Consider the following 72,089-nt stretch of genomic DNA (forward strand, 5'->3'; position numbering starts at 1 on the left):
GATGGTACCATAGAGTTGCGATATGCCCATATTCCGCTAACTGGAACTGAAGTTCTTAAAACAAACTCATAGCACTAACTATATACCCGATAAGGCATCCAACAGTTCAAAGAAGCGGGGAAGGGGGGATGTTGGTAGCTCAATGACACAGGTTTTTAAGAACGCTGACAACTTCAAGAATGATGACAGCGTTTATAGACAAGAAAATAACGATGGCACAAACTCGGTATCTACACATAAGCAGTTATGGAAAAAAAGGAGCATCTTTTTTGAAATACCTTATTGGGAGTATAATTTTCTTCGACATAATCTTGATGTCATGCATATAGAAAAGAATGTTTGTGATAACTTGATTGGAACAATGTTAAATCTTGAATGAAAGACCAAAGACAACTTGAAAGCGCGTCTTGATTTGAAAAACATGGGCATAAGACAAGAGCTTCATTCAAAAGAACAACCCAATGATAAATATTTTATACCTCCTGCATGTTACACAATGTCTACTCCAAAGAAAGTTCTTTTTCTAACGGTTTTGAAAAATATAAAGGTTCCAAATGGGTATGCATCGAATCTTTCAAGATGCGTAAATCTTAAAGAGCGAAAACTTTCAAATCTTAAAAGTCATGATGGCCATATTTTGATGCAAGATATCTTGTCATTGGCTTTAAGATCGTCAACACAGAAACAAGTTCTTGCAATTGTGTCTCAGTTATCATCCTTCTTAAAGGCATTAAGTTCCAAAGTTCTTGATCCCAAGGAGCTTGATCAATTGGAGTCTAATGTTGCACTTACACTATGCCATATGGAGAAGATCTTTCCTCTTGGGTTTCTTACTATTATGGTTCATCTACTCATTCACTAGGTCGGAGAAGCTAAACTTGGTTGAACGGTTCACTATCGTTGGATGTATCCTATTGAGAGGTAATTTTTCTAAACTCGAATGTCCATATTTATTATTAATATGGATATGTATCCTATTATCTTCCTTGATGTTGATATTGAGCATTAAAATTTATTGTTGAAGGTATCTTGTGCGCTTAAAGGAATATGTACGCAATCGAGCCTATCCTGAGGGATCGATTGCCGAGGAATATAGCTGATGAGTGTTTGAAATTTTACTCGAGATATCTTGAAGGTGTTGAAACTGCTTTTAATTGAGCACAAAGAAATTACGATATTGTACAGAATGCAGAGGAGTATAAGTTCTCATCTGGTGGAAGATTTCTGGGAAAAGCTGAAAGTACTGTAGTTCATCACAAATTATTGGCACAGGCATATCGTTATGTCTTGCTTCATAGTGACTTAATATCCGAATATCACAGGTTAGTATGGTTATAAGAAATCACAATTTACTGTCATATCAAATATAATATTCAAATCAAAGGTAATTTTTGCTCGTGCAGAGAATTTTTAGTGGCTCAACGAAGCGCCAACAATAACATTCATCCTACCCTAAGGATTGAGCGAAGATGGTTGGTTGAGTTATTTTCTGAATGGTTATTAAAATAGGTTAGACGTTGAATCCTATTAGGTCTTTTATTATATTCTACGATTGGAACTTTGAAAAATTAATCATTATCTCTATAATTTTTTTTAGGTACCGACCATGATGGAGAGACATTGTTCCAATGAATTAATAGTCTTTGCTCGAGGTCCGAACAATATTGTTAACAGATATGATGGGTTCGTTATAAATGGTTTTAAATTTCATACTAAGAAACGTGAAAAATTTAGAAAAATCCTAAATAGTGGAGTTATGGTTGAGGCGGACAGAAAAATTTATTATGGTGCCCTAACAGATATTTATGAGTTGGATTATTACGGAAACTTTAAGGTAGTATTATTTCGATGTGATTGGATGGATATAAACACATCTAGAGGTTTGAGACAAGATATAAATGGCTTCACACTAGTAAATTTTACAAGGTTGATACATACTGGTGTGCTATTGAAAGATGACCCATTTATTTTTTCATCTCAAGCTCAACAGGTGTTCTTCGTGTAAGACTCGAAAGATAAAGATTGGTCTGTTGTTATTAAGACTAAACCTAGGGACTTGTATGATATGAGAAAAGGATTAGAAGAGGAGTATGACGAGACTTATACTCAGTATATGCCTTTTAATGTTGCACCAATTGATGAACTGAATTCTACTAGTTTGGTTAGGATGGATGTTGAATGAGAGCAGGCTAGTTTCTTAATGGTAAGAAAAATATTACTTTTATGCATTAAATTGTTTTGTAATTTTTAAATTATTTCTATACTTTTAATATTTAACTAATATTGTTTCTTTTTATGCATACTAGATTACAACATGCCGCGAGAAAAACGTTTCAGAGATATTGAGTTTCAGCACACATCCGTGGGATCTACTTCTGATCGTTCCCAGCAGCCCGACGAGCCCCAGCAGCCCGATGAGCCTCATACTCAGCCCGAGTCCTAGTCTGAGCACGCGCCACCTGCAGATTGTCCAAACACAGATGATGTCGACGTCCTGGGTTGGTTGATTTACAGTTTTTATATTAATTTTTCTTACAATCTACTTATTTTAGATCATTTGCCTTTAATGGACTTCTTATTTTATAGATGGATTGGGGAGAGCGAGGAGAACACGAGGGCCCACTCGAGCACGGGATGTGTGGACCCTACGTGAGGATGAGAAGATCGTCGTCCATTGCAACGAACTGGGGTAGCCCATCAAGAAGGCTGCAAGCATTTTATCCACTTTTTAGGATCAGTTGCACGGAAGGGATAGTTGTGTCCGCTCAACTATACGAAATGGAATGAAATGCTTCCTTCGTATAAGGTTGAGCTTCTTAGAGTTATTGAGGTAAAAAAATTGAAGTTGCTTACTATCTTCAATTATTTTTTGATTTAACATTGATATAATATTTTTGACTTTGACGTAGAAAAAGTTTGTCATTCGTGTAAATAGTCATGACTGGGTGCTGAAGTCCGTCAACTGCAAATGGAAAGATTATAAAGAGAAGCTAAAGACGGATTGGAAGCACGAGGGCATGACTGAAGAGGAGGTGACCTGTGTTTGTCCTCCAAATGTAATCTCTCATCAGTGGAGGGAGCTTGTCCACTACTGATTTTCCGAGAGAGCTTAAGTTGTGTATATTTTTTCAATACCTTAGATTATATTTACTATTATTATAGATTAGAAATTTATATATTGTATAAATTACATTATTTATTATTTTTTGGGGAAGACATATTTCAACATTGGTAGAGCTGCTCGAGCATCGCAGATTGTTCCTCACACTTCAGGCTCCATGAGTTATGCGAGGCGTAGAGCTGAATTCGTAAGTTTTTTTGAAACCCTTTAAATTTATCTTAAATTGTTCTATCATACAGCATGTATACTTTTGAAATATACTTTTTGTTGTAGATGGATGATAATGGGAGGGAGCCTGGTAGGGCGGAGTTTTATAAGATGACTCACACCCACCGAGATGGCAGCTTTGTTCGGAAGGAGTCTAGAGATATAGTTGTATGTATTCATCTTTGATTTGTGCTGTATTTTTTTTCTATTATTGGCATACATTAATTTGACTTTTTCTTTTGAGAGATATAGGATAGGGCAACAAATCTTATTTCAGAGCGCGTCGGAAAGTCATCATTATCCGACGCGACCAGTCATATTGAAGCTTAAGTGCTCGCTGAATTGATGGGCTCAGAGCGTTATGGTCGAGTGAAGGGTTATGGCGTTGGTGTTACCTCCATTTTGTTGTCTTCAGTGGGCATGTATACAAGAAATGCCAGAGAATGTAGTAACACTGTAGAAGTTCGTCATCTTCAAGCAACTATTGAAGAGCTGAAGCAGAACCAAGCAAACAAATTTGCAGTCTCAGCTTGCGAATATTTCATCCATGTTACAACGATTTCTTCCTTCTCAGGTAAATAACTATATATATTTGAATACTTTACATGTTATCAATTATGATATATGAGTTAATGTATCACATTATTCCTAACTTCTAAGGTTTCTCTTTTTTTTTTATAGATTCCTGATACTTCAAACGCTCGTAGAGATGATAATGATGGAGCTAAATCTCGTCCCTGATGCCTTCTAGACTATTTTTTATAAAGATTGATATGTATATGTTTCTTATTTTTCAGAGTACATTGTAACTCTAAACTTATTAAGCAAATTTTTAATCAGATATGACAATATTCATATTTCGAATGATCTGAGTGTTTGTGTCAATGTGTCAATGTAATACATGTTCATATTGTTATAATGTATGTTTTATAATGTCTATTTTATAAAACGAATTGGTATTTTTATTTTTTTAAAAAAAATACAATTTCCAACGCTTTTAAGTATCGGTAAAAAACATCGTGGCACAGTCCCAGCATGCCGATGCTGACGCTTCTAAGGCTTACATTAGCGTTGGCAAATGCGGGCTTTCCCGACACATTGAAGCGTCAGAAATTTTCAACGCTTTAAAGCGTCGGGGAAAACCATGAGGAAAGCCGTGAGGAATTTGTCTGTCTGGTTATTATCAACGCTTTTTAAGCGTCGGCAAATCCGAGTTTTTGCCGACGCTTTCGTTTAGCGTCGGCAAAAAGTTTTGCCACTCCGGTATCGCCGATGCTTTGACGATGCTTCATGTTGCGTCGGGGGAACTTTAGCCAACGCTTATAAGCGTCGCTAAAGGTCGAAAAAAGCATCGGAATAGGTTGGTTTTCCTGTAGTGTTCCTACTCCTAACGTTTCTCTCTTATCCCAAATAATTAATATAACCTGAACCCCCTATATTCAGAACTATGACAACCCGAACAAGAAGGGATTGGGTGGTTAATTCTCTTTCAGAGCTCTTCTTGATTATTAAAAGCTTTATGGCTACCATATTTGCAAGTAGTCTATAGACAGGAGGAATATTTTGCCCTGAACATGAGTGAATTCAGTGTTCCAGAAGTGTGTGACCCACAAATAAAGAATTCAATGACTTTTCTTGCTGATATTGTGGGATTGGTCGACAAGCATTTCAGACAGGAGATATGGTCTGAGTCAAAACCTAGACTTCAATGAATTCTGATGAGAATGAGACTGCATTTCAGAACTGCTTACTTTAAAGACTAGAAGGAAAAAAAAAAAGAACAGCTTGGACTTTTTAACTCTTTGCAGTTGTAAATCTTTGAAGGTTCGTCCACACAGGCCCAAGGGCTGGAGAATAAGAGTGCATCGAAGACTAAGATGGAAACAAAATTTGGTCTCAAATAGAAGGAAATGAAGTGTTCTGATGATAAGGCTGGCAGAAGCCACCCATGTTTTACTAATGAGCAGAAAGAAAATACAGGAAGACTATGTACAAGATACAGTTCAGCAGCTCTTGAAGAGAGCTGCTTAGAGACAAAGGAGATAATTAAGTAAAATATGTTCATAAAGCACACCCAGAACAATGAAAAAGACCAGCCCACCTTACTATCTAGATTTGAAGCTTATAATTCAATCTCAAGCAAAACAATTATGCCATTACTTCCAGCTAAATTAGAGATCCTGCTTATGGTCTAGTTCAAATGCATGACATACAGGCCCATGATGCTAGTAGGCAGTTCTTTGGAATGTCCTCAATTTACTATTGTCAAGTATAAATGACGTGCCACAATTGGAACCACCGAAGGCACAAATTGCCATTTTGTTGGAGGTTGTGAAAATATGTAGGATGCCTAGCACCAAACTCACTGCCATTTTATATTCTACCATTCTTTCTTAAGTTATTTGTCAATCACGTAACTATTTTTCTGCGAACATCTCTGCGATTGCTTGCAATCTCCTGGTTGATTCACTTAATCTAATAGTTAAGGTCCAACTAAACCCTCCACAAGGTAACCAACAATAAAATTAGCATTTAAAATCCCTCCCTCATAAAATATAGTTTTTCACTACCAATTCTCGCTTTTCCTTCTTGTAATTATTTTGAAATCAGCTAAACAATTATTCATGAAGAAGGAACTTAGCATCCATTCGATTGCTTATAAGATACATTCTTCCCACGTAGGAGTAGCAATTTATGACCTAGCCTATTAACTAAGGTTCACCGTACCGGTACCGGATCCTGTACCAGTGCTACACTATAATAGCATCGGTACTGTACGGTATGCGATATGCCTAGCATACCGAGTGTCGGTACGATATATCCGGTACCATCTAGTATGGTACGGTATAGCATACCATGTTGTTAACTAACTCACAAACAATATACTTTAAACAAACTCAAGTTTGACATAAATAGATTGAGGTCATAAATAGGTCAACTTGTCTAGACCGATTTATTAAATAGATCGAATTCAGGTTTAGAGCTTTGACCCATTTAACCTATATTGCCATTTTATAATTGGGTCGGGTCATAACACAACTCATTTAAGCTATTTAAGACCTATATAACCTATTTAAAACCTGGTTTCCTATTTAACCTTAGTTGCTCAACATGTTTAACCATTTAAATCTATTTAATTCAGTAAAAATCCACTTAACACACTTAACCTGTTTAACCCAATTTGACCTATTTAATAAACGAATAATGCGGGTCAGATCGAGTTACCTATTTAACAAACAAGTCGAGCTTAGATCTAAATTTTTGACCTATTTAATAAATAGATCGAGTTCAAGTTGACGAATTTTTAACTTGATCCATATCCAATCCGATCCATCCCAATTGCTAGCTCTATTCCCATGCCAAGATTATTATAAGCTCTAAAGTCACAATAGTCGACCAAAATATGAAGTGGGTCCTTTGGTAGACTTACATGGTGATACGACCATGTCCGCACCCCGATCCATAGCTCAATTTCTTACAAAACCCCCCCATTCCTGTTAGGTGGGTTCCTTACAGATTTCGCATATAACTTCTGAGCCAGCAAGCCTTCACCTTCAAAGCGAGATAGTTCGATGATCGGGACTAGGATTCAACGGAAAGCAAGAGAACCGTATCTTTTGGAGGAAAGGTTGCAGAGAAGAAAATAATGGGAGGGAAGGGATTCAAACTGATGGCAACGCCTGTAAGTTTAGAATTCAAATAATTACAAAAAGGTAAGGAGGGACCATTGCCTTTCTCTGCAACGATGTTTTTTTCTTTGGTTTGTTTTTGAATCTCATGCCTGGTGCTTTGTCGCTAGAAAAGGAATAGCAGATAAGGTATTATGTGAATCAGTATGTTATGAACTGAGCAACTAAACTCTATTAAAATTTTCTTAGAGAACATCGAGAAAGTAAAAGCAATAAAACTTAAGAAGGCTTTTGAGTTTAAATCTTCACCTTTTCTTTTTCTTCCTGTCCTATATTCGGTACCATTCTGTTTGGTGGTTTCCTGTTTGTTATCAGAAGGGAGGCCTTAGAAATAAACTGCTCTATTCTTTCTGACCGTCTGAAGTAAGTTCTTTCCACCATCGCTCTTCATCAGATTTTCAGGAAGATTATATAAGATCACCAACTTTTAACTATTTTCTTCTTCTTGAGAAAAAACTATCTTTTAATTATTTTCACCATTAAGCAATTAGGAAAATTTCATTAGACAAAACAATCAAGCATTAAGCTTCTTAAAAGACATTTTGATCCATAAGTTTATGCTTTAGAAATTTTGGAATGATTAAATTCCTTATTGATATCAAATTTTCAATGTCATATAATATAGATTACCTGAAAGACATGCATTGCTCTGTAAAACAGGGAGTCACCTACTGCTTACAAGTATTCCTCCATGACAACCAGTTTCCATTCCATTGAAGCTAGGGGTCAATGGCTGCAGCTTTGAGTGGACCACACTTGAGTTTTTATACTTGAGATGGACAGCTCCTCGGTGTGTGACGGGAATTCGGAGATGGATTACCCTCCCTCCTCAGAAGACCAGATCGAGAGATCAAATACAGACACTGGATGCTCCACCCCTGGCGGCCGTTCGCTCGACTATAGCCGTACGACCTCTGAAGTCTCAAGCTACTCAGAGCCCAGCATTTTGGATGAGCCCCTTGCCCTTCCTTTGGGATTGCCAATTTCTAAGCTAGTGGGGCGAGCTTCACCAGTTATAACCAAACTCAGGATGAAACAGCATGCTGATGTGCTCGATGAGCACCTAGGCAATGATGATGTAGCAAATTCAGGTCAGTTCACATTCTACAATGGATTGAAAACATAACGTGTTTAAATTTTCTTATTGCTTGCTCTGATTTTTGAGAGAATACCAGAGCTGGAAATGATGAAGGAGAAATTCTCGAAGCTTTTGCTGGGCGAAGACATGTCAGGAAGTGGGAAGGGTGTTTGCTCAGCTGTTGCAATCTCAAATGCCATTACAAACCTCTATGGTTTGTCCATTCAAATGCCTTGTACCCAAGTCCCTAAATCTCTTTATCTATTCATATTTCGAGTCTTCATATCAAAATCAAAATAATACAATTTCTAAATACAAGGGCTTGTGCTACAGTTATGATTCCTAGAGATGTTGAATCAGCTTTATGTTCATCTGCATCTTATCTCCTTTTCTCCTTCCACAGCTACTGTTTTTGGCCACTGTTACAAATTGGAGCCTCTACCACCTGAGAAGAAGTCCATGTGGAGGAGAGAGATGGCATGCCTTCTATCTGTCTGTGATTGCATAGTTGAATTCTTCCCTTCTTTCCAGAACTTGCCAGATGGGAGTACTCTAGAGGCGAGGATCGATCTCGATAACCAAAAATTATCCTAGCTTCCTTTGCTTCACTTTATCTTGTCTTTAATGCAGCTTTATTTTTCAGGTGATGGCAAGAAGGCCAAGATCAGATATTTACATCAATCTTCCTGCGCTCAGAAAGCTGGATACTATACTGCTTGTAAGATTTTATTGATCAGTCACTTTGATATGATATATATTACTGGCGAGGCCTTTTTGTATCAAAAAGCTTTGATACAGTCAAATATTTCTCAAGAAAAACTAAGAAGCTTGTATAAAGTAATCTCATCAAATACCTGAACTTACTGCAGGAAATATTGGACAGCTTTCAGAATACAGATTTCTGGTATGTTGATGATGGGATGCAATCATCAATTGCCTGTACCTCAAGGTCATTCCGGCAGGTGATTCAACGGAATGATGAAAAATGGTGGCTACCTATCCCATATGTTCCTGTTTCTGGCCTCCCTGAGAGATCACGGAAGGAGCTGCAGCAAAAACGTGAATGTGCAAATCAGATTCACAAAGCAGCCAGGAGAGACGAGCAATGATTGCTTGACGATCTTCACTGCATGAGACTAGACTTGACTCAAGCTTCATACGAAAGCATTTACGGAACTAAAGCTGGCAATCAACAGTGCGATTCTTGCTGAAATGGAGGTCCCAGAATCATACCTTGCAGCACTTCCAAAGGTAATATAATCCCAAAATAACATGAAATATATGTTCAGTGGATCAGCAACCCTTCATCCCCCATAAAACAATGCCCACACGGCCCTTCTAACAATGCCATACCTTCAATGGTACGGGTCTCGGTACCGGTTCGGCAGTCCTTGCCTTGCATAATTCATACCATTGTAGCAAGAAGATCCACAGCCTGCATTACTCTCTCAAAAGACAATAGGAAGAAGTAAATCTACTCTAGAGATTTTCTTATCTGACGATAAAAAGTGAAAGGGTTGGGAATCGAAGCAAGGGCAATTTGTTGTAATCAAACAAGCTAATTTTATTCTTCCTGCTGAAAATTGCTTTTGATGATTCAGAGCGGGCGTGCAAGCACAGGAGATTCTATCTATCGCCACATGTCCACTCCAAAGAAGTTCTCCCCTGACTATCTTCTAGATGGTCTTGATATAGCTTCGGAGCATGAAGCACTTGAGTTCGCCGACCGTGTGGAAGCTGCAATCTATGTGTGGCAGCGCAAAGCAAGCATGAGCAATTCAAAATCTTCATGGGATATGGTGAAGGACCTAATAGCTGATGGAGACAAAAATTACATGCTTGCGAATAGAGCTGAGAGTCTCTTGCTTTGTCTGAAGCATAGATACCCAGAGTTGTCACAAACAACTCTTGATACAAGCAAAATCCAGTACAACAAGGTAAGGATACAACATGGTGCATGGTGCTTAAATATACTGGTAATAGAGGCAGAATTTACACAGCTATTGCTAAGAAGCTACAAGGATGGTGCATTCCACATCTTAATTTCCATGTTGTCATTGGCATGATCTCAATTTCATCAGGCAACTTGATGCAAACTATTCACATGTAGATGATGTTTACATTTTTCTGCCACAGGATGTTGGACAAGCAATCCTAGAGAGCTACTCAAGAGTGCTGGAAAGTTTGGCATTTAACATCGTCGCATTGATTGATGATGTTCTTTTTGTGGATGGATTTGTGAAAAGGAGATGATCAGTTCCCTCCAACCTACAAGTCAAAATGAGAGTTGCAGACAGAATTCTCATCATGTCATTCTAACAAATGTTGCCTTAAAACAGACTAACAATAGAAAATAAATCATTCCTGAATGCTCCATGGACTGGGACTGTCTTCTGCATCGAGCAAGATGAGAAAGAAAATTGCTCTACATTGTCCTGATAGATGTGAACCAGGTGCCAAGATGGTGAAGACAAGAAGAAAATGTAATACTAAATCCAGGTTCTTGACTTGAAGTACTTTTGAAGGATTTCTTCAAATGGTAGCTAAATATACTCCCTAATTGTCTCCTTTATAGCATGCATTCAGCTAACCAAAACACTAAAATCTTTAAAAAGAAAATTATAAATTTTGCTCAGATGTGACTCCAAAATCAAGTTTCAGTTAAAACCTCTATTAAGCCATGACAAGTGAAGTCGCTTTCTTTTCTTTTTTTTAATTCGTATTTCATTTCGGCAACATTATTCTGGGAGCATATAGTATAGGACACCAAAATCAGAAGTCCCATTCGAGAGCTTACACTACACAGAATGCCGAGTTCTTAAGGAACATCCTTCTCTTTTCGTTTCCTTTGCCGAGCGCCCAAAGCGTTTTTTTGTTTTTTCCCTCCCCCCGTTCTCTGCCTTGTTTCTTTATCCAAGAAGATACCCATCCCTGCCGCCGGTCACCTCCAGAACCCAGCCCTTAACACCCGATCGCCGCCGCCGCCGCCGTCCTGGACTTCCCAACTGCCGCCTCTCTTGATGAGGATAGTACAAGGAACCCAGTCAAACAGCAGTTTCCACTCCATCTAATGCCTCGATTAGAGGCAACGATCTCGATCCAGGAGAAGCAGCCACCGGAATTACGGAGGTTCGGGTTCGCCCAACCAGGCCGGACCTTATTGTAAGGGGGCAGACACTCGACTGCGATGACCAACAGTGCCGTATCCTCTACGGGGTGGAGTCAGGAACAGGATCAGGGGAATCTCTCTCTTTCTGAAGTATCGAACCCCAGATCGCCGCCATGAGAGATGCCATACCGTGCTCTGTCGTGTACGCGAGCTCGCCGTTGCGGCGGCAGTGTAGTCAGTGAGGTACTTTCCTCGATCTGCCCTTCTCTTTCGAACATTCAAGTAGGTGATGATGCTGTGTTCTGATCGGCCCCTCTCTCTGCTCCTCTTTTCTCTCCCTGTGCTGCACGCCTCCCTGTGTCCTCCCTGGTGCTTCCGTTCCCTTCTCCAACTCTTTTCTCCCGCCGCAAGCATGTCCCTCTTCGCACCGGGTCACGTCAGCTCGATCAGGTTGGGCTGGGTCGGAGCAAAAATTTGTAAAACCGAAGTCTCAATTACACCTGTTTATCAAATAGATCAAAAATTCAAATTTAAATCTCATCTATTTGTTTATCAAATAAATCAAAAATTCAAATTTAAATCTCATCTATTTTGTTAAATACGTAATCCAACTGACCTACAATTAAGCATAACAAATTAGATTAAATATATTAAATATATTAATTAGATTTTTAATAATTAAATATATTGTTTAAAAAAATGTAGAGACATCTCTTCAAGTTGAGCTAGTTATACTTAAGATCCCACAAATTAAAAAAAGTATCAATTAACAATCAAAACTTCATTTTCATTCCAATGTAGCCCAACCGTATAAAGGAAAGTTCGCGACGAAGGTTTTGAAAGGCCCCTCTATGAAGGGGAAGGAGCACCTTGTGACTGTCGATCGGTATGATTCAAAGAGGGGTTCCTCGCCTAGGACCACGACGACCCCGGAACTAAAACAAAAAGGGGTGAATGGTTCTACCCCACGAACCACAACGAGCAAAAATGGAGCTAACGCATCTAAGTCCTCTAGATCGTGGGCTTAGGTTGTCCAAGGGCTTCGCCAGTTTAGATGAGAGACCTCTAAGGCCACGACTGAGGAGGTAGCTATACTGGAGGAAAAATTCACACAGGTGGTGGCGTTTTCCGACAAGAATATCAACAGGGCGTGTGCTCGATGCAAACTGGCACTAGTGGGTAAGTTTCTCGACAAAGGCTTCCCGTTAGATTTTGTCCAAAGAGAGATGAAGATACGGTGAAACATGGAAGGAAACTTCAAGGTCTCATCACTCTCTGATAGGGTTCTCCTCTTTGATCCTCCGTCGGAGGAGACTCGAAGCCGTATTCTAGCCAAAGGACCATGGTCTTCGGAAGGATAGTTGTTGTCACTAGAAAGCTAGCGCCCTAATTTCAACCCAGGCTGGGATGATATCCCGCAAGCTAGGGTTCAGATTCAACTGCAGACATTACCATGGAGCTGTGGGATAAAGAAAAAATATTCAAAATAGTCTCTATGGTTGGAACGCCCCTATTCCTGGATGAGCGGATTGAATCTTCAACCCGAAAAGATTTTGCCTGTGTCTGTGTGTGTTCATCAATGTAACAAAGAGTGTCTTCCTAGGGGCTCAGATATGGGTAAAGGACAACTTTATATGGAAACAATTTATCTATGAGGAGCTACCGGATATTTATTGCTTGTTAGAATAAGTGGCTCATATTAAGTGGTATTCTTATTTGAGTGGTATTCTAATGGAACGGAGTGAAGCGACGGGATATATTTATCTTTGGGATAATTATGTAATATTTTATTTTACCAGGGATGCTGATAGGGATTGGGATTCTAGGGTTAGGGTTTAGCTATAAATATCTTGTAATCCTTGTTATTTGGTGAAAGTGAAAGTTACGGTCGTTTCGCTTCCGTGGACGTAGGCACATTGCCGAACCACATAAATCTCTATGTTCAATTTCTTCTTTCTTTTTTTCTCTCAATTCTGTGCATTGTTCTGTTCGCTGTTTGGATTCTGTATTTTGCTCAACAATTGGTATCAGAGCCTCGAGGTTACAAATTGATTTTCCGTATGGTGGGTTTTTGATGGCTCTCTTCCCAAGGCGAGAAACACCTTTTCTTCTGTGGGTTCTGTCTTGAAGGCAGCGAGGAAGAGGTCCTTTCGTAGGAGGCTTCACGTGGGGGAAGGGGCTCTGGTGTTTTCTCTTCCTAAGTGCTTCACGTGGAGGGAATTTTTGTTTTGGGGTTTGTGTGTTCTCTTCCCAAAACGAGAAGAAGAACAGAGGAAGGAGCGTGAGGGAAGGAACGACGGCCGTGGATGTTGTTTCTCTTCTCACAGAGTTTTTTGGGCCTTGTCTTCGTCCAAACCAAAATCCCCATCACCGGCGGCTTCCAAGGCAAGAAGAGGAGAGGAGATCCCCCCGGCCGGCCGGACGCGAGAGAGGAGGAGAGGCCGCGCATTCCGCCGCGACGCCTCCCGTGCTCCCCTGATTTTTTCACCGGCTTCCGCGTGGAAGAAAGAAAAAAAAACTCCCTGTTGCAGTCCACGAGCGAGGAAGAAAAGCCCCCGTGCGCCCGTGTCTGCCAGCATCCTCCCGTTGCACCACTGCCCGCGTCGCCGTGCACCCGCACCCGTGCCCGTGACTGCGCCACCTCTGCCATGCGCGTTTAGATCCGGAAGAGGAGTCTTTCCCGTGGGCACGTTCTGACCTAGGAGAAGAGGGGTGTTTCTGGTATTTTTTATTTTCATCAGATCCTATTTTTCTCTAATTTATTTTGCAAAAAGATAAAATTGTAGGGATGTCTTCTGCGAAGTTCGATGTGATAAAGTTCGATGTAACTGGGAATTTCGGGCTATGGCAGAGGAGGGTGAAGAATCTATTAGTATCGCAGGGTATGGTAAAGGCCCTGTACGGAAAGAAACCAGATGACATGGGTAATGCAAAGTGGAAAGAATTGGAGGCGAAGGCTGTTTCAAATATACGACTTTGACTGGCTGATGACGTGATGTATCATGTCATGGACGAGGAATCGCCGGCGGCAATTTGGTCAAAATTGAAGAGTCGGTATATGTCCAAATCGTTGACGAACAAGCTCTATCTTAAGCAGAAACTGTATGGCCTTGAAATGGAGGGTGCTGATTTAAGCCAACATATCAACGTGTTCAATCAGATTATCAGTGATCTGCAGCGAGTTGATGTGAAGTTCGAAGACGAAGATAAAGCGTTGATGTTATTGCATTCTTTACCCGCTTCTCCTACATACGAAAATTTGGTTACAACTCTGACGTGGGAAAAGGAGACCCTAGAGTTAGAGGACGTCATTGGAGCCTTGTTAGGTTTTCATTAGAGGAAGAAAGCCAATGCTGAAAGTTCTCAGGGAGAAGGCTTAGTGGTGAAGGGTAACCAGGAGCGTGGAAGAAGCAACACAAGGAATGGATCAAATCGCAGTAAATCTCGGTCTAAATCCAGGAAAAAGAAGAGCATAACGTGCTACAAGTGTGGAAAACAGGGTCACATAGAGCACAATTGTCCTGAGAAAAAAAAGGGTAAAGATGATGACAGATCTGAAGGGTTCAAGTCTGCAAATATAGTGAAAGAAGATACAGAGAGCAGTGACGGTGACATACTTTCAGTTTCGTCCAGTTCAGATCATCTCGCTGATTCTTGGATTTTGGATTCAGCATGTTCCTATCACATAACGCCCAATAAAGATTGGTTTGACACCTACAGGTTAGTTAATTCTGGTTCTGTTTTGATGAGTAATGATGCATCTTGCAAAGTCATTGGAATAGAGAATATCAGAATTACTATGTTTGACGGTGTGGTTAGAATGTTGTGTAATGTTAGACATGTTCCAGATTTGAAAAAGAATCTAATTTCATTGGGTACCTTAGACTCCAACGGGTTTTGTTACAAGTCTCAAGGTGGAGTAATGAAGGTTAGTAGAGGTGCTATGACAGTGATGAAGGGGCAAAGAGTAGCAGGAAACATCTACAGGTTGATAGGGACTACTGTTATAGGTGGAGTTACTGCTGCAGAGTCTGAGTCTGATAATACAGTCTTGTGGCATATGTGTTTGGATCATATGAGTGAACGTGGTATGCTGGAACTGCATAAAAGAAATTTTCTGAAGGATATTAAAACTTACAAACTAGATTTCTGCAAGTATTGTGTTCTTGAAAAATAGAACAAGGTTCAATTCAGGACTGCCACGCACAAGACAGAGGGTATTCTTGACTATGTTCATACAGATGTTTGGGGACCAGTCAGAGTAGCATCACAGGGTGGAAATACATATTTCGTAACTTTTACTGATGATTTCTCGAGAAAGGTCTAGGTATATTTCATTCGGCACAAGTCAGAAACGTTTGCCAAGTTTAAGTTGTGGAAAGCTGAAGTAGAGAATCAGACAGGGAGAAAGATCAAATGCCTCAGGTCAGACAATAGGACTGAGTACACAGATTTAAAGTTCATTGAGTTTTGTGAGTAGCATGGGATTAAGAGACACTCTACAGTACGCAAGATACCTCAACAGAACGGTGTGGCGGAAAGGACGAACAGGACTATAGCTGAAAGAGCACGGTGTCTCAGGTTAAATGCAGGGCTTGCAAAGAACTTCTGGGCAGAGGCAGTAAATATGGCATGCTTCTTGATTAACAGGTCACCGAGGGCAGCACTAGATGGTAAGGTTGCAGAGGAGGTATAGACAGGTAATGAGGTAGACTATTCAGGTTTGAGAGTATTTGGATGTCCTGCCTATGTGCATATTCCTAGTGAGGAGAGGTCAAAGCTAGACCCGAGGTCTAGACAGTGTATCTTTCTGGAGTATCAGAAAGGGGTGAAAGGGTACAAGCTTTGGGATTCAAGAAGGCAAACAAGGTAGTGATCAGCAGAGATGTGGTTTTTGATGAGAAAGCCATGTTGAAAAGTACTCAAGAAGAAGAGAAGCAGATGCCAGAAGTTGCAGCAGCAATAAGCAGGTAGTGCAGGTGGAGTTAGAGTTCTATCAAAGAGAATAATATTCAGGATACAGAGACTCCTACCTCAGCCGATCAAGAGCAACATAATATAACCACAAATAGACCCAAGGCGTACTATCAAGCCACCAACTAGGTATGGTTTCGAAGATTTGGTTTTCTATGCATTAATTACTAGCAGTGGAGATCCTACTACTTTTCAGGAGGCGGTTCACAGCTAGGAGAAGAGTAGATGGATGGGTGCTATGATGGAGAAGATGAAATCTTTGAATAAAAATCAGACATGGGAGTTGGTGGAGCTTCCGGAGGGGAAGAGAGCGATAGGAAGCAAGTGGGTGTTCAAGAAAAAAGAAGCAGTATCAGAAAAAAAAAAAGGGAAAAAGTTTAAGGCACGTCTGGTAGCAAAAGGATACTCACAGAGAGCTGGGATTGACTATGATGAAATTTTCTCTCCAATGGTCAGACACACTTCCATCAGGGTAGTGTTGGCATTGGTAACACATTATGATATGGAGTTAGAGCAGATGGATGTAAAGACAGCTTTTCTTCATGGTGAGTTGGAGGAGCAGATTTATATGCAGCAGCCAGAAGAATTTTCAGAACCTAGACAGGAGCACTTAGTCTGTAAATTGAGGAAGTCACTTTATGGGCTAAAGCCATCTCCGAGGCAGTGGTACAAGCGTTTTGATTCTTACATGATTCGGATTGGCTACAGGAGATGTGAGTATGACTGTTGTGTTTATGTGAGGAGCCTTGATGATGGTTCTTTTATTTTTCTGTTACTGTATGTGGATGATATGCTGATTGCTGCGAAGAGTATAAATAAAGTCAACAAGTTGAAGACTTTGTTGAGTAGAGAGTTTGACATGAAGAATTTGGATGCGGCCAAGAAGATTCTTGGGATGGAGATTCACAGGGACAGAGATTCCAAAAAATTGTGGTTATCTCAGGGTAGTTATATACAAAAGGTGTTGGAGAGGTTCAGCATGGGTAATGCAAAGCTAGTGAGCACACCTTTAGCGAATCATTTCAGATTGTCTACCTCACAGTGCCCAAAGACAGAAAAAGAAATTGAAGACATGTCAAAGGTTCCATATGCTAGTGCAGTGGGGTGTCTGATGTATGCTATGGTTTGTACTAGGCCGGATTTGGCGCATGCAGTTAGCGCAGTGAGCAAGTTTATGGCGAATCCAGGAAGACAGCACTGGGATGCAATCAAGTGGATTTTCAGGTACTTGAGGAGTACTACAGACCATGGTATCATGTTTGTCAGACAGCAAGATGATCCTTCAATCATGGGGTATGTTGATGCAAATTATGCAGGAGACTTGGATGACAGGAAGTCGACTACAGGCTATGTATTCACTCTTGCAGGAGGGCCTATCAGTTGGAGGTCCATGGTTCAATCTCTAGTTACACTATCTACGACTGAGTCCGAGTATATGGCAGTAGCTGAGGCTGCCAAGGAAGCATTGTGGTTGACGAGATTAGTCAAAGAGCTGGGTGTTCAGCAAGGTGGAGTTCAGTTGCATTGTGACAGTCAGAGGGCGATCTATTTGGCGAAGAACCAGGTGTATCATGCGAGAACCAAGCACATAGATGTGAGGTATCACAAGATCAGGGAGTTGGTTTCTTCCGGTGACATATTGCTTGAGAAAGTTCACACTTCTGAAAATGCAGCAGACATGTTGACAAAACCCGTTACTGCAGACAAGTTCAAGCATTGCTTGGACTTGGTTAACATCTCTAGGTGCTAGAGAGGATGTGTTCCAACCTATCAGCGTCAGGTGGTGTCCTAGGTTATTTTTTCTCCTAAGGGGTGAATATTCGCAAAGGTGGAGATTGTTAGAATAAGTAGCTCATATTAAGTGGTATTCTTATTTGAGTGGTATTCTAATGGAGCGGAGCGAAGCGACGGGATATATTTATCTTTGGGATAATTATGTAATATTTTATTTTACTAGGGATGCTGATAGGGATTGGGACTCTAGGGTTAGGGTTTAGCTATGAATATCTTATAACCCTTGTTATTTGGTGAAAGTGAAAGTTACGGCCGTTTCGCTCCCGTGGACGTAGGCACATTGTCGAACCACGTAAATCCCTGTGTTCAATTTCTTCTTCCTCTTCCTCTCTCAATTCTGTGCATTGTTCTGTTCGCCGTTTGGATCCTGTATTTTGCTCAACATTGCTCTTGTAGTCATATTGGAAAAACATACTAGGCATGGCTAGAGTCTAGAAAAAAATTGACTCTGCATTTGTTTTAGACCAATGGTTAAACTTTTTTTCAGAATCTAAAGTGTCTCATCTCACCAGATTCGTCTCTAATCATTGTCCCATTCTATTATCAAGGTCAGATAGCAACTTTTGAAAGGAAGTGCCCTTCCAATTTGAGAAACAATGGTTGCATTATGATGGCATTCATGAAGTCATATGACAAGCATGGTGTTGTGATGGCAAAGATTCTTCCAAAAATATATTAATCTTCGAAGAAGGCGTTGTAGAATTTCAATGTTACAAAATGATCAAGGTGATAAGGTGGAGAATCAAAATGAAATCAGCACCATCTTGATCCATCATTTTCAACAAAGATGGACTAGACATATGGATGTGGAGGATATGGACGTTCCTATAATTTCTTCTATAGTCTCAGAGGATCAAAATAACAACCTCACAAAATTTGATAGTGGATGAAATGGAAGAAGTTGTCAAAAGATAAGGCAACAGGACCAGATGGTTATCCAGCTTTCTTCTATCAACACTTGTAGCAGCCTATCAAAAAGGAGGTAATACAAGCTATTCAATATTTCTTTGATCATTTACGATGCCTGAGTCATGGAAGAGAAGCTATATAACTCTCATCCCCAAGAAGAGCAATCCTATTGAGGCCAATGATTATCGACAAATAAGCCTTTGCAATATTGTCTACAAAATTGTAGCAAAGATTCTGGTTAATAGATTGAAACCCTTAATGCCTATCGTGATTTCCGCCAAGCAAGAAGCCTTCATTCAAGGGCATAAAATAGCTGACAATATCTTATTGACCTAGGAAGTCATGCATACTCTTGAAGGAACATCCCCCACCAGAGGCTTAGTGGCAGTGAAGCTCGAAATGGAGAAAGCATATGATCGGGTACATTGGCCCTTTCTATTTCAAGTATTAACCTAATTTAGAACCTATTATAAATTCATCTCGTGGATACGAGCATTCATATTGGAGCCCCATTTTGGATTACATGTGAACAGGTCTCCAACCCAATGGTTTCACCCATCTTAGGGGCTCCTACAAGGGTGCCCATTGTCAACATATTTATTCATCATTAGCTCTGAGGTTCTCTCCAAGTTCCAAAATTATGCAGTCCAGAGTAATATCATGAGAGCATATCGATTGCCTAGAAAGGGCCCAATAGTATCGCACATCGTTTTTGCTGATGACTGCTTAGTAGTGGCTAAGGCCACTGTGAAAGATGTGGGCTACCTTAAAATAATCATTGATGCATATTGCTCCATTTCAAGCCGAGCAATCGATCTTTCAAAATCTCATATTATGATAAGCCAAGCCACCCCAAAATCTACTAACGATCCAATCTGAAGACTTCTTTTAATAAATGAGAACACTGGAGTTTGGAAATATCTTGGAGTTCCTTTATCGAGACAACCCTTAAAAGTCAGGGGCCTTCACCTTCCTCGAGGAAAAGATGACCACCAAGATCGCAAATTGGCAATGGAAGGCTCTATCATTCGCAGGTAGAGCAACCTTTCTCTAATCGGTGCTCTCATCCATTCCTCCGTATTGCTTATCATGTATCCATGTGTCGACAGGGCTCCTGAATAAAATAGAAAAAGTGTATCAAGCCTTTCTTTGGAGGCATGGTGTAAATCTAAAGAAGCTACATCTTATAGCATAGGAAACCGTATGTCTGCCTAGGAATCAAGGAGGATTGGGAATCTCTTCATTATATACTAGGAGGAAAGCTTTCTTATGTAGGATAGCCGCTGAAATCATAATCAATTACAACTCCCTCTGGGCCGAAGTTGTTTCAGCCAAGTATCAGTTCAGTGGATCTTGGTCATCTTACACTAAACCCCAACATAGTTCACTTATGTGGGAAGACATTTGTGACCATGGGCAAATCATTCAGAACCAAGTCGTTTGGCTGATTGGAAATGGGCACTCAATTAATGTTCTTAATGACCCTCGGATACCTACCATTCCGCTCACACAGGCATACTTTCATCAATATGAACTCCTAAGTGCTGATTTGTGAGTTAGTGACTTGATATCATCATCTAGGGGCTGGAATCTGGACATGCTTTCTGACTTATTCCCACCTGAGATGATGAACCAGATATGTAGTGTGCCTCCTGCGCGTGAAGACTGGTCTGATCAGTTTAACTTGGGGCAGCACCCAGACCAGCCATATCACCCTCCAAGACGTATACCCTCTACTCGAGAAACCAAAGTCGGACCTAATTCCTTACCAAATGGCTGTGGTTCTTGATTGTGCCTATGAGGGTCAAATACGTTTGGTGGAAATTGCTCTGGAAAAGACCGTCTTTGGTGGAAATTCTCTTCTTGTCTTTGGAAGTTCAAGCACAAAATCCATGCAAAGATCTTCCCATGATCTTTCAGGAAAAGAACGAAGAAGATATTTGCTTGCGGTCTTTGGCAAATTGGCATTCTCTGCACATCTTAATGAATCTCCTAACATCCTTTGTCATAGCGTAGAAGGCCAGTAGAATCTATCCTCAAGCAAAAACTAATGCTTTATCTCTACCATAGCATCCCTCTAATCACATAACATGTAACTCGTGAATAAGGAAATCTTGAACAAAAAAATTAGGGATGCATAATTTCATTGATACGTCCAGTTTGTGCCAGATGCAATGTAGAGGAATAAACGGCTGACCACCTATTCTTCCAGTGCCTGTGATCAAGGTTAGCTTTAGCTAAACTTGCTGACCTCCGTGGGCTTCCTTTTGTCTAAAAGCATCTTCTAGGTATAGGACTCTCTCTCAAAATCTATTAAACTACATCTTGTGGCTACTATGGAAGGGCAGGAGCAAAATGATGTTCTGGCACCAGATGCCTGATCCTACATAGCTACTTTGTAAAGCCTTCTGCCTTGCCTCTTGAGTATCTTAAGTCGATTAAGTTGCCGAGGCTCAATGATTCTGGCATCTAGGGATAGCACATTTCCTAATCCTTTGCGGGACCCTTCCACCGATACCTTGTCTCTTGGCAGCCCCCACAACCAGGATACAATAACGTATTTTTTAATGGCTCGGTCCATCAAAATTTGGCAAGTGTAGGATTTGTAATTCATGATTATCAAGGTAAAGTCCTTTATGCAGCAGCAATCCCCCTATCCATTGACCATTTCTTTTGCTGAGCTCACAGTCGCATAGCATGGGCTAAGGACCACCTTGACACTCCAAGCTCAAGGGATCATTTTGGAAGGTGATTCCAAGACTATGATGTCATGGATTACTGGCCATCACTCTTTTTAAGGAGTATCAGATATCTCCTTGCCAGAGTCTCTGATTTTTCTTCTGATCATGTTCTACGAGAAGGCAATCAGGTTGCAAACATGGAAACTACAGTCCAGACTCTAAACCTCGCCTTACACAACTTCTCCATATTGATGTGAAGAAAGTTTCTCTCCCTCAACTCTAATGAATGAGCCACCTTTGTCAGAAAATAAAAAATAAAAAAAACCACTCAAACCAAACAAGACGAGGACCTCGATTTTGTGATTTTAATCGGGTACTAATTTCTCAGCTATATCTTAAGTATCAGGCAAATATAATAATGCTGTCAGCTGAGAACGGAAGCGTACATCATATCGCATGCAAAGAAACAGAAACCCATATCCCACACGTATATCAATATGCTGGTATCCTACAAACCATCATACGCTTGTATGTTAACAGATATTTATGTAAGCCATATGGAAAACATAGCTCGTAGCCTTCGGTTACATTTATTCAGAACCTGCTGCACAGCCTGGAAGCCAGGTGTAAATAGCATGATCTACGCAAATCCAAGCATAACTCCTCTGTTCAATTGCCATCGAACTACCAGTAATCTATTCTTACCATTTCAACAAGCAGTTCAGTTGACAGGAACATAATGTTCACTTCTCGAGGCAAACAGCAGGCATCCACTTCAAGATCAGCATGGCTGCACAGGGTTAGAGGAATCAAGCATAAGGTTTCACCATCCTGTTTCCCAGGAGTGCTTAAAAAGTATATTAGCTTATAGCTCAGAAAACAGCACAAATCACAAAAAAAAAAGACCATTCAGAATCATAAATCTTAAGAAACCAAGAAATAAACTTGTAACGCTATAAAAAATAAGCTTCCCCCGTGCCTGTGGGGTTCTGAGATCAAATTATATAGTTGAACAGGCCACTAAGGCAAAAGAGCTGCATTTAGAATGAAAATGGAAATATGTTCTGCAAACCACATTTATATCAATCCATGATTCTTCAGTCATTTTCCCACCTACTTTCATGATAATGCAACGTATCCTTCCCACAGCAGCACAAGCCACCTTTTCTTTAGAAGTACAACTGTGATGAAAAGATTGGGATTGGGATATAAATAGCTACAGGCCATTCCTCAAAAGCCATTTTACTCATCTCAATTGAGGAACAAATTATATATTGCCTATATATACAACAGACCCGGCATCGGCATGGAAGCAAAATGGGGGTCTTTGGAGTGTTAGTTTAACTGGCCCGGTACACACCAATACCCACAGGGTGAGGCCGGTGTTTTTTAATACAAAACCCCCCTCAACATTCTCCCAAGAGAGATCGTTCTATCTATGCCAGCAGGAGAACAAAGCCCGTTGTAATTGATTTGAAAGCCATCCGCATGAGCCTCTAAAGATTGCTGCCAGACTTCCATTGCCAAATAATTGTACAAGAAAAGGAGTCAGCTATCATCATCCAAAGATCCAACATACGTAAGATCCGTTCTTCTCACCCTCACAGCCCCCTTGAGCCAGCTGCAAGCCTTCAGATTGGAATGATCCCCCCCAACACCAATCATATGGCTGTTACCACCAGAGGCAGAAGCAGAGCCCGTACCATCTTCCAGCAGCGTCCATGGGTCAATTTCCATGTCCAGATACTGGGATGGCACTGTCTTGCTTCTTCCAGATAGGTTAGTAGACGTGCGGGTGGTGGGAAGAAATCTTTGGTGGGTGCCTGGAGTAGATGTGATGGGCTGAAGTGATGCAAGCTCCAACGAAGATGATGTCGGAGAATGGCAAGGGATTAAAAAAGGAAGCGATGCAGGGAGAATTGGCATTGCGGCTTGGATACGCCGCCGAATTGTTGCAGGCAACTCCATGCGGTCCAAGTCAGCCTACAAAAATAAAAAGTAACAATTATATATAAGGAACAAATAAAGAAATGAAATCGTTATTTTTTTAAAATGGCTGGCCAATCAGCAGAACAAATAGTTGACCAACAATGTGGCAAAAGCATGACAGTGTCAGTACAAAAGGACTTTGACTTAGAAACTGATGTAAAAATAACATGCCGATGACAAAGTAAAAAAGAAATATGACATTTCCATTGTAGCCCAAAGCATCCAAGGAAAAATTATATTTATCAGCAAAGTAGGACACTAAGTTATGCTGAGGTGCTATTTGCGATGGAAACCAACGATGAAAACATTTTAAAAAATGGAAATTACAAATAGAAAGTTAGTTAACCTTGAATTAATAATTGGCAGCTTCACAGTTACACCACCAGGTATTACGCAGATTCCAGCTTTTAAGTCAAAGTAATGGCAAATGTTGCTACATAAGTTATTCGACGATTACAGACATAAAAAGGGCCGGGATGATAACAAAAACCTCTCTTTCTAAACGAACCCACTAAGAGTTTGCAGTTCTGTTTAAAAGTATTAAATCATATGCAACCAGGGAATTTCTACAGGTTTTGCTTCAAAAAATTTAATTTTCCCCTTTTTTGAAGTTTATTTTTTATCAAACTACACAAATGGAACTCACCTGCAAGCTCTCTGCTGTCTCACGATCAAATGCAGAAAAATCTCGAGGAGATTTAACAGTCGATTTGGAGACAGACTTGGGCTTCAGCCAACTTGGCTTGCAGTTGCTCAGCAAACCATGTAGGATACACAAAAGCCTGTCAAATAGGCTATCACTAGAATAATCTAATGAGGCAGCAACAGAACCTTCCACTAATGACTCTGCATCCTTTTGTGAAGGAACTCTATGCATAGGAAGGTATAGGTCTGCATCCTCATGCACAACTCTTGCTCCAAGTAATCGAAGTATGATAGATGCAAGCATTTGCCTCATGTTCCTTGCAGATGGCTCCCTGTAAAAATAAGAATTCAGGACAATAGGGAAAATTCCAGAGAGTTCTAATAAGCTTATCATTCACACAGATGAGAGATGTGAACATATTATATAGCTAAAACTAATAAAAGAATAGAAAACAAAGATACAAATTTGATCTATTTGTTTCTAATATGCAACTTTTTCCACACGCATAAAAGGAAAACCGTTAGATTTCCAAAGGTTCTCTTTACAAATCACCCTATCAAGCATGGCAAATTTTTAACCACTTCCAACTTTACATAGGTCTAGCCTCCTCAGGCAACAGCAATCCCCACCCCCGCCCCCCAAACGCACACTATTAGGTTATGCCCAAGCAAATCGCTGCTTCTGTTGCAATATTGAAATTTTTCGTTTTACTCCAAATTACCGAGAAAAAAGTTTACCCAAGCATTATGTTTTAAGCAAATGATGATGGGAATATGATGACGAGGTGATAGAACAGTGTGTAGAAGAGTTCTGAAATAATGATGAAAACTTCATGCTGGTAAGATTCCCCGAATTGCCTTTGTATAACAGATTGCATAAACAGAGGTCCTTGTACTTAAAATGCCTTGCAAGTAGTATTCTAAGCAAATGAAAATATCCTGGTTCTGGCATAATGATGTTACCTACCATAACGCTGACTCTTGTCAGTACCATTCACCATCAGTAAATCTAATCTTCGATTCTTCCAATTCAAATCTGTTAAAAACTTGACAACAAAACCCTTACCTTTTGCTCCAGAGGCAATCGAACATGTAAGGGTTTTAGCATTAGTTCATCACTGGCCATAACCAGCTAGTTCTTACCAGATTTCCAAAATGGAAGTCACTTTAAAGCATCAGGAAATGTTTCCAGTAAACCTACTCTCATCAGAGTTTATCCCTCGTTAGTAATACTAGTACAGATATGTTCATCTCTTTTCATCTGGTAAGATCGCATGAATTGTAAAGAAAAAGGATGTGTGTAGGAACACATTCAGTGTAGGTTAGTCCGCCATACATCAGTAGTCTTACATGAGACAGCAAAAAGCAACCTCATCCCTTGCCTCAAGGATAGCCAACTAGATAGTGTTCTACAAGCACAAAGTTTTCCCAGAATTAGGACAAACACATTCAACCATAGCCTACATTCCAACACGTGAATAGTTCACATAACTCAGCACATAAAACAAGCCCAGACTAAAACATAAAAAAGTCAACTCAGCCTGGAACGTTAGCCTTGGGTGAAGATATAATCAAACTGATTTACTACTTACATGGTGTCACAATCCTCTTGCTCATAATAGAATCTAGAATAGAATAGCAATCAACTTCTCCATGTTCTCTTCATACATTAGATATTGGATTGATGAAAAAATATGGCTTAATTATCACAAAACATCTCTATTCTATTGCCCATAGCAAGCCTATTTCCTTATTCCTAGCAACATAAAGTTATACTAATAATTACGCAGACTGGTGATAAGATGTAGTTTTAATATTAAGTTACTAAAAATCCGACGAATACACAAATGATTCTTCTGAAACTGATAGATGTCACTACTTTAGTGGGACATGTCACATCCTAACCAAATCATGTAGAGTCATAACACAAATACTTAGGTCAAGAATTTTGTAACATGCTAATGGAGATTTGGATGCCCCAATTGAGAGAAGGGAATCATGCCCCGGAGAAGATCTAGTTATTGCTTATCCAAAACTGCATGCCCTACCCATGACACTTGTTTCTGTATGCCCTACCCATGACACTTGTTTCTGTTACTGATGATGATAGATCTGAGAGAGCCTAAACAGAACTTAAGTTTGTACCATTATGTCTGAGTGAGTTTACCTACTTTTCTCCAAAAAACTGACAGCTACTTCTCTCACTAAATCAGCCAGAAAGGCTGCTAGGTACGAGATATCCATGATTCAAATTATTTCCAGATGTCAGATGGTTAATGTCATCATTAAACACTTAAGATAACATCAGAATCAACTAACTAGATCCATGTCGAAAATCAGAGAGTTTACATAGGTAACTGATTGAGATCTTGGCCCTACGTATTGGCTTGCTGGTCCTTCTCTAATGTAAAAACATTACTAATGGGACAAGGCAGTTGCGTGCCTTAATGGCATATCAGCCATCACCCATTACTGTCAGTTCACCATGCAATTCACAAAAGAGCTTCTAAAATATGTTGTCATAGGCAAGTATTGTACTTTACCCCTTCCCTTCCCCTATAAAGCACAATAATAAATAGTAACAAACCCTTAAGAATAAAATAGAAAGATACAAATATTATATAAATATCTACGTAAAAGTATTTCTGGATATAGATATATGCACAACAAAATCTCCCACATTTTCACCTCAAACCCTTGCAATTATCCAGATTAACAGGAGAAAGAGGTGAGCAGGGAGAGAGGTCAAATAAAGAAATTCTGCATTCCACAAACAAGAAATCAAATCCAAGGGTCTTCCTTATCACTGCAGAAATGAATTTGTTGTCCTTCAATGGAAAAGAAGCCCCAGTTTTCCATTTCCTCAGCGCTCAAGGGTATGTTTTGTTGCAAGGAAATCCATGAAAAAGGAAAAGGAAACTAAGTTTTCTGCATGAAAATGCAAAAGTTTTCTAGAAAACTAGTTATAATTTTTCCAAACTTGTTACTTTTCTAATGGAAAAAGCAAATGGAAGACTTGATTTTCCAGGAACAAGAAGTTTTCCAAGCAGTTTTTGTTGCATCCAAACATACCCTAATAGATTCATCTAGGAGGAAAACTAGAAAAGTGAAGAATTTTGCAAAAAGATATGAAAGAGCAAATAGAAAATGTGGAACTCCAAGTCAGTAATGTGGAACTCTAAGTTCACAACAATCTTAAATCGGCTGAAGAAAGTAGAAAATTAGACTTACACAAAGGAGCAAAATTGGAATTTCTTGCCCAAAAAAAGCCAGGGGATATCACCCAAGGCCAAGTGCCCCTCCAGATGTAAGGCAGTTTAATTAACTATGCCATGAACTAACTTCTTCAAAAGTCTGAAGCTTTCACTAGAATTCTAGTAAACATCACTCCATAAGAAAATCTACCAAACATTAGACCATAAGTTCGTTCCAAAAAGGAAAAAAATTACTTGGATATATTGGGAGGAAATACATGACTGAATGGTTATTTAAAAGAAAATCAGACTACTAATGTTACACTAACACGGTAATCAGGAAAAAATAAAGGAAATTAGTATCTTACAAAGACATTGACACGATAAAATTATGGGTAGAAAAAGATTATCAAGAAGATATAAGGGGGAAAAGGTGACAAAAAATAACAAATCTGGTTGCAACCTTTTAAGACAATTGACAATAACCAACCATACTTTTAACTGCTGCCGAATAAAAATAATATATGGCAATATTCAAGAATAAGTTTTAAGATCTGCAGTTACCTATCAGTGTAAATAATAGGAAGCAATCTCAAAAGAAATTGCAAGCGCAACCACAAGGATGCTTTCAATGCTGTGGCAGATGGTGGCGTAGAATCACTAACTCCAGTTGATCGCCTGCCCAATACAGGGCTTCCACCACGCATACCTTTGCGAATGCTGCTTTTGTTTGATGAACCTTCAGTTCCAGACGATGCCGCACTAGCCTGCTTATTACCACCACGTGTTATTGTATTAATTTGTTGATCAATAGCACCCATCTGCTTTACCAATTCAGCTGCAAATAAATTGCGTATATCACTGGAACTCCTGTCTATACATGGAAGTGTTAATTCAGCAAGAGCTTTCTCAGTTATATACTGCTGGGTAGAAGTGAAGCCTTCAGCATCAATATTATGAATGTTCATTTTACCAGGTTTTTTAACATCAATGCATTCATCCACAAGTTCTCCTTCTTCTATAGAAATGGCTTCCAACTTCCTCTTATCACCTCTGTTAGCTACACCATCAGCTATGGAACTTGACCAACCCCATGGTTTCCAAAATTGGGATTTTGTTGAAAGACCTTTCCGCTGAGCAACTTGTAAAAGTTGCTGCCTGATGGATTTCCGTCCCAGAAGGACATCCTGACCAGCTAAAATCCATTTTATGTCCATTACAAGTGACTCCTGCTGCAAATTTCCAAGCAGATGGACAACTTCTGAGTAAAGTGGTGCGGCATCAGGTCTAACTAGGATCCTTGTAAGAATAATTTCAGTAAATTTCTTTTCACTTTCAGAAAGTACATTTCCAGTATTAGGAGATAGGGATCGAATTGCCTCTACTAAGGACATGTTCTGAGTCTCAGTTTTTTCAATAAGAGCTTGCTCATTCAAAAGAAGCCTCAAAACAACCCACTGCCAATGAAACTTTGCAGGTTGCAAGTTATCTAAAACATGCACAAGTTGATCCTGAAGCTTTGCCTCATTTTCAGCAAATGCTCTTTGTTCATTAGGCCCTGAAATCCACGATCCATCTTCCTGCATAATTGTAAATGCTGGCATTTTGCAATCAATGAGAGCATTCAGAAACAGCCGTGACCGAAGAGGAACAAATGCCCTTGTTTTCAAATGTTTATCTGAGCTATGCAGTTCAAGCATTGCAGCAAATTCAGAATCACCAACATCAGTAGCAAGAAGATCATAAAGAACACGAGTATTTCTAAAACATAGTTCTCGAAATGGCTGATGCCTTATAGCATCACCAATTGCCACAAACAAATTTTGATACAGTTGGACATCTTCCCGAGCCGCAATATTGATGTTGAGAATATATGGCCTCCAAATGACCATTCCAAATATTGAGTAAGCAGGAGGAAAAACCAAATTAAGCGGAAGCATGCGCTGCATCCTTGAAAGAGCTATGATATATGATTCACCAAGGATTTCTGCAACTAGTCCATCAAACACTGTTCTGCAGTTCCCAACAAGGAGCCGAAACCAATGTATGTATACTTCAATGCAATGATCTAGCTTGAAACTGCCAACGGAACGGGACATCCCATTCGAACTGGATCTTGCACTCCTAATAAACTGCAGAATATCCAAGCCCTCCTTTAATTTGAAGGCTGTTACCATCCTTTCTAGGCTAGTAGCACCGTGAACGATGGCCCCAATAACAAGCGCAGATACAGCAGCTGCAGCTTTTGCAGCCCTTCCAACAAACAGTTTTACAGAATTGTTCACGAGTTCATTTGAATGATTTCCATACATGTCATGAGTTTCAGAAGATGGTTGAAACTGACTTCGATAAGTCTTCCCAGGAGCAAAAGCCCCAGAAATAGATGAAGAAGCTTCAGCAGCCAAAGCTATCTCAAATATCCGGCTCATACGTTCTCCAAGAGATTCCTTAAGCAAGCAGAGAGAGGTTATGTGAATTTGCAGAATGTGCCGTACACAATTCAATGAATTTGTCGTAGACAAAAAGCTTTGGTAATTACCGCTTGTAAAATCTGGCAGTTTTGATATGGCAGGCCCCACACTACCAACAATCGCAGAAACAGCAGAAGCCACTATTGAGGGATCGCCTTCTAGAGTTGCCCCACCATTTTGCCTAATACAGTCTAGTAGGCCTAACACAATATCTTGCGCTATTTGGTTACTGTCTTCCCAATTTTCTAATGATGAACCTTTAGGATTATTGACTGAAAAAAGTTTTCTTTCTTTTCCATAAAAATAGTGCACAGCTTCCTCGACATGTCGTTGCACCATCTCTTTCAGGTTGGGGCTAGTCCTTGATAATCTCCCAGTCATCTTTTGACGGATATACTCATCAGTGTCTTCAACACCTGCTGGGACTCCAGAAGAAAACACTAGATCACCATCAAGTGGTCGTCCAGCATCAAGTTCTGCAAGCAGCCTCTGATCACATGTAGCTCTAAAAGTTTTTTCCCATTTTGTCACACTAGCAACATCTCTATATTTCTTCAGTAAATTTCGAGCATAAGCAAAAGCCGTTGATCCAAATGACTTTCCATTGGGTGTCACAAAAGCAACAGTTCGATGCATTAAAGTAGTTAACACTTCAGGTAAAAGATCTGTCGCTAGAAGTACGTTTTCATACCTGAGCCAAGCTAAATATTAGATATAAGAAAAGTAAACAACAGTATCCATTGTCATGATAAGCTAAGTTCAAGCTCCACATATTTGACATCAGAATTTATATTCCAAAATAATGAGAGAATACTATCAACAAGCAAACCCATTGTCAACTATCAGTCTTCAACAAAATATTATCATGAGAAAAAACAATTATTCATCTTAAATATCAGAATATTAGGTTGAAGTTTATGGAAAATGCAGTTCTCGTTTCACATGACCAGGGAGCATGAATTTTCAAGATAATTCCAACTTGCATACCCCTCTTCCACCCACCAACAGAAAGGGATGGGAAGAGGGAGGTGGGGGGGGAGACAGAGATCCTTAAAATGAGAAATTTTATAGCACTCAGAACATGCTGAAAATGCAGACTAATGGTTCAAGAAATCATGAACACACAATCGATTTGACAATATGTTGTGCATGCATGTATGGAGGAGATAAAGAACAAGGCAATAAATAGTGCTAGCAACACAATATTGCGTAAGAAACTGTGTCATACATAAACACACAAAAGAAAAGAAAGAACCAAGGAGAAGGCAAACTCACAGATTGGGAAATTCAAGGTGTCAAGTATATTGTGACAAAACTCTCACAGTGATCCTTCCCACAAGACACCTTAAGCCATAGGCCCATCTTTTCTTCTCTATCCTTGTCCCAGGATATTGTTCCTAACCCTTAACAAAATCCCCATAACAGCAATTGGCGCCACAGCAAATCATGTCATCAGCCCCTAGCTTCACTCTATAAACAACTACAATTTCAGAGTGACAACACCAATTATGATATGGATTACAACTATATATGTCATAAGTTGCAAAAAATTAATTTTCAACGTTACAAGAAAAATGGATCCTCCATCGTCATCCAGAACAATCTTTTGAAGATGTGAGGTAAATATTCAAGGGTTAGGTTGTTTCCTTATGGGGTCTCGTCCCCCCTCTCCCGAAGAATATATGACACAACTAACATCTTTTTTTTCCACAATGAAAGAGGTCAAAAGGTTTGCTCCAATTTTTATTTCAGGGATTTCTCAAACTCTTTTCTTTGCATATAAACAGTTTTTACCCTTTATTCATGGATCCACTGGGACTCAGGTTCTCGTCTGATATTGAAGCATTTATCTTATTCACATCAAATCCTCTATTTCATGGATTCGCACTTTTCCTTATGCCGACATCAAAACATGCTCTTGTTAATGAAAGTCTGTGTTTTCACGGTTATCATGTTACTAAAGCCACCCCTTTTCCATGCCAGACTGATGTGTTCATGTTCTTAAGTACCTGTTTCAATCTCATGCCTTTGCCAGAATAATCAATTCATGGTTTGTAACTTGCTCTTTGATAAAAAAAAGGGCCTTGTAGTGGGGTTCGAATAAATAACTATATTTGAATGCGCACTTTCCAATGTAGTCTGATTTTTCTCCACTCTCGGCTATAAGAGACTAAATATCATTTAAACGGATTGTAAAAAGCATCTATACATTGTCAAACTGTTCTCGGTTCTTCAGTAAAACCTGTTTTAGCAAATCAAGATTTTTCTCATTTTATTACTATATAGCGCATCCAAGCAGATGTGGAAATCATTATAGAAATATGTGCACGCTAATAGTGATGTTTTAGTCTTAAATTGTTGAAGGGTTAGGTATCCACCACTTAATTCTCTTTTGGTCTTGGTATATCATGAGCTTGTTATACATGAATTTGTTATAATGTATTGCTGTAAGAGTTAGTAGTGCATTTGGCATAATTGTCGGGGGACTTAGCACCCAGTTCTTTGACTACAATTTTATGTTTTCCTCATACAAAGCATTTTAATTTTAGTCCCCGTAAAATAGTTAGGCTTGTGTTTTTGTACAGAGTTGGGCTTGTTTATGTACAGAGTTGTCCATGTTTTCCACAAAATTATATACAAATCGGAGATTAAACAGAAGATGGCGATAAAAATCAAGGACCGGATAAAATAATTCAGTCAACAGAGTTCTAACCAAGATCCGCCAAACCGGTACCCGGACCCATACCGGTCGGTGGACGGGTCAGTACAATACCGGTTTGGCACCAAACTAGCATGCCCAATTTTGTGTGAGCCGGCATGCCCTTTTTTTGCGAAATTTTTCAAATTGATTTAATTGATAATCAATCTTTTTAAACTTTTTCAATGATTTTAAGCCTAATTTAATGTTTTTTGATGTTTCTATAATCTCGATTTAACTTTAATGATGCATCTTATTGTTTTAACATGATACAAATCAAAAACGATTAATGAGATGTTGCATGCTATAAGAAGCAACATAAAATATTCTCAAATCAAGTAGTGAGATGAAAACTATAAAATAATACAATTAATTACATATATTCAAAATACAACATACATACCGATATCTAAAATCTCATCGAATGGCGATACCTCTCATAGATATCCGGATCATTAGCATAGTCAAGAGGCACATCAACTCACCCCTCTAACCAAGCAACGTTGTAATCTTGTATGTTCATCCCATAAAAAATGTACTTCGAGTTATAAGCACTCTTAAAACTCTCGCTGAAGCTCTAGCTCTGAGAGATCTCCTCTATCTGATAAACTGGTTAATAAAACGGCTATAAAAGAGCCCATCTGAATAAGCCGACAACAAAATCCGACCCGTAAGATGCTCCAGGCTGCGTAGAATAGTAGCCACCGAAAATTACCTCAGACGCACCATATTCGTATCCGTATCCGTATGAGTCATAGGCTGCCTGTGGCTGCGGATAATAGAATCTAGTATATGACATGAAACCTGACACGTCTCTATCCATTTGGTAGTCCTACCGTCGCTCAATGATGATGTACCCGTGGGCATATATCAGATCTGCCTCGATGATCTAAATTTTTGCCCTCTCCATCATGTAGATACAAGAAACCCATCTAAGGATACCTCTCGTTGTCCACGGCCCGAAGCACTTCATATAATGGTCTGATAGCCTTCAGTATCGTAGGGGCCAGCTGCCAGAATGTCTGCCTCCTTACCAAGTTCTCGACAATGTTTTCTTCAGTGCCGGCCCTCGCATATCTACTTTTCTGCCACTCGGAACTAACATCTAATGTAGGATTGCTTTTTTCTCAAGAAGGCTATCAAGTGCAATGTAGTTGGTAACAAACCGTGTGACTCTCAGTCTCAAGATCTCTCCCCATGCGTACCTCCTCATCAATGAAAGGACCCATGCATGGTTAAATATATCTGATGATAGTTTTGGCTGTCTCCATTGTCCGTTGGACCCTACGAATTTTTTGCAATATTCATCAACATGAGGTCAATACAATGTACAGCATATGGGGCCCAAAAAATGTGGCCGCCGCTCCAAGATCTTTCCGACGGCCTTATATTGTGGCCCATTGTCAATGATGACGTGCACGACATTCTCCTCTCCTACTTGATCAATCACCCCCTCCAATTTGAGAATGTACGAGGCATTGTGAACCTCATCAACCGACTTGTGGAAGAAAGTCTTCATATGACAATATGTCAGAAAGTTGAAAATGCTCTATCTGGTAGGACTGGCCCAACTATCACACATCACCGTCAGTCCATATGTGGGCCACTTTTGGTATCAGGCAATCCATTTCTCTACCTCCTTAGTACTGTCAAAAAGCTCACCGTAGATGTCCTTCGGGTCTAAGGGATCCACACCGAAATTGGCAGCTTGTATGGTAGAAATGGCAGACCAATAATACGTATTGTCTACCACATTCCGTGAGATATGACTGAAGTAAAACCAGAATCCAGTAACTCGCCACGTATTCTTCTTATCCTTCTTAAGCATTATCAGCCCTCTGTCGTTTCGAATCTCTGCTAGAAAAGACGTGGATCCAAATCATGGATTGCTGCTCCTGGTGAAATTTCTCTAGATGACATCTTGCTACCAAAACCTTCCAGTATAGATGCAATACGGCTACCGCCTCTGCTGAGGACCTTTCTGACTGAGATCCTCCTGAACTCTAGATTTGTTCTGTTGTCCGCAGGACCGGAGCCCGACTCGTAGCATGAGGGCCCAAATTGAGCTCTATATCTAGCTACCTCATCCTGCTGCCACTGATCATCCAGGCTCGTCTGCATGGCAACCTGGATCTATGCTCATCATCTGGAATAGACGCCTCCTATGACTCTTTGGAGTAATAGAAAAGTGGCTCTACCGCTTGGCGGTGCACCTCTGCCTTCTTGAAAACCTTCTCCTTTGCTGCTCTAAAATCAACGAAGTTCTCCATAGCTGTCGAACTTTCTGTGGACATTTTCAGCACAGAGATACGTTGGTGTAACCACCAGCTAAGTGCTACTTCAACTTGATTATCCCTTCTTGAACTATATGTTGCACCAGTTGCACTTCTAATGATGTCGATTTGAGAGCATTTGCCTATAATCCAAACCAATATCACGTGCTAGCTCATTTTTTTCTTGACGGCTTCATTCATGTAGGTTTATCAACTACATCAGTTTAACAATTATTTAAAAATAGCAAAATTTCGTTAAAATGAAAAAAATTTTACATCGAAAAATACATCTGATTATCTAATACATAATACTAATTTTTTATATTTTTATTTATTTATATATTTTTAATCATTTTTAAAAAATATGTTTACATATCATAAATTCAAAAAAATATGGTTTCGACAAGATTCGTCGTCTCGGTACCGAACTCCGTATCAATGCCACACTAGCAGTGTCAGTACAATACGGTACGAAATTTTTTGGCATATCGAGTGTCGATATGCCATCCGTATCGAGTACTAGTACCGAACTGGAACGGTACAGTATGCCTTGCATCGTCCGATTCGAGCCGATATAGCATACCTTGATTTTCTACTTCAAAAATTACTTCTAAATTATGTAATACATATTACTAATTTTTATAATTTTTGGTATTATTTATATATTTATAATTATTTTTTAAAATTTAAAAATAATTTTTAAATAGTGATATTTCAAAAATTAATTTTAGCTCAGATCAATGTAGAATCCAATAATAAATGCTATATATATTTTTCTAGGCCCATAGGCATGCATCAAAAGCTTATTTCAATTTTTTTCAAATTTAGGCCTAGGCTATCATGTGCATAATCCCATCAAAACTTGAATAAATTAACAACAAATTTTGCTAGAAAGTAGCTTGCATGCCCCTAAATACGTTTTTAAAAAAAATTATTTTTTTAATCTCAATATATTTTTAATTTTTAAAAATTGTATATAATTTAAAAATTAAAAAATTTTATTTTATCGTGTAGATCATTCATAGATTTACAATATATAATAAAATCAAGCCCAAATCAAAAATTTTGTCATGATCTTTTCTTATTTTGCAATTTTCAAGCTATTTTTTAAGCTCCCTCAAAAATAATAAAGAAATGCCTTATTTAGGCTTGGATTTTTTATTGAAGTGCTGAATCGATGTAATTTTCGTCATGAGGAGAAAAGGCGGAAAGCTCTCCGCTGCTTAAAAATGATGCTGGGAAGGCCTTCCCAACATCATTTTATCAGCAAACAAATGAAAGGGGAGAGGGCTCAGTTCAAAACTGGGTCGACTCGGTGCGAATCGGATGGTTTGCACAGAGTTCAAAAGAAACCGACCAGTTCCAAGCCAGTTTTGACTGGTACGGGTCGGTTCAGACCTTTTTCGGCCAGTTCCGAACCAACTGAATCGGCTCTGGCCGGTTCGGGGCCAGAACCGACTCAAATGGCCGAACCGACCCGGTTTCCCACCGGGTCGGCTTGGTACGGGCCGAACCGAAAGGTTCAATCCGGTTCGGCCTTCCTTGGTTTAAACATAAAACGGCAATCAATCAGGGGTCAGCCTCAATAACCCCTAAAATGCTTGTTTGCTGAGTTGTCCTTACACATGGTTTTCTTGATTTATTGTTATATCATATGTTAATGTTAATTTGACAGAATGGCTAACTTGTGTTCTATGTTCCTAATGATTACTGAGATGGTGTTTCCTTTTCTTCATTTCCTACAACGACACTCTTCTCTTAATGATGTCAAAAGTACTGGCATACTAGAGATATAATCCTATGCTTGTCTTCTGGTCAAGAAAAAATATTGCACTGAATTGTACAAGGAGTGCAAACTTCTGAACAGCCACAGTAATTTTGCACTTCTTGGACAAGCAGAGCAAGACACAAAATTGTGTTTTGATAATATAGTGATATCAAAAGCAAGTTCTCATGGTTCTCCCCAACTATTCCCCTTTTCTTAATTTCACATATAGCATGAAAAAAAAAAGAGAAACTAACATATGGCATGACAAATGAGAAACAAAGTACAGGACACCATTAAGATAATATGTGACAAAAAATAAGTAAACAATTTAATGCTAATATTGAAGCGAGATGGAAATGCAGGAATTTGTAATGACAACTGCTACCAACAGAAGAAAATAACTGGGTTTAAAGAAAGCACATCAGCCAGGTGTACATGTATAAAACTAAAGGAAAAGGTAAAAACCAAGCAGACGTTCGTCATAGAATCATTATGAACAAGACTGCAGCAACCAAGAAAGTACGGGAAAAAAAATCAAATATGTTCTCCATAAATCAAGACAAATATCATTCACAAGATTTTCAGGCAATGGAAAATAAAATCTAAAATAAAGAAGGCATACGTACCTTTGCAGGGATGATAAAAGAAATGACTCCCCAACTTTGCAGACTTGGTTTTCTCTATTTTTTGGTACTGTAATACTTCTCCCAACATGAACAGCAGTGCTTGGACCACCAAGAGTCTTTTGTAACAACCAGAGCAAGAGCTTTACTACTGAAACCAGATCTGAAGCCGTATCCAATATATACAGAATGGACAATAGCTCATCTTCACCAATTGTCCATCGTACAGAAATTCCATCATCAGCAGGTGCAGAAAAGACCCCAGTACAATTGCTCACCTTGGAAGTAGCTTTCTCATTTTCTTCAACAAGTTGCTTCATTGCTTTTAACAACCAAATTGATATGGATCTCTTCTCAAGCCACCGCAACTGTTTTATGGCCTTCCCGATATCACTGAGATGTGTTGCTTTCATCAGGTCAGCATCTTTAGGAACTTCACTCTCACTGACAGATTTGTGGTGAGGACAGCTCACTTTATTATCACATACATGACTAGTAGATGCCCCCTGGCTGCTTTCAATCCTAGCAGCGGCCAATTGTGCTAGACTTTGTGTTTTACGCACAGTTTTTTGCCTACCTCTTGAAGGATGTTTAGTTGCTTTAAGAGGTGGCTCCACCTTGAATGACTCCTGGGATTTAGGTCCCTTCCTCACCCACCAACTATCTTCATCATCTGACTGGTTTGAAGAAAAACCTTGAAGAGGAGAGACCCTTTCATCACCTAATTTCTGCCTCTTTGCACGCCGACATTCCTCGCAGCCAGGTGTCCCTTCTGTCAAATCAACTTTTATGTCAAACGAACCTAAAGGTCTCCTAAAACTCCCCTGAGATTCATCAGGGCATGTTCCAACTTGCATTGAATAAGGATACGGAAAATGCAAAAGAGTTGAAATCAAAATCTTCAGCTCCGCAGCTTCATCCTTCATTTTGACATGCTTACCACCTCTTACAGCAGCAGAATGATCCCTATGTTTTTGTAGAGCAAAACTCTGATAACTGTCACCTTTGGTGCTCATGTGATTGGACTCACCATTCAGAAGTCCATGAAGCATAAGTCTACGCTCATTTGAGTAAACAGATACAGTCTCGTCCAACAGTGGGGCTTCCACAACCTTTGCTTCTTCTAAAACATCAAACAAACAGGACCCTGGCAGCTGCTTCAGAATTTTTTGATGTCTTCTTTGTCTTTCCAAATCCACAGCAGTCACATTCCTATCCATGATTCCACTAACAATGAGCTGCCTTACATAAGCCTGAGGATAGAAGATGCCATTACGAATGAGTTCCATGATGAAAACTTCAACATGCTTAAAACCTCCAGCACTTCCAACTTCATGCTGATCTATCCAACACACAATAATATCATGCAACGGACCAGGGCTTTGAAATATATCCATTTTATGTTTTCTGTTGCTAGAGCTCTTCATATTATTCATAGCAGAAACTTGTTCCACCAATGTTCCACCTAAGGAAGTGTCACGAACAGAAGCTGCTTTCCCGCTGGTACTAAATAACAATGTACTACCACTCTTAGACTGGGATGAGCTACACATGTCTTCAATTTTAAACTTCAAAAGCAAAAGTGCAAGATACACTTGTGAGAAATCTTTTCTGCCTGTAGATTTGTGATTCTGTGGCAGAGAAGTACGGCAATCTCTATAGTCACAAGTCGCCCATTCACATAGGAAAAACACGCAGCAAATAAGAGGCAAGCGAACTGTTCCAATCCACTTCAAAGAAGACCGCAAACATGGACTAACTTCAGCAATCCATTGTTCTTCAATAGCAATATCAGACAAATCTTCAAAGAGAGAATTATAGGCAAACTTCAGATCTCCTGTAATCAAAGCCTTATCCAAAGCTTGCACAACTTTAGCTGCACCATGTCCTTGAAGGCTGGGGTTTACGATTTTGGCAAGATTACAGGCGCGCTTCTGAATGGAGGAAACAGTATAGCCACAGGACAAGTACTGAAGATAAGCATCTCGGGTGTCGAAATGTACACCATCTACACCCTCAGGTACCTTCAGTACAGTATTTCTGCAATTCAAATCAGGTGCCACACAGGATGGAAGAGGAAAGCAATCCAAAGCAACAAAAGTATCTGGCACAGAAAGAATCATGTATTGCAGAATCCCAACCAGTGCAGAAGTCGGTGATGATTTTTTCAAATCATCTACTGAACTCAAGTCACTCGAAGAAAGATCATTGATGGACCGAACAGCTATGTCCGCAAGCATGCGTACATTGGTCTGCGACAGCACAATGCTCTCCATTAAATCAAATACGACAGGCAAAAGCAACTCTAAAGCTTCAGCTGAATCCTTCTCCTGAATGCATAGATTGAACAAGCATTAAATCCTGACAAATGTCTCAAGAAGGGACATAAAATTAAAGCATGACGAGATTTAATAATGCTCCTTTTTTTCCCAGGCAAGAAGATCATTTACCTGAAGTTGATTGAGGACCCACTCGATGACCGGAGAAGGATGAAGCAACCCTTCTGCATAATGCCATCGTAGAAGCTGCACCATATACCACCATTTAAAGGGCAGGGAAGGTTCCTCGGCATCAGGAGTAGCTAGGACAGAGTCACTTTTGTGTTGTGCTGGTCCAGGTCCAGCAATAAGACCCTGCGATGATTGATCCCTACTGAGTATTGGTGCAAAAGAACCATCTTTAGAGAAAAATTCATCCAAAAGCTGCTGCAAGTAATCAGTAACATCCTTGGTCCATAAATCAGTGCAAGATAACTGTGTCTTATCTGAAGGCCCAGAAGAAACACTGGTGGAGGCAGGCCGAACCTGCAAATACAGACATAATTGTCATGAACTGGATATAAACGACTATCAAGTAGAACAGAAATTCAGATGACAAACTAATGTGCTTAGATGGCTACACGTAGCTTCACCTGATTAAGATAAGTAACTTTGATAAACCATGTTGCTCTTAAAAATGGAACATTATGGCGAATAAGCACTTCAAAAAGAGATTTTCGTCTGTAACCATGAGGAACATGCTCGGCCAAGGAATGCAATCGTTTATGATGTTGTGATAGAACCTGCACAAAATGATGAAGTAACAGCATCTTCAAAATATATCATGAATAAAAATCCAAGAAAGATTTGGAATTTATTACTAAAGGCTAATGTAAAGCTGATAAAAATTAAAAGGGAAAGATAAAACGGCTGATAAGTTGCAGCCAGACAAGATTTGTTAACAAGATGGTGACTCCTGAACAAGGAACCCAATTGGAATTCAAAATATTGATGACAAACATCAGAAAGATAATTAATCAGGATGAGAGAGTGAGGAAAAAAAGCACCTGAGTGTCATCCGTTATATAAAAAGAAATCTAGTTGAAAATTAACGGAATATGTTTGGGGCAACTAAGCAACATAATCTTCATAATAAAAACAGAATAGGTAAAACCAAATTCTGTTTGGCAAGGACCAAAATCTAAAAATCCATAATGATGATGAAGTTGACGGACAACGGCAAGGAATCTCAAACAATCAGCAAATAATTATAGTTAGAAGACAAAATACGGCATCATATTCAAACTCACAAACCTCTATCCATTTCCGGCGGAAGTCTCCACTACAATGCCATTGCTCAGGAAAAAGACCAGGTTTTATCAATAAAGGTCCAGAAAGAGGCACTCCATAAACCTGGCCAGCCTGTTAAACATCAGAGACAGGAGGATTAGTTCACAAAATTATGCAGAATACTTATAAATTTGCAAGTAGCAAATAATAGTAGATTTTATAGCAATCTGGTGCAAAATACGTAAACTATTACCTTCCTCTTTTGAGCACGAGATTCATTGATAGCCCTGAGACGTTTTCGTATGGCCTTAAGATACAACAGCATGATAATGTTAGTTGAGCACTTAACTTTTAACCAAATACATAGTAAAATAGAGAATGACTAGTCTTGTAAGCTAGAGAGATAAGAAATAATCTGCCAATTGGGACAATGCACCTAGCAATCAGCATTAATGAAACAAGACAGGCTTTCCCCCTCCTCCTCCTTTGTTCACAAGCCCAAAATTCATGGAATTCCCCTTCATTACCAAAGTATCACTATGTCATATGTGTTATTTTATGTATTATAGCTGCAGGTTAAACATGCCAACAAGCTCTATGCTTCAGCAACAGACATCTCTTAGAGCGTCCATAGAACTTCGCCACGATTTTTGAGCAAAGACTATAAGAATGGATCGTCAACTTTTCTTTCACGGGGTGAACTATCAAATTAAGAGAACTGGGCACATACAAAGACCCGTCCAGACCTGATACAGAACCTATGTGGACTAACAGTTGTATTCATATATACCAAAGCTGGACCTTGCCAGAAAAAAGAAAACCTGACCAAAGCTGGACAAAAATAAATCATCTGAGTAGATGAGTCTAGCCCTAATAATTCAGATACGAAGAAAACCAAGAGTGGATTAGACTAAATCCAACCAAAACCTTTTAGCAACAAGAAAGAACCAGGAATACATCATGAGCCAGAAATCAATCTGCACCGAGAAAGATCAAGCCACTCCCAAAACTAGGGGTGAAAGTGGATCGGATAATATCTTACCAGATCCGTTTTCGTATCCAAATCTATCCGGATATGGATAGATATTTGAGCATCCAACAAATATCAGTATCTTTATCCATGTCCGTAAAAAAATGGATATAGATATGGATAGACAACTATCCAATCTGTATCCGAATATCCGATTCTATTTGTAACTTTATTTAATTTTATATAACAATCATGAACATTTAAGAAAAACAAATAACCACATTAATATGCTATTAACTTGATATATCATCCACTTAGTAATATATTTGACTTGTCATCATAAAGTTTAATTATCTGACTTATATCTATATTTATACCCATACTTCCAGTATCCAATTTATATCCATATCTGTTTAAAATAAATATAGATATGAATTTTTGCATCCGACTAACATCCATATCCCTATCTATATTCGCCAAACAAAACAAAGATAGATATGGATATACTAGTATTCGATCTGAATCCGATCCAGTTTTAGCCCTACTTAAGACCAAGCAAATCCATTTGGACCCTAACTGCGGGCCATGATTCCTTTTCTATGTCTACAGGAACATATTTGCCAGTCTTCTTGGTAGTCTCATTGGTATTTTGGCATTTGAAGACTTTCAGAAGCCTTGTAGGAGGACATTCTGTTTCATTTATTGGTTATTCTACCTAGCATAATGTTCACACAATATGCACGAAAAATAGCCTATAGTACAACCTTTTAACCAAACCACCCACTACCAACCACAGCATTTTTGCACTTCCAATATATTAAATAAATGTAAGACAATTGTTTCTCTTTCTTCTTCTTAAGGGCAGGGGTTTCATAGCATCACCCAGATTGCTTTCCCCAGCCCCTTGATTTTGATTGTATGCATGCATTTATTCCACCTTTTTACTCTCAACAAATCAAATCAATCACAAAAGACAACATAATCATTTATATTATTAAATACAATTCAGAATAGATTAAATATTATGTAATTTGAGCTTGAGGAACTACATTCACCAAAAGAATTGTTTCTGCAGGGAAAGAATTTGTGAATACAGAAAAGTATGCATCAGCATCAACATTCAACATTAATGTTTAATCAATGATAAGATTACCTCTTTGCATTTTACGATGAACTCAGGTTTCAAAAAATTTGGAATCTGACCCAATGTAATCTCTCTAGCTTCCTAACATCCAGGGGGGAAAAAACTAATATTAGTCTGGCAATAACAAAAACAATGCATTATGAACATGTTCAAAAGGGTTCGAGCAAAACCACAAGAAAAATGCATGTGAAATTAAGTACAACCTAAAATATAATTAGGCAACTAAATCAAATTATGTGATAAATGGAGCATAACATCTCAAGGCACAGATGCTACGTTGGTAGAAGAACAATTAAGCAAATATATAGATCAGAAAAGCAGATAACTACATTAATACTTAAGCCAAGAATGAGAAAACATATATTTTGACAGTGTTGTCAACAAATAACTCTGAGAATTTTCTATTTTTTGCTGCAAAATTTTTCCATATCATTTATATATTGACTTGGACATACTGCCTTATCCACAACACATCGAAAGAATTTGTAAGAAAGGATTTGAAATAAGTTGTTTATCAAGGAAGCAGCCTGTAATAGGATCAATGACAAAAGGAAGCATTTGGAAAGCGAAGAAACATATCTTCCCTCACTTTTTTAACTATCTTTGGTTTGATAAATGTAATAAAACATTACAATAGTGTTTAGACTGTGGTAATATCATGACATACACAAGCCTAACGACCGTCCACATGACCTGTCCATTATTCAACAAAATACACATTTCCAATTCCATGAAATATTAGTGACACCTGAGATGTTGATGCTATGAAGTTGCATAAAGAGAACCTTGAAGAGATTCCTAACCAGCTAAACTATTTTGTTTAACTTCTAACAAAGAATTGGCATACTTCCATTCCTTAGCAGACATGTTTTCTTATAAACACAACATGAAGGGGAAAAAATGTTCTCATATCTCCATCAATCACCAACAGAGCATATTGCAAACCATTTTGAGGATACCAAAGCAACTCACCAACTTGAATATATATCAAGGACCAAAAAAAAAAGCTTTTCACATAAAATGAACATAAAAGATTAGTTTGATACATATTATTAGCATCAATAAGTGCATTCCAATAGTCAAGAAGCTTAATATGAAGGGATACTGACTGCAACCATCACATTACATATTGATACATGATCACTCACAATGTACAGGTCTGTTGTGTCGGTTGTGTCAGTCCAACATGATTTACTATGTATCTTAAGAATCAATACTCATACTTAAACCCAAGAATATTTATATTGTCATCTTTTCATATTAGTTCATTCATATATAATAACACAGAAAGTACTACTTCCATACATCTACATTCCACACAGATTGTATTTTATACAGTTCATATATGGTTCCCCATATACCCCATAGTGTTTCATAGCATCCTGACCAAGGTACGCGGTACCGACTGTACCGACGTACCGGTGGGCATCGGTACCGGTACGGTACCGAACCAAATCGAGCCGAATCGGTACGTACCAATGGGGCTAAAAGCCAAAAAAAAATTTGGAGCCAGTACGGACTGGTTGGTACGGCTCGGTACCGAAATATATAGCTGTACCGTACCGGTAGGGTCCGGTACCGATATGTACCGGCCGGTACCGACCCGTACCGACCGGTATGGCAGACCATGATCCTGACCCATTATAAATGTCTGCAAGGCTTAATTCGTTGAAGGAGAGATGAAATTGGCACCAGGACACATGCTCCATAGTTTTTATCCATTCGAAGCACAAGATTATCACCTCAGGCCTTCACCACCACCTTCGAAGAGCTACTACAGAAGATCCACTCATTTATGATTGATTACTACCATTAAAAGTCACTGTCACTACTGTCTATGCACACTAAACTGAACTAATAAAGCTAACAGGTCACTCTAAAATCATCATACGAATTAAGATTTAAGGACACATGAAATAAAGTAGTCATAGAAGTCCTACAGATTAACACTATTACAATAAATAATCCAGAATAGGAAGTCACGTTGTCAGCAAGCAGCAAAGTCAACAAAATGACCTCCCTTCCTAAAAACAAGCAAATCTGTAATCAGCAAATCCTATCCCATTAAATATTTCAGTTAATTTCATATATCCATATTACAACCATTACTTTCCAAATGACAGAGAAAAAAGTGGAAAAATGTAAACTGGGCCTCTGGCAGTATATACTCATAGATCTTTCACAAACATTCTTAATATAAAGGCCACAAAACCATAAGTTAAAGAATGACATTGATGGATAATGAAAGGATTTATTTAGTGGAGAAGAAGGCTGCATAATCTCGACAAAATCAACTCTATGAACTCAAAAAGTTAGACAAGAAACAATCCTTTATCAAGATGATACAGAGAACAGATGCATTAGCAGGAAATCATAATAAATTGTAAAACAGTGTACCAACAGACAATGCAAAACAAATATAAGTTTCTCCATGCCTGCAATGTTGAACCATAACACCCAAGAATTCAGTCCAAACAAAAACTTGCAGCTCCATAATTAGAAACCAAAATACAAGTGATTTGAGAGCCCATAAGAGTATTAGAAAGATTTTGAGGTTTTAGTGCTTCCAAAGAAGATCTGATGGGAAATAAAGTTTACTTTTAGGTCACAATGAGGTGCTGTGCAAAAATTAACATTATAGTGCGGATCTGGTTTAAATTATAAATAAAAAAAGGCAAATCTCAAGTTAAGATGCCTCTAGAGTCCACAAGATATATCTCACTTCAATTACAATCTTGAAACCAGGGACAGATATACATACATATATAGTGAACACATACATATTCATGTGCATGTGCAGTAGAAAGAGGACAGCAATATATGTAAAAAATGATGGAAAAGAGAAGAAGAAACAAAAGAACATAAGAGAGATAAATGAAGAACGAGAAAGACATGAAGAATAAAGAAGAGATGTAGAAGAGAAAGGAAGAACAACCCAGGAATTCCATGAACTTTGGTTTTCAAAGCGATCTAAAAATAATCAAAATAGTCCCCCAAAAAACCTTTTTCTAAAAGACAAAATTTGGATTCCCATGGAAACTTGAATATACAGGCAAGCTTGTAGAGATAGGCCCCATTGACTTAAAGAATTAAACAGTCCAATCTATACCAAACATGAAACACCACACAATAATCCAACCCAAATTAAGACACTAAAACTAACACTAAATATTGCCATAAAAAGATCCAAAAAAATAGAATAAGAGTCAAAACTAACCTAATTTTTTCTTCTGCATAACTTATATTTTTTCCTTCTCTATCACTTATATTTTTTCCTTCTCTATCACTTATACACCCAGAAACTAAATGCATCTAAGCTCCATCACAACAGACCTCTAACCACGTTCTCAATTCTGAAAAAATGGACAGAAACTATAAATCTCCCTTCTTCCACCTTATCCTAGCTACACAAAGTTTAAAAAGATCATTTTCTAGAAGGCAAACTTCGCATCCTTCAAAGTTACCATCAAACAAGATGCATAACTTCTCCCTTCCCCTCTTCTCTCTTTATCTTTTTGATGTCGAAAGAGGCAAAAAAAAAAGAAAATAAGGGGAGATCAAGCCAAAATTTTGAATTTTGGCATAATTTCATGATATGCTGTAGATCTATGGATGATCTATGCAATGCAGCAAAAATCATAATTTTGTTTTAACTCTATAAATTTTTAAATAAAAAAATAGATTAAAAATAATAAAGAAGATAATGATCAAAAAAAATTTGTAAAATGCATGTTTTGGGGCATGCATGCTACTCCCTATCAAAATTTGGTAGCAACTTATTTAAATTTAAGTATGATCATGCGTGTAGAGATCTAGGTCAAATTTTAATAAATTTGAAAAATAAAAGATCTTGTGTGCATATCCATGGGCTTTGAAAAGTATATATAGCAACCCATGCAGGGATCTACACCGATCCAAAGTAAAACAATTTTTCTGAATGTTTAATATTTAAATATATTAGTTTTTAATTAAGGAATAATTAAAAATACATAAATAATATAAAAAATATGAAGAACCGGTATTATGTATAGATAATTCAGAAGAATTTTCTGAATTAGAAAGCTGAATTTTCGCATTATAATGAAAATTCACTATTTTTTGAATAATTCATTAAATAAACGATCAATTGAGATATATATATATATATATATATATATATGATTTGTAGTAAGGTTTTACATTATTCTGAACTAAAATAAATTTTCTAGATATTTTATAATTTAATACCAATTTATTATATATAAATTAACCAAAAATATTTAACAAAATCTACATATTTAAAAATTGTAGAAATATTTTCTCGGCTATTTAGTGATTTTTTAATTACAATATAATTTCACTAATTTTTTAATAATTATTTAACTATGAATTGATGAAAAAAATGCTCGACATGAGTTCAGTAAACTTGCAAGAATATATTCAAGAAGGAAGAAAGAGCCAGAGCATGTTATTAATTGGGATCATGAGACATGCTCTCAGACATACATCACAAAAGGTGCAAATAGTGCAACATATAGTTTAAAGATAGAGGGGTAATGAAATTCAAGTAACATTTGGTCGATGGTTGCCTCGACGTGTCTACCTATTGGAAATGCCCACAGAAGGTGCAAATAGTGCAACATATAGTTTAAAGATAGAGGGGTAACGAAATTCAAGTAACATTTGGTCGATGGTTGCCTCGACGTGTCTACCTATTGGAAATGCCCACAGAAGGTCCGCCAGCTAATGAAGAAGCACTTATTTAAAGTCAAGGCACCCAAGCAAAAAAGTGCTAAGAAGAAGGCAGAGGTCGAATGCCAAGCAACAAAGCCACCATCATACAACTCCAAGTAACCAGATGAGTATGAGGCAATCATTCCAAATGATGAGGAGTTTGGGACCTCATATTGAGTCAGTATTTGTTCCAAGTCTATTAGGGTAGATCCAGGCTACAAGAGGACTTTATCAATCAAGAAGGTCGTCGGCAAAGGTGATGGTCGTATAGCCTCTATGAGGCTTTTAGCAATAAAAAAGAAAAGATGTCCAAAGAGATACCAACAGGAGCCACCATTCACGATGTAGACTAATATGTCTTTCCAACGAGGATTCCAAGCAGTAGAGGATCAAAACCATATGGGTGAAGGATAGGAAAAAGGACATGTAAAAAGTAATTGCATCCCAGTTCCGCTTTAACCACATTTCCGCAAATACAATAGATAATATATACTATCAGTATGCTATCGCCTCCATCCAGAGAGCCAGTCAGGGTGTAAATCCTCCTAGGCTTAAGAATATTATTTATATATATATATATATATATATATATAGTGAGATACCAGACAATAATAAAAGCAGTTAGAGAAATGGATAGCCTCCTACTGATCAAGTGGGACATCTATAGTTTGACTCTAATGTATAATGGTTGGGCAAGTCCTACCAGGTGAAACATTATCAATTTTCTAACATATTATAATATGAAGATATATTTTTTTGGTCAAAACGGCAAATTATATAGCTCTAAAGTGAGTACATACTGCCAAATCCCGAGAAAGTAAAGAGTACAAAGCAGAGGGAATATCTCATATAGATGTCCAAAGGAACTCCCCGGAGTGTCGGACGACGAAGGAGGCAACCAGTCTGCTGCCCTGTTCGCCTTCCGAAATACGTGTGCTGCCTGGAAGCCACCCAACTCCTGAGCCAGTCTCCGAGTCTCTCTAATGAGGGGATGATCATCACCATATCTATCCACACCTCGAATCCAGTCAATCACCACAGAGGAGTCCCCCTCAAGAAGCACCCACTCGGCACTGAGGACTCTCCTCGCATATGATTATCCCTCCTATAGATGTCCAAAGGAACTTTCCGGAGTGCCGGACGACGAAGGAGGCGACCAGTTTGCTGCCCTGTTCGCCTTCCGAAATACGTGTGCTGCCTGAAAGCCACCCAACTCCTGAGCCAGTCTCCGAGTCTCTCTAATGAGGGGATGATCATCACCATATCTATCCACACCTCGAATCCAATCAATCACCACAGAGGAGTCCCCCTCAAGAAGCACCCACTCGGCACTGAGGACTCTCCTCGCATATGACAACCCCTCCCATGCAGTTCGAAGCTCTGCCCTTACAACTGTAAGTCCCGGCGTGCACTGTCCCCCTGCTACCACCAACCTGCCCCAGGAGCCTCTGATCACAAATCCAACCCCTTCAGATACACAATCCACCGACATGCTCCCATCGAAATTCACTTAGAGATAACCAAAAGGTGGGTGCATCCAAGAAACAAAGGCGAACCTGGGCGCTATGACAGCGGATAAAGTGCCCCAGATGTCCCTGGCCATCTCACCAGCGAATAACGCAGAGGCTGCGGTAACCTCCCCGGACTGTAATATAGCTCTGTCAACCACCATCCTCGATAACAGCCTCCTACCCTCAAGTATGCCCGCATTCCTGTCCACCCAAATGTGGTAAGCCGGGTATGCTCTAAAAATGCCCTCCTCCCAAGATCTGGGGCTCCGCATGGATACTCTCCATAGAATCAGGTTCTGTGCTGACTCCACCGACTGGGGCAAGGAAATCGGTGATCTACTCCAAATCTCTCTCGCCCTCGAGCACCGCACAAAAACATGATCAATAGTCTCCTCCACCTCTGTACACACCACACAGCACTGCGTGACCCGCACTCCTCGCCGGACTAGCAAACTTCTGGTCGGTAGGCATCCTCATGCCACCTTCCAGATGAAGAGCGCTACACGCAGGTGAATCCGCATCCTTCAAATCCATCCTCCCTCTATCTGCCGGCCTGACTCCCTACTGAACATGGAAAGAAGATCCCTAGCTCGTACCCGCGTCCGTCCCGATGGCCTCCACACTAGCCTGTCCGACTCCTTCCGAAATGGAACCGATAGTGCTAGAACCAGCTCTGCCAACTGCTCTCCGAATGCCTCCCGAATCAACCCCTCCCTCCACTGACCCCCAACAAGGTCCAACAAATCACAGACTCTGTATCCATAAAATCTCACCAAATCCACCAAGGTTGGCAGACGACTGATCGACTGCTCAGTCACCCAACTGTCCGCCAAAACATCGATCGACCGTCCATCCCCAATAGACCATCTAATCTCCGGAAGATATTTTTTTCATGAGTCAATTGATGCTTCGAATCAGGGGCAAGATGCCCATTACATCTTCAGATTGATGGAGGTTATCATGCAAGCGGTCACAGATAATGGGCCACAGTATAAGAACTCCTTGGAGGATTCTAACTGATATACGGCCACATATTTTCTAGACTCCAAGTGTTGTATACTACATAGATCAGATAGTGATGGATATCGAGAATATTCATAGAATGAAGTAGGTTGTTAAGACAACCCGATCCAATATGCAACCAAACATAGATGCTATCTTTGATGAGGAAGTACATAGAGGTGAGATATTGAAATTAGGAGTCACTTGTTTTGCTACCAATAACAATGCACTCAATAGTCTCATTAAGAAAAAAAGCAAGTTTGTGTTAGATGTTCATCAGTACCAAGTGGCAAGAGAGAAGATATGCCTAGACGACACTAAAAACAGTCACGTCGAGGGCTTGTCACAAGCCAATAGTTTTGGTAGTGGACTTGAGAGAATTCTGAAGGCTACTACAGCATTGTATCAAATACTTTCGATTCAAATCTAGCAAAATCTCTCATTGTTCATAGCCTTCAGCATTCTAAATTGCTCCACCTGAATGCCCAATTGCCCAAATCATCCCACGATACCAGCAATGGTAGCAATTGAAGCGATGATGCATCCAGTGGCCAAAGGGTAGCAATGGACATGACTTAGCAGTATATGACTCATAGTCTTAGAGTGGCCTTCCATTCACCAACGAGTCCTAGTTTATTTGTACCACATAGAATAGAGACCGCAATACCCGACCAGAAAGAACTCGCAAGGATACCATTGCATACAGAAGAAAGGCCCCTTGATGTTATTCTAAACATAATACTACAGCTACAGATAACATTGCACGTCAAGTAGTATCTTTGGACATATCTAGATCCGAGTCATACACCAGTCCTACTCCACATAGTTAGATATGATTCGGATCGATATGGCTTATTTGAGACATCGTATTCAAGTAGGTACTATCCTTCAATGCAAGATTCGTCGTCTCAATACCGAATCCCGTACTGGTACTATCCTATTACAATGTGGGTATGCAATACTGTATGAGGCAACGAACATACCAAATGTTGGTACGATACAAGATTGCATAATATTTTAGTACCAGTATGGTACGAGATCGAGTATCGATTCAGTATCGATATGGCGACTCATGGGTCGGATTTTGTTGCAGCGATCTTCCAATAGCTAGCCTAGAATTAAATAAAGGAACAGTATTAGGGTAGCTATCCAGCGGGCAAGCAAGAATATGTGACACTCCTGAAATTTTAGAGTGATAGCATAGGCTCAGACTACGATTGCGATCCTGATATCTATGAGGGACATTGACATTCCACAAAATTTTAAAAGTCAGTACATATTTTGTACTTTAAATACATTAAACCGACTCTCTTTGTTGTATTATATGTATATTCACTTATAAATACTTCAATTTCATTTCATGACAAAAAGACATCAAAACACTGTCAAAATTACAAATTAAACCATAATCATCAAAATCATAGGAGGACACAAAAAATTGAGGAAACGAAAGAAATTGAAAAAACAAAAATAAACAAATAAAATGACGTACCGTCAAATGACCGGCGTGCTGGACATGTCATGTGTCGATATGGTACTAAACTAGTACCATACCATACCGGTGCCATACCATACCGACTGTCGGCTGATATGGCACCCAACACCGGTTCGACGAACCTTGCATGTACTTGATAATAACTAGAGATTACACATCCAAGAGATCAGATAAAGTTGAACTCAAAAAAAAAAAAAGACATCCTTCAGCAGTCTGACCACCTTGAACTAACAGTTTTTACCTTAATATAAAAACGGCAACGAAAGGAGCAACTTCTTGAAACCTTGCTAATCAAATGCAAAGTAAACAAATGATTCCGCACCTCTTCCCATCTTATTATCAACAAGTTAGCATCAAAAAGAATAACAAAGTCCTAAATTATACAAAAATACATGAATACGAAAGGGAAGAAAGAAAACAAAACATTTTAGGTCGTAAGCTAAACCTAGACTAGTCGGAAAAAAAATAAAAAATTAAAAAGTGATAAAGAAACACACCTCAATGCCTTCAACAGTCTCTTTGTATCCAGATTGTAGATATTCTCTTGTTAGTGTCTCTTCAGGACAGTTTGGGATTTGGGGATAGAAGTCCGGCGGCCCAAGTCTAAAGAAGAGTTTTAAGAATTATAAGAGAGAATAAAATAGTCATTTTGCAGTACATAAAAACAGGCATGGCACAAACATAATTTTTGTGAAAAAGTTAATTCTTACTATCACTTTGCATTATCTAGTAGAGAGAATGGAACTAAGAGGCATATAATTGTGTGAAAATATGAAAATGTTCTTTTTTCAATTCACTTTGTAGCTACAAGGTGAGGGAGAAAGAATATAATGATAAAGTAAACAAAACCGAGGAAAAAGAGTATGTTTATCATGGAAGAAATCACTGAGTTCCAATATAGTTGATAATGAGCACTATCTCTCCCAACAATACCAAGCTAATGTCATTTTTATTTTCAAGTGTAAAATTTACCTAGAATTGAGAGATTCTTTATCACACTTTAGCTTGTAAGGGGATAGTTGTGGTTGTCGCCTGCAAAAACAAATATGTCAGAAGTTTTAAAAAAAGATTTACAACTACTTTGGAAAGGAAGGCAGAAATATTTTGAAGAAAAGTAGAAATGGGTTTCTTCAATTATAAATACAATCACCATGAACTTTCAGCTTCATTCAGGTATTCACAATATGTCCATGGATGAGTCAGAATATGATGTCGTCAGGCATGCATTCAAACCATGGTATACTGTACCGAACGGTACCAGTCGGTACCAGATGTACCGTACCATACCGATGGGTACTGGTATCGGTACGCCAATGTCGGTACACCTGGTGTACCGCATACTGTACTGTATCGATACTCGGTACGCCTATACTAGTGCGGCAACGGTACGGGGTTCGGTACCGGCACGGCGAACCTTGATTCAAACACAAGTTCAAATAACTAAAAAACATGTATTAATAAATTCACCAGCATAATCTTCTCTAATTGATTTCATCCTTAAATTATGTTAGATAAAAATATAATATTCATCACCAAATGACTAACAGTTAGATGCTAATGGAGCTCCAGTCATATCCTGGGAAGAAAATACATGATAGAAAAAATATTCCAGTGCAAAAAAATGATTATGAACAAATCTGACAAAGGGTGTGCATGCAGCTGAGCCATTGAGCCAAATTTACTTACATGAGGAGGAGTCAACCATGCTTATGCGACTAACCACATGTATTGATAATTAGACTGCAAAAAATGCGTTGTTCCACAAGCAGGAGAACTAATAATGCTTACCAATTAGCCACAATCATTAACAGACCATATCTTACCATGCTTGCCTGGCACTGTATGAAATACAAAGACCTAGCGGACAAGGTCAATCATGTTCAGAAAACATAGGCATCTAATTAAATAGCAATCTCAGAGCAGTGCAGACCCATTTAAATGAAAACTGATCCATGCAAACTGTAGATGTGATCTGCTTTAACCATCGAGCCTCAAGTCAACTATTGGAATCCAACTTTACAAACACTTAAACCAATTATTCCTATGAAGAATTGCCTCCCATTTTAATGCCAGCACCTTCAAATTCTTTCAGATAAGGTTCGCCGTCTCGGTACCGGACCTCGTACCGGTGCCACACTAGCATAGTGTCGATACGATACAGTACAGAATTTTTTTGGCGCACACCCATACCGGATACCGATACCGAACAAGTACGTTACAGTACGCCCTGTACCGCTTAGTTCAGGCCAGTACGGCATACCTTGCTTTCAGAGATTCCATCCATATAATCTAAGGACTTTCTTTTGTCACTCTAGATTCCCAAATGCACATCTAAGCACATACCCTTACCAATGCCTCATTAGTTAAAAATGCTCAACTAAAGCCATATTTCTTAAAAATATATCAACAAATAAGAGATTTATTATATAATATAGACTTATTGAAAGCAGTACTGCGATGAAAAAAAAAGGTTTGACAAAAAACTAGAAAACTAGAAAAGCAAGTCTAATCATGAGCTTGCCATACCTAGTTAAGAAACCTTATAATTTTCTGTAATTATAATCTGCCTCCTTTTGGACTCTAAATTTAGGTGTTTTCTTCATGTCATATAATTCAAACAATATCTTCCAGTTTCAAAAGCAATTACTAAGAGGCAATAGCCCAGTTTATATAGTTACAACTGGCCATAGCTTCCCACAGATATTCGTATAAATATGTGGTAAAAGTTTATGTCCATAAAACGATTACAAGAAAGAAAAAGGATGAAGAGATACAAGCAGAAAGACAAAATTTGATGCGCGAAGGGAATGCTTATTACAAGAGTTCCAAACAGCATGGTGATAGTAGCAAATAAAAATAATCTCAACTAGTCTTTCTCCTTGCCTCTACCATCGCCTTGTCTGTAGTGGTGGTGACCACAATCACTTTATTAACATTCACTTATGAAAACAAAGCCCAGGGGGTAGGATAGGAGAGGAAGTGAAAAAATGAGGTGAGGAGGGACAACAAAAAACAATATTTTTTTTTTAGAGAGGTGGTTAAAGACATAAATTTTGATAACATTCAATATCTAGCTTTTTTTGATGTTTGGTGAAATATCAATCATTTCTTGTCAAGGATGTACTAGCATGCATGGTTGTTCAATTTAATTTTTATCTCTGACATTACTTGTAAGGTTATATCAACACTTAATAAGTTTGTGCAATAATAAAATAAATAGAACACCATATCATGTGTAACAAGTCACTGACATGCAATGCTCTAATCATCAAAGTATATCGAGAATAAGCTGTCATCCGATGGAAAGAAAGGCTTTGATTCTTGATAGAAGAAACATTCTTTGGATCTCCACTTAGGATGTAGGCTTTCAAACAAATTTCGGGTCCTCAAACCAAAGTATTATTGCTCCATACATTTAGGTAACATCTGGTTGCATAATAAATTTTGAAGGGATAAGGAAAATTAGCCAGATAAGTTCGATAGGATAGAACTCACACCACAGAATAGGAACTTTGTGCATTTGGTTGATGAGATTAGTGCATATGCATTTAATGTGATTGGATTTTGCGATGATTTGGATTTTATCACAAGAAGTTACCCTCCCATTATTTTGTATGTTTAGAGAGTGCATAAGGGCAAAAACGAAAATGAAGGTGATAGTTTTCTTCTATTCTACAAAATAAGTCTGTCCCACCAAAATCGTAGAATAGAATTATACCATCCCCCTACTTATCCCGAGTATGTGTATAACTCTATTCCAAGAGACTGAAAATGTTGTTTGGCCAGATAAAGTACACTTTCGGGAGTATATCCCCCCTCTATTCCAGCTAACAAATGGGGCCCAAAAAATCCTTCAACACTTAGTAATTGATGTGCAGATAAAACTAGCAGACTTGATTGATAGAACAAAAGGTCACCACGATGGATCTTTTAAAGACATGTTTATGAAAAAAACTAAAAAGATTTCATGCATTGTTTTTAGTAGAAGCTTTTCAGATGTATATAAACATATCCTTAGTTAAGTTTATATGATGCATTTATTTGGGTACCAAGTTCTGATGGACTTGAGTTCTGCCAAATCTTATTTCAATATTCTACATTGTTGCAATATAGATAAGAATTCATTAGCTTGTATTTAGAAGCACCATACATAACAACAGATTGAATTTCTTATTTCCATTGTTTACATAATGCATTGCAAGGACACAATCACATCCGATTGCAATGCTTAGTTTCATCGCTCATGCTTTAGAAAATACCAATAGGTCTCCTACATAATTTGGTTCATGTTCATCATGAAAGGTTCTCAGCAATGACAGAACTCAAGTTATCATGCAAGGGGCCCTAATTAATAGTAATGGTTCAAGTTGCTCAAAGACTTAAATGAACTAAAAAGCTAAAGCACTCAAGAAGCTCTTGAAGATATGTCAGCATTTAAAATGAGATGATTGTTTAGCTACTAAAGGATCCCCAGTGAGCCTCCCTCCATCTTATGCAAAACTAACAATAAAACTACACACGCATTTACCTAAACAAATGGATGCCACTTATTTGTAGACACAATGTTAACATGAGAAGTTCACATTTGAGCTCCATAGCAGCATCAAATTTAGATCATTGTTCAATAAAATGTTACTCTTCAAATCCTAAAAAATATAAAAATTGTATCCATGCAATCTGGTACCAATTAGTTGGTGTGTGCACATGTTCATGCAACCATAAACAATAGGAAAAGTCAAAATGAGATTAGCATCATAAGTGTGCTCCTTTTTAAGTAACTTCAACATTTTCCTATCCTATGAGCAGCATTACCAAAATTGTTATCACAGAAAGAGGCCAGCTTTAAAGTTGTTCTCCTTTCAAAGTAAAGTACAACACTCTTCTATTCTAGGATCAGCATTACCAAAAGTTTCATAACAGAAAACTAGTTACACACGCTACCTGACAGAAAATATTAGTTAAGAAGTATACTGAACAAGGCAAGAATAATCATCAAACAACCAGCAGCAGCAAAACACTAAATAACTGAGAAAGCATAAGACAAGAATCACCTTGGGTTCAACGAAAAGTTCGATGGGGAGAAGGATGACTCCGCCCTAGCATTTTCCCTAGCAGATGCCCCACCTATGGCACTGTTACTAACTCCAGCACCACAGCTGGCAGCAGAAAATCTTTGCATCTCTCCTTAAAATTACCGGCATACTGCCTCCAACATCAAAGCTGATATGGGCAGTTTATACTAAAGTCCATCACAAAATAGAGTTGTCTGACCATGAATGATTGGAATCAGGGCTTGGTATAAGATAACAGAACAGGAGTTGATCTTAAATACTCTTGACTAGAATAACACTGGAGGTCTTCAAGTAGCCGTCCCCACAGGTGTATGAGTTGAGTCAATGCCAATGAGGATATTATAGGTGATGCTAACAAGTTGCTTCACTTAAATAACAAACAATTCCAATCCCAAAATTCTTATTGTCTCATGAGGCAGCTCAAATCAGCCTGATGCATGCTACCTTTGTAGTATCTGTTGTGGATGGCCAACCAATCACCACTTCACAATTTCACCTACTGTCCCTTCCACCAAGAAAATAAGGGAAGACGTGCAACAAGCAAACTATATTGCAGAACTATATCCAATCAATTATCCATCCACCGCAAGTTCACCAAACTAGAAACGCATCCAAATACGCAATGGATCCCAGACAATAGCTGCTGCTGCCAGTTATACGCTGATCCCAAAATGTAAGCTTTTCACAAATGACTGCATTATTACAATAGATCAATTAAGTAACATCAGTGGACTAGCAAAATATGGCAACGTTTTAAGTAAAAAGATCATCTTTACCAGAAATTTAAGGTCTTGAGCGTCAAAAATCGATAAACAGAATATAATAGCAACCAACCAAGCTAAAGCTCAGGATCTAGCCAATTTTCTAGCAGAATGAAAGAAGAAGCCTAGTCTACAACTCAAAGCACAGTTCAAACAATAGAGCTTTACGGTGCTAAATCAATTCCTACCCACTGAAACCCGCCTCCAAAATAATCCTTCCATGCAAAGGAACCACGAGAACAGACAACCCACCAACCTAAAAAAAAAAAAAACCTAACTTTGCATCAGGAAACCAATCCAATTCCTTCAAATCCATAACAAGGGGATACCGAAACCTAGATCCCAAATCTGCCCCGGTTAACCCCCAAGATCAAATCTTTCCCGGGTGTTTAAGCCCCAAAAGCCCCGCAAGAACCGAAAAAGAAAAGACGAAACGAGAAGCCCACCCGATTCCGCAGGGCGAGCTAGGGTTCCTCACCCTCCTCACGCGAGGTATTCCGAGGGCCAGAGAACTAGGGTTTCGCGAGCCTCGGAATCTCACAAACCCTAGAAGAGGGGCAATAATTAAAAGAAATTGAAGGAGAGAGAACAGAGCGAGACGTACCTTTTGGAGAGGGGTATGGCGAGAGACAGAGGAAGAAGGCGAGGCGTTTTGACTCTTTTTTAGCTCGCGCAGATGATGATATATATAATGGCGTGCAGTAATGTGCGCGTGTGAGGCCCTGTTTTGGGCTGCTGGAGTTTCCGTAGCGAGAAGGGAGCGAAGGGATCTGGGGAAAATATTCGGGGCTTGTTTTCCCAGATTGTCCTCAGTGATTTGGAGTTATGACAAAATTGGGCTCCCTTCGGGTGGGGAAAATTACACCAACGACCTTTTCACAGTTCTTGCGGTAGTGGAAGTCAAGGTGGCAGCCGGCTAGAGGTGGTCTGGTGGTTTGGGTTGGTTATGGGCAGCGGATAATGGGTTTGTAATGCTGCCTGGGCTACCAAATGCAAGTGACCGTTTTTCTTAATATTTTTAAGTTATTCAAATTTTAAATAAGAAATAATCTGTCTTTTATTTGATATATTTTTTTTAACCAAGTCCATGTAGCTCTCCTAAGTAGCATCATGGAACTAAATATGATTATTTGGTAATTAAATTTGCCCGATGATGATGAGGTTCTCTATTGCAAAATGTATTTCAACGAAATTTTATCGAATCAAATAGGTGGAAGTACGGCTCAATATAAAAGTTAGGGCAAGTTGAACCTAAATCTCTTATATCCATAGCAAAAACTTTACCAACTTAGCCATTTGGCATTCTTCATGTGCGCTACTTTTATCAAAATCATCCAACTACATGACACAGGAATATGAGAGGGTTTCATAAATACTGAAAATACTTATTTAGTTTTATTTTGAAGAGATATTGCATCATAAAATTTCACTAGCTGAGTTGTAACTGATAAAACACAACTATTTAGTTACACTTAATATACTCAACAAGGAAAAAATTCTGCATGTTCATATCATGCCAACAAAGGGTAAGATGAAACTAGATTTATTTTATGATTTGTATTTATTTGTACCAAAAAACCTCTAATTGTTGATATATTTCTCTTGATTTTTAGGATTATTAATTGTAAAATAATATCTTAACTTTAACTAATATATTTTTGCATTAAAAACAAACCAATGACCACCTAGAATGCAAAACCATAAAAGCAAATCCTAGTTGCATATAATATGGTTATATCAAAGCAAAAATCTAGAAAGGCACATAAGCAAATGGTCTAAAAGCAAATGATACACCAAGTTATTTTTCTAAGTGTTGGGGGAAAAACGGATTGTTCCGTGCGTGAACGTATCACCAGCACGTGACGGAGGGCGCCCGACCTGAGGGCGCTCGACCCGGAGGCGCCCGCCCTCGAGGCACCTATCTCGACATCCCCGACTTCAAAACGTCGAGCCAACCTCAGATGGCCGACCTTGCCGTTCACACGCCGCGGCCACGCCCTGCAACAACCCGCTGCACCATGCTCCACTCGCCAGCCATGCCACGACATATCAACCAGGGACCATGCCCTGAGCGACTGTCAACAATTAATGCGCATGGCCTCCGCAGATATCCGGCTTACTCAATAATTAATGTGCATGGCCTCCGCAGATCTCCGGCTTACTCAACAATTAATGTGCATGGCCTTCACGGATCTCCAGCCTACTCAAAATCTTAAACCCTCCACGACAGCCAGTTGACTCGCTCGACTACACCCAATCACCCACTGCAACTCATTAGCTCTAGTCTGGCCCTCCACGGCAGCGCATTAATTCACACGATCGTGCTCAATCATGACGGTAACTCATTTAATTCGCCCCGTCACATCACAGATAACCCTGTACCCCCTATAAAAGAAAAACCTCTCCCTCTTAAAGAGGGATCTGAACTTTGAGAACTTGAAGAAATATAATCTCTCTCTCCCTCTCCACAATAGCCCCCTCTGACTTAAGCATCGGAGGGCCGGCGCCGGAAGCCCTGGCCACCGACTTCTTGAAGGTCCCCCGGAGGACGCGGCCCGCCGGCGTACTGCCACCCGCCACTCTCGCCGGAGCTCCTCCTCCTCAGCCTGTGGTCGCCCCCGGGTTCAATTTTTAGCAAAAGTTGGCGCTAGAGGAAGGGACCGAGTCGCAGCCATGAAGCTAAGGAGCAAAGGAGCTTCCAACGCCTCCCCGTGTCCTGCATTAAATCACGGACACTCGGTCCAAAATTCGCCGCCAAGACCTCCGGCAGACCCAATCCCCCAAGTCCAACCGGAGCAATTCAATATTTTGGTACAGCAAGTTCAGGCTTTGGCCACAGTAGTCCAAGGCCTGCAACGTATGGAGGCTCTCCCTATGCCACCTCCACAAGTTCAGGCCCAGCCGGTTCTCCCTCCAGACGGATCGGCGGCCAACAATGGAGAACGGCGCTGCTATCAGGGCTCAACTCGAGCGTGTTCCCGAAGGAAACCGCTAGGGAAGAACCTAGACAAAAGACCGCAGCCTTCGGAGGCGGAATCAGCTCCAGGCGAACCAGCGCTGGAGCAGACCGTCGTGGCAAATCCCTAAGGTGGGGAACTCGACAAAAAGGTCGAGAGGCTCGAGCGACAGATCGAGGTACTCCACAGCCAGAAGGCAACGCACGAGGGTGACTTCGAGTTTTCTACTAGGTCACCTTTCTCCCGCCAGATTAAGGAGGAATCGGTTCCACCACGGTTCAAAATACCCCAGATAGAGCCCTACAATGGGACTACCGACCCCCTCGACCATCTGGAGAGCTGTCGGGCCCTCATGGCACTCCAAGGGTCCTCAGAGGCCATGCTCTGTAAGGCCTTTCCTGCGACACTCCGAGGAACGGCTCGGCTTTGGTTCTTCGAGCTGAAGCCGAGCACCGTGTCCTCCTTTGAACAACTCGGCAGGCAGTTCGCCACCAACTTTGCTGCCAGCCGACGTCAGCGGCGAATGTCAGACTTCCTCCTTGATATCAAGCAAAAGGAGGGAGAGCCCCTCAAAGACTATCTCGACCGCTTCACCACCGAAACCTGAGAGGTCCGCGAGCTCGACCAGTCGATAGCTATGTGCTCGTCTGATTCCTATCTACCTAAAAATATGCTAGACAGATCGTTGTTAGAACCGATGAACAAAAGTTAAATTTAAATTCTACTCTTACCTTTCCTACTCGAAGAATAGTGGTTGTAAGAAGTCGATCCATAGGGAGGCGATTGGAGTTGCATAAAAATTAAAACGTTCACTCGGATTCAAAATCGATTTTTGAATGATAAAAGAAAAACATTATTTTGAGGATGTTGAATATTTTCTAATTGAAATTGACAAAAGGACAGGTATTTAAAGTCGAAATGCATTTATATATTGAACTAATCAAAGAAAAGTTTTGGCATAAATAAAAATGGATGAAAACAAGAAGAAACAGCATAAAGAAAAATTTAATGTATTGCATAAAAAGAAAAATTAAACGATTGCATAAAGAAAACAGAAATTAAACTAAACCTAAAACAAGGATTGCATGAAAAAGAAATGATAGATTTGATAAAAAGAAAATTCATTATAAATAAAAGTGGAGATTGGAAACCTAATATTTTTTCTCTTTTATAAATAACATAAAAAAAATATAAAACAAAAAAAACTTCTCCCTCAACATAAAATAACCTTTTTTTTTATTTCTTTCTTCCCAAGAGAAACAGAGCAATGCTCTGTTTCTTCTTTCTCCTTTCTTTGGGCCAGTCGGCTACCACCCTTGGACCCGCCGGCCACTCGCCGAGAGCTCCCCGCCTCCTCCTCTTCTTCTTCCGATGGCCCCCTATTTATAGGTCAAGTGAGGATGCATGAGATTCTGGAAGGGGCGGACTCGGAGGCTTGACTGCGGGATCGTTGCTGGGACCGCTGCTGGCATCACGGGAGGCTTGGATTCCGGGAGCTGATGCACGCGGGATCTCGGGAGGACACCATTCATGGTCGCGTGATGCTGGGAGGAGCTGGGATGCTTGAAATCGGAAGGGAGGAGATGCAGTGGGCGGACGTAATGCTTGGGGGATCCGATTTTTGGGAGTCCGATCACGGCTTGGATGGGGCGGAGGGCGTCAATCCGTGCTAGATCACGGGCTGGAGGTTGAATGCCGCGCATTTCCCGGCTGGTTGCGGGATGTCCGGACACGGAGGCTGCCATGGAATGAAGCTGGGACATTGCGGGATCACCGGAGATGCCATTCACGGACGCGTGATGCTGGGGCTCTCGGTTCCGGAAGAGGGGGGGCGCGGTGCGGGATCGCCGGATCACGGGCTAAAGCTTCGTGGACGCCGATTGGAAGCGGGAGGAAAGCGTGGAAGGAAACGGCTGGATCGCGAGCTTGCATCATGGCTGGGACGCTGGCCTGGATTTCGAAGCCGGAAGAATTTGGCTAGGATTTCGATGCTGGGATCATTGCGGAAGAAGAAGAGCTTGACGCGTGATTATTTGGGAGGAGCTGGAAACATTGATCCGGAAAGGAGGAAGCTGCGGGATCACTGGAAAGCATCACGGGATGCTGGGAGCTGACTCGGAATTCCTTCTTTGGACCACGGAAGCGTGGGATGCATCACGGGATGGACGTGGGAGGTTGAAGAGCGCTGTCGGATACTTGGATGCGGGAATGGAATGAGCTGTAGACGCTGCTGGGAGGAAGAAGAACAGTGAAGTAAAAGAAAAATTCCCGTAACACTATTCATATGAACAGTGTTTTTGCGTAACACTATTCATATGAACAGTATTTTCACGGAACACTGTTCATATGAACAGTGCCATCTCGGAACACTGTTTATATGAACAGTGATTTCAGCATGAATAGTAATTTCAGGAATGAATATTATTTTTAGCTATTCTTCGTGGGATTGGAGATTAAAAAGTTCTTTTTCTTTGTGATGAAGTGAGAGTGGGAATCTCTATTTCGGAAGAGTGCGGATGCTAATCCGGAAAGGAGGGAACGCGAGGATCACTGGGAGATCGCACGCGGGTTCGGATGTTTGGGTGCAAATGTGCTTGATCAGATCATGATAGGATTGGGCCCGCGCGGTTTGGGGCCATGATGCATCCCTCTAAACCCTACCAAATGCGCATTTAAACTTTAATTTATACTAACCTGTTGCAAACAAAAAATATAATATTAACTTAGTGATTTTATCGTTATATGTTAGCAGTAATACTAATTTAAGCAGCATGTAGATCGCACTTTTGTGCTCTCATCACTATGTCAGCGCTAAAGACTGGAGCTCGGTCCTACAGGTTCCTCTTCTTTATTGAGAAGAACTTTTCCGCTGACTTCACTGAGATGCTGGCCCGAGCTCGAAAGTATGCGAAGGCCGAGATGGCCATCGTCTTCAAGCGGGGTGCGGCCGAGCAGGCCTCGAAGAAGTAGAAAAAGTGCCGCGAGGAACGCGGCCGTCCGAAAAGCCAGTCTCCCCACCGAGACAAGAACTTTCCTCGGCTGAGGAGTCCGCCTCGACAGCGGCCGCAACCCCGGCCGAGGTCCCCACCTCGACAGCGGGTGCTCCCGGGGAAGTACGAGAATTACACTTCCCTCAATACATCCCAGGCAGAGATCTTCATGGAGATAGAAGGACGAGACTACCTCCGACCTCCACCCCCGATATGGGAGATAGGAGCTCGGCGCAACCCCAAGAAATATAGCCACTTCCACCGGGACCACGGCCACGACACGGAGGAGTGCTTCTAGCTCCGAGATGAGATCGAGGCGCTCATTCGCCGTGGAGTACTCAACCGGTTTGTGCGGAACCGGATCGAGAAAAGGAGGCCGTTAGAAAATGCCGCACCGCCCGAAAATTCAAATGACAACAGGCCTATTGCCGGCACCATCAACACCATTGTGGGAGGCCCGGCCAAAGGAGGTTCGGCTGAAGAGCCAATCGAAAGAGAAACCCCTCTGAAGCGCCACATACTTCCAAAGCTATCTTGTTCTCGGACGAGGAATTAGAAAGGATTGTGACTCCCCATGATGACGCTGTGGTCATCTCCATGATCATAAATAAATTTGATGTAAAACGTGTCTTGGTTGATAATGGAAGCTTGGCGAATATTTTGTATTATGATGCCTTCCAAAAAATGGGGATGACAGAAAGCCAGCTCTGGAGAATGAATGTCCCGCTGGTTGGATTCACCGGAGATTCGGTCCCAGTTGAGGGTGAGATCAGCCTTCTTGTCACGATCGGGCTCGCCCCTCGAGAAAGCACCGTGAGGACAGATTTTCTTGTGGTCCGCCTGCCCTCGACCTACAACGCTATTTTTGGTCGACCAGGGCTTAACGCCCTCCGAGCTGTGGTCTCGACCTACCACCTGCTCGTGCGGTTCCCCACCGATTGAGGAATAGGCGAGGTTCGTGGGGACCAGCCAATAGCTAAGCAATGCTATATGACGACTTACAAAGCAAAGCAACCGGCTGAAGCACCGAGCTAAGCAAAACAATCAGCCAAGGCGCCAACCCAAACGTTAGATCAGACGCTGCCCATCGAAATCCTAGAAGTGCGGGACGCCCCTCGGAAAGAACGGATAGAACCTGGTGAGCTTCTTACCCAAATCCTCTTAAAAAAAACTGCCCATAGCTAACGGTGCAGGTCGGCTCCAGTCTGAGCTCTCGCAAAAGAGACCACCTGATTGAGTTCCTCCGGTCCAATATGGACGTCTTCGCCTGGTCACCCGTAGACATGTCAGGGATAGACCCCGAGGTCATGGTTCACCAACTCTAGGTGAAACCGACCTACAAACCTGTGAGGCAGAAGAAACGGAGCTCTCCACCGGAACGACAATGAGCAGCGGCCGAGGAAGTGGACAAACTTCTCGAGGTCTGCTTCATCCGGAAGGTCTCCTATCCAGATTGGCTCGCCAACGTAGTCCTCATGAAGAAAGCTAAGGGGAAGTGGTGCATGTGCGTGGACTACACCGACTTGAACAAAGCTTGCCCAAAGAACAGCTTTCCTCTTCCCAGCATCGACCAGCTCGTAGACTCTACCTCAGGACATTAGTTACTGACCTTCATGGATGCCTTCTTAGGATATAATCAAATCTGAATGGCACCAGAAGATGAGGAGAAGACAGCCTTTATCATAGACAAGGACCTTTATTGCTACAAAGTGATACCATTCGGGTTGAAGAATGTCGGAGCAACATATCAAAGGCTGGTTAGCCAGATCTTTAAAAATCAAATAGGCCGGAACATGGAGGTCTATGTGGACGATATGCTGGTGAAGAGTCGAACAGCAGAGCACCATGTAACTGACCACAATGAGGCATTCTTCACCCTTAGGAAGTACCAAATGAAGCTCAATCCTGCCAAGTGCGCATTCGGGGTTACCTCGGACAAATTTCTCGGCTTCGTAGTAACCCAACGTGGAATGAAGCAAAGTCTGAGAAGATCCAAGCGCTACAAGAGATGGTGCCACCAAAGACAGTCAAGGAGGTACAACGGCTCACTCGCCGGGTCGCAGCTCTGGGAAAATTTGTTTCCAGGTCGGCCGAGCGGTGCCTCCCATTCTTCAAAATTCTCAAGCGGTCGAAGAACTTTCTATGGTCGGAGGAATATCAGCAAGCTTTTGAAGAGCTCAGGCACCTTCTTGCTTCCCCTCCATTACTCACAAAACCCTAACAGGGCGAGCTTCTTTATTTGTACCTGGCCGTCTCCCCGGTCGCGGTCGCGGTAAGCTTGGTCCTGGTCCGAGAAGAGAAGAAGCTTCAGAGATCAGTGTATTATACCAGCCGGGTCCTAAGGAATGCTGAGACTCGATATTCCAAGTTGGAGAAAATAATCTTTACCCTGGTCATCTCGACTCGAAGGCTCCGATCCTACTTCCAGGCCCACACTGTGGCCATACTGACCGACCAGCCTATGAAGCAAATTCTGCAATGGTCAGATCGCGCTGGGAGGATTGCGAAGTAGGCAGTTGAGCTCGAAAAGTTCAACCTTGAATACCGTCCGAGGCCGGCGATTAAAGCCCAAGCGCTCGCTGACTTTATCGTGGAGTGCACTCTGTCGGACGATCCTGAGCTCGCACTCACGTCAATGAAGGAGACCTCGAGGCAACCATGGGCTCTACATGTGGACGGCTCCTTAACCTCGGGGGGTAGCAGAGCAGGCCTGACTCTCACTAGCCCAGATGGGTTAGTCGCGGAGCATGCTCTACGCTTCGAGTTTCCTGCCACGAATAATGAAGCAGAGTACGAGGCACTCATTGCCGGGCTCAAATTGGCAAAGGAGCTGAAAGTGGAGGATCTGAAGGTCTTCAGTGACTCCCAACTGGTCGTGAGCCAGATTTTGGAAGACTTTGGAGCAAGAGAGCTATCGATGCAAAGATATCTCCAAAAGGTGCGAGACCTTACGTCCATCTTGGGTTCCTTCAACATCCAGCATATTTCCAGAACAGAGAACCTAAGGGCAAACCAATTGTCGAAGCTGGCAACTTTCCGCATGAGTGAGCTTCCAAAGACCGCAGTACTCGAATACCTCCAAACGTCCAGCAGAGAGGAGCCCGAACCAACCCTCTGCATCGAGACCGAGCCGAGCTGGATGGACGAGCTCGTCAGCTATCTACAGAATGAAATCCTCCCCGATGACAAGCTCGAAGCCCGCCAAATTAGGCGCCGAGCTTCCAAATACATCTTATATGAGGGCAAGCTCTACCGCAGATCGTTCACCTCTCCCCTCCTCAGATGCCTCCGCCCGTCAGAGGTGGACTATGCTATGCGAGAGGTTCACGAAGGGATATGCGGAAACCACTTGGAAGGCCGAGCACTGGCCCACAAAATCCTGTGCCAAGGATACTACTGGCCCATACTTCAAAAGGACGCGTCAGACTTCGTCCAAAGGTGCGATCGATGTCAGCGAAATGCCAATATTCAGCGTCGGCCCTCAGCCTCGCTGACCTCGATCAGTGCCCCCTGGCCATTTGCCCAATGGGGGATTGACATTCTGGGGCCATTTTTTCTCGCCACAAGGCAGAAAAAATTTCTGGTTGTCTCCATCGACTACTTCACCAAATGGATCGAAGCCGAACCAGTGGCTCGGATCTCCGAGCCGAAGATGCGAGACTTTGTCTGAAAGTCAATAATCTGCAAATTTGGTCTCCTCCGCATCCTTATATCTGACAATGGCCGTCAGTTCGACAACGCCCGTTTCAAAAAATTCTGCTCCGAGCTCGGCATCGACCACCACTTCACCTCGGTCGCCCATCCATAGACGAATGGAGAAACCGAGATGACAAACCGCACCATCCTTAGGGGCTCAAGGCTAGGCTCGACTGATCCAAAGGGCAATAGATCGAAGACCTCTACAATATTCTCTGGGCTTACAGAACTATATTTCGACTTTCCCACCGGCGAGACCCCCTTCAACCTAGCGTACGGAACGGAAGCTGTCATCCCCCTGGAAGTCTGACTCCCCTCACCAAGAGTAGAGCACAACAACACAGCCTCCAACTCCTCTCAACTCGGGGGCAACTTGGACCTCGTTGAGGAGACAAGGGAGGCCGCCCAAATCCGCATGGCAAGGTATCAACAGAAAGCGGCACAGTACTATAATTTCAGGGTAAAGGCCAAGCTTTTCAAGGTGGGAGATCTCATCCTCAGGAGAGCTGGAGCTTCTCAGCCTATCGAGCAGGGAAAGCTCGCTTGGAACTGGGAAGGGCCATATCAGATTGCTGGAGTCCAGCGGCCCGGGGCGTATAAGCTGGAGTCCCTCGAAGGGACCCTCATTCCACGAAGCTGGAATTCCGAAAATCTTCGGATGTATTATCAGTAGAGCCCCCAGGGGTCCTCGACGATTGCAAACGCAACTCTCGTTCTCTCCTTATGTTGATTTATTCGCAACTCCCCTTAATTATTCCATACTCTTCCTAATATTGGAACGCTTGTGAACTTCAGGATACCCGACCAAGCTCGGATGCCCCAGCCAAGTTTGGGATACCTCGCTATGTTGACATCGAGCTCGGTCTCGATCTCCATCAAAGATCCCGACCAAGATCTGGATGCCCTGCTAAGTCGACAGCGAGCCCAAGCTCCCTCGACCTCGAAAAGTGTCGCAGGGTCGACAGCGAGCCCAAGCTCCCTCGACCTGGTGCATGATCCTCTAACTAAAATCGGGATGCCCTGCTGAGTCGACAGTGAGCCCAAGCTCCCTCGACCTCGAAAAGCGTCGCGGTGTCGAGAGCGAGCCCAAGCTTCCTCGACCTTGTGCACGATCCTCCGACTAAGGTCGAGATGCCCTGTAGAGTCGACAGCGAGCCCAAGCTCCCTCGATCTCGAAAAGCGTCGCGGGGTCGACAGCGAGCCCAAGCTCCCTCCATCTTGGAAAGCGTCGCGGGGTCGACAGCGAGCCCAAGCTCCCTCAACCTCATGTTCGATCCCCCGACTAAGGTCGGGATGCCCCGCTGAGTCGACAGCGAGCCCAAGCTCCCTCGACCTCGTGCACGATCCCCCGACTAAGGTCGGAATGCCCCGTTGAGTCGACAGCGAGCCCAAGCTCCCTCAACCTCGGGAAGCACCGCTGAACAACGCCAAGGCGACAGCGGACCAAGCCTCGCTCGACCTCGCGCATAATCTTCCGACCAAGCTCGGGGAGCTCCTTACCACCAATCTCTAGCTCAACCTTCACCTACTTCAGGCCCCTCCGGACGAAGGCCCGACTAAGTCCGAACGTTGACTTAAGCCGAGATGGCATGCAACGACGACCTCGAGCTCTGCCCGATGATGCCCTGGTCGAGCTCGGAGATGCCAAGTCCCTGGCCATGAGCTCAAATTCTGCCTGATGACATTTCGACCGAGTTCGAGATCAAAGAGCATGAAAGCTCCAACGATAGCCCAACCTTGAACTATGTTGTCATCAAGCCCGAGCTCGAAGCTTCAACAAGCTTCTTCTGGAAGCCGAGCCCAAGGACTTGACGAAATTTTTCCAGAGAATAGGCCTAAAGGCTTAGCAGGACTTCTTCGAAGCTCGAGCACAAGGACTTAGCAAGTCCTCCTAAAATCTAGGCCTAGAGCCTTAGCATAAATTCTCCAGAAGCGGAGTTTGAAGACTTAGCGAATTCTACCGAATTCTACCGGAGCCTAGGTCTAAAGACTTAGTCGAGCTCGAAGACTTGGTGAAATGCGCCAGACGGAAATCCAACTCAAGCAACCAAAATAAAAGTTTATCAACTATGCAAATAGAGGCAAGCACAAATACTCACAGAATCTGAAAAGAGGATATTTAATTGATAAAACCCCGAGGGCTGAGTACAAAACTTGACCTTGAGGTCGACTCATTTGGCCGGACAGTGGCCACAGAGGTCGACCTCGTTTACAAAAGAACAAGGAAAAAAGAAAGGAAAAAGGAGGCTAAGTCCTAAGGGGCAGCGGCTGCTTCAGCATCGGCCTCGGGGTCGTCTACAACGATCATTTGGAGGTTCTCGGCAGAAACTGTCTCGAGACCATCCGCAGCGGTCTCAGATGGGGCTTCACCAGTGGCCTCGAGAGCATCCTCGGTAGCTTCCACGGAGAGAACCTCCCGCACCGCCTGCTCGGCCGCGTCAGCCTCGGCCTCAACGGTCTCCTGCTTGGCTTCAAGAATTGTGGGAATGTTGTCGGTCCTATCGTCGAGGCTTCCGAGCTCGCTCTCTACGCAGACCCCCATTCTTGGCCGAATACCCTTGAGGTTGAGCTGGGGGCAAAACTGCTGCATTTGCCTCCGAAAGTTCTCGAAGCCGCGGAGGAATTCGTCCACGGCCTCCTCCTCCATCAGATCGCGAAACTCTTCCGACTTTTTGAAAAGTACCATCGCGTCTCGGGCCTGCTCCAACCCCTTTCTTTCTCGGGCTTCGAGCTGCTCGACTTTCAGGCGGAGAACACCCCCTCATACTTGTAGCCGGCGGCCTCGGAGCGGGCCTCGGCTAGACGCGCCTCGGAGGCGCGCAACTCCGACCTCGCTAGAGCGTGCGAGGCTTTCTCCTCTTCGAGCTGGTCGATCGCCGATCGCCGCTCGGCTTCGGCAGCCTCCATCCGTGTAGCCTCAGAGTCGGCAAGCCTCTTCTCGGCTCCCTCCAGCTGCCTTTGGCTCCTTCGAGTCTCATTCTGGCACTCCGAGGCTATAAGTACCAGCATGTCGATCTTATGAAGATGCTGTAGAAAAAGCGATGATAAATAAAGGTTAAGGAAATGCCAATAATTGAAGCAAAAATGAGGAGACAACTTACTCGGACGGCAGTGCAGTAAGTTTGATCGATGAGGTTGCCAGGATCGACGGTTTTGAATTCGGCCCGGTCAGCTGGGAGCAATGCGTGGCGAAATACCTCGCGCGCGACATTGCTATCACGGAGGGCCGAATCGCCCTCACGGATCGAAGACTTCGGGTCATCAGACCCCCTCTCAGAGTGATCTCCGACCTCGGACGAGCTCGGGACGTTGGCTCCCGACAAGCTTGGCCTGTCTGGGCTTGGAACGATCGAACGAGATGCGCTCAGGACCCCAGGTCCCCTGCTCGGCTCGAGGCCCGAGCACCGCAGGCGGACAACTTGCTGACCCAGCCGCTGAGAAATGGGGGCGGGGCAAGCTGGGGGCGCCGAGTCCCTTGCCCTCCTAGAACCCGAGCTCGCGTGCTCAGCAACTGGAGTCCTCTACCGGACGGATCCGAAAGTTCCGGCCCTAGGGCCCCTCGCCTCGGTAGAAGCAGAAGTCGAGGCGACCTGGCCTTCTTCCTCGGCTCGGGATGAGCCCCACCAGCCTTGGCCACCCTCTTCTTGAGCCGAGCAAAGAGAGCCGTGTTGCTGGTCACCATGTTAGCAACGTATGAAGAAGAAAAAATTTCCAAGTGTTAGATCGGCACCAAAAAAAGAGAGGGAAAGGAACAAATAAGACAAAAAACAGTAAAACAAAGAAGGAGCAATGCGACTGCTCTTACCCTCAGGGCGCGCCGAGCTCAAGCCGACGTTCACCAAGGCCTCCTTGCTCAAGAGGTCGGTCAGAAGGATATCTCCTCCGAGGTCATGCAGAGCGTCGAGAACCTTCTGCTCGTCCGCCGAAAGTTGGAGGTGCTTATTGAGGCCCTTCAGCTGGGGCCGCCCCCACCTCGGATCAAATTCCCACGAGAGCTCGGAGAAAAGAAAGAAAAATTTTCCCTTCCACTCATGAATGGAGGAAGGGATACCTCGGAAGAGTGGTCTACCGCCCCGAAAGGCGAGGTAGAGCCACTCTCCGTCCGCCGGGTTAGACTTTAACATGAAACACCGGTGGAAGACGTTCACCGAGGTCGGGATTCCGTGCGCAAGGCAAAGGGATAGAAACCCGATGATGGTCCTCCACGAGTTCGGAGCGAGTTGTGCTGGGACGAGCTGGTACGCCACGAGCAACTCGTTTACAAACTCGTGTAGGGGGAACCTAACGCCGGCCCGTATCAATGTACACCCCGATTCGATCTGAAGGAGGTCTCATTATCCGGTCCTCCGACCCCGCAAGCTCGAGACGAAATTCGGGCTGAAAAAAAAATCGGGAACGGACCAGCTCCAGTTCCTTCTCAGTCAGGCTAGACCTGACCTCATCTGGACCGCGACCCATTCCATAAAGAAAGACGAGGAAGAAAACAGAGGATGAAGGAGGAAGAAAAAAGAAGAAGAAGAAGAAGAAAAATCCTCCGAGCCAATGTGGGGAAATGACCTACTGTGGAGTCGCCGGAAACCGCCTCAGGGCACCGCCGGGAAGACTCAGTCGCGACTGGGAAAGGAAGAAAGGAGACAAAAGAAGGAGAAGAGAGCAGCAACTGCGGCGGCAAATGAAAACTTTTAGGGCCAGGTCTGGGGTTTATATAGAGCCTCCCGACGACCCAGATCGGCAGTTCCGGATCCTGCCCTCCGCCTAGATCCCGCCACGTGTCAGCTCCAAAAATCGAAGCAGCGCATCAATCTGGATTGACGCTTTAAATACAGAATCAAGGCGGCATCCTTTCGGATCCCGGAGCTCCATCATGAGCCCACGATGTGAAGCAACCTCGAAAGGCGAAAGGGCGTCGCCCCATCTTCTCTCATTAAAGATGCCCCGAAGCACACGAAACGACGGAATAATTTAAAGCTACCTGGCCCCCACTAGTACAGTAAAGGCAACTACTTC

The 72,089-nt window shown here is 41.3% G+C and overlaps 2 protein-coding genes and 1 long non-coding RNA gene across 7 annotated transcripts; 1 reads left to right on the forward strand and 2 right to left on the reverse strand.

Moving 5' to 3' along the window:
* The first annotated feature begins 7,658 nt into the window (after positions 1–7,658).
* ROPGEF2 (RHO guanyl-nucleotide exchange factor 2) lies at positions 7,659–10,348 on the forward strand. Its single transcript, XM_026810502.4, has 8 exons — positions 7,659–8,108; positions 8,193–8,309; positions 8,499–8,653; positions 8,739–8,813; positions 8,965–9,187; positions 9,279–9,346; positions 9,697–10,032; positions 10,232–10,348. The coding sequence occupies exons 1-8, from the start codon at positions 7,793–7,795 to the stop codon at positions 10,346–10,348; spliced, it is 1,407 nt and encodes a 468-aa protein (XP_026666303.4). The 5' UTR covers positions 7,659–7,792.
* LOC148703175 (uncharacterized) lies at positions 8,624–9,902 on the reverse strand. Its single transcript, XR_015987910.2, has 3 exons — positions 9,329–9,902; positions 8,950–9,141; positions 8,624–8,807 (listed from the first exon to the last, which is right to left on the reverse strand). It is a non-coding gene; the product is annotated as an uncharacterized LOC148703175 (long non-coding RNA).
* Positions 10,349–22,583: 12,235 nt separating the features above from the next.
* Positions 22,584–58,200, reverse strand: LOC103722361 (mediator of RNA polymerase II transcription subunit 12-like). Of its 5 annotated transcripts, none has more exons than XM_008812893.6 (13): positions 58,044–58,200; positions 56,658–57,370; positions 52,579–52,638; positions 52,104–52,209; positions 42,895–42,966; positions 41,025–41,078; positions 40,796–40,903; positions 40,135–40,284; positions 39,674–40,027; positions 37,227–39,553; positions 27,955–30,552; positions 24,198–24,528; positions 22,584–23,545 (listed from the first exon to the last, which is right to left on the reverse strand). In XM_008812893.6, exons 2-13 carry the CDS (start codon positions 56,783–56,785, stop codon positions 23,111–23,113), a joined length of 6,723 nt encoding a protein of 2,240 aa, XP_008811115.3. In that variant the 5' UTR covers positions 56,786–57,370; positions 58,044–58,200; the 3' UTR covers positions 22,584–23,110. The 5 variants fall into 5 exon arrangements, with proteins under 5 accessions (XP_008811115.3, XP_088579534.2, XP_038982724.3 ...); XM_088723408.2 differs by lacking the exon at positions 58,044–58,200 and adding an exon at positions 57,886–58,012; XM_039126796.3 differs by lacking the exon at positions 58,044–58,200 and adding an exon at positions 57,628–57,853.
* Positions 58,201–72,089: the final 13,889 nt, after the last annotated feature.

Source organism: Phoenix dactylifera, chromosome 6, assembly GCF_051530095.1.
Source record: "Phoenix dactylifera cultivar Ajwa chromosome 6, Ajwa_hap1_PhDact_Kaust_v1.1, whole genome shotgun sequence".
Lineage (NCBI taxonomy): Eukaryota > Viridiplantae > Streptophyta > Magnoliopsida > Arecales > Arecaceae > Phoenix > Phoenix dactylifera.

What these genes read in the sequence shown, in the direction of transcription:
- ROPGEF2 (XM_026810502.4), top strand. Translation starts at nt 7,793, where the DNA reads ATGGACAGCTCCTCGGTGTGTGACGGGAATTCGGAGATGGATTACCCT. An exon ending in TGCCATTACAAACCTCTATG is followed by an intron (nt 8,310 to 8,498) that starts GTTTGTCCATTC and finishes CTCCTTCCACAG; the next exon opens with CTACTGTTTTTGGCCACTGT. An exon ending in CAGATGGGAGTACTCTAGAG is followed by an intron (nt 8,654 to 8,738) that starts GCGAGGATCGAT and finishes TTTATTTTTCAG; the next exon opens with GTGATGGCAAGAAGGCCAAG.
- LOC103722361 (XM_008812893.6), bottom strand. Translation starts at nt 56,785, where the DNA reads ATGCAAAGATTTTCTGCTGCCAGCTGTGGTGCTGGAGTTAGTAACAGT. An exon ending in CTCGTGCTCAAAAGAGGAAG is followed by an intron (nt 40,904 to 41,024) that starts GTAATAGTTTAC and finishes GATGTTTAACAG; the next exon opens with GCTGGCCAGGTTTATGGAGT. An exon ending in AGACAGCAGAGAGCTTGCAG is followed by an intron (nt 23,546 to 24,197) that starts GTGAGTTCCATT and finishes TTATTTTTGTAG; the next exon opens with GCTGACTTGGACCGCATGGA.